At 47.9% G+C, this 71,585-nt stretch overlaps 1 protein-coding gene across 2 annotated transcripts; it reads right to left on the minus strand.

The window, feature by feature from the left end:
* Positions 1-829: 829 nt before the first annotated feature.
* TGM2 (transglutaminase 2) lies at positions 830-58,383 on the minus strand. Of its 2 annotated transcripts, XM_081196195.1 has the most exons (13): positions 58,202-58,383; positions 46,457-46,636; positions 31,900-32,142; positions 29,545-29,663; positions 19,125-19,253; positions 17,225-17,402; positions 16,032-16,167; positions 14,321-14,424; positions 13,214-13,453; positions 12,015-12,284; positions 5,038-5,198; positions 4,022-4,158; positions 830-2,801 (listed from the first exon to the last, which is right to left on the minus strand). In XM_081196195.1, the coding sequence occupies exons 1-13, from the start codon at positions 58,209-58,211 to the stop codon at positions 2,645-2,647; spliced, it is 2,064 nt and encodes a 687-aa protein (XP_081052321.1). In that variant the 5' UTR covers positions 58,212-58,383; the 3' UTR covers positions 830-2,644. The 2 variants fall into 2 exon arrangements, with proteins under 2 accessions (XP_081052321.1, XP_081052322.1); XM_081196196.1 differs by lacking the exons at positions 46,457-46,636; positions 58,202-58,383 and adding an exon at positions 44,600-44,753.
* Positions 58,384-71,585: the final 13,202 nt, after the last annotated feature.

A 71,585-nucleotide genomic window follows, 5' to 3' on the forward strand; every position in this document is an offset into this window, starting at 1 on the left:
TTCCCCTTACTTTTTAGGAGGAAAAAAGTGTGTCTTATGGAGCGAAAAATACGGTAATTAAACTGTGGAACTCCCTGCCCCAGAAGGCAGTGGTTTAAAAGAGGATTATGGAAAAGAAACCTACTGAAGGCTACAAGCCATGGTGGCTCTTCTCTGCAGCCACCGTCACAGGCCGTGACGCTTCTGATCCTGGCTGGAATGGGCCATTGGCCTGATCCTGCGTGTTCTTCTTATGCTGCAATGATGACTAAATGGGTATCTTTGAAGTGCCACAGGCTGTGCAATCGTAAGTATTGACCCTGTTAACTGGGGCTGCAAAAATGACACAGCCTCCATCATTTCACAGGCCTTCTCGGTGGTGGCACCCACCCTGTGGAACACCCTCACAATAGTCACCAAGGAGAGGAGTAACTACATAACCTTTAGAATACACCTGTATAGGGAAGCTTTTTAGTGTTTCATGTTTTATTACGTTTTTATATCTGCTGGAACCCACCTGGAGTAGCTGGGGCAACCCAATCAGATGGGCAGGGTACAAATAAATTATTATTGTTGTTGTTGTTATCATTATTACCACCATACCTTCCAATCTTTCTCTGATGAAAATAGGGATGTCCTAAGGAAAAGTGGGACATTCCAGGATCAAGTCAGAAACCGGGAGGGCTTCTATAAATCCGGGACTGTTGCTGGATAATAGGGACACTCATGAGGGTCTGAAATTATTTGAGGTACCCCCCTAGGAAAACACATCCACACCCCAGCCCCATGTAGAGTAGCAAGGAAGTAATTTATGGTTGTGGAAAGCAGAGGAAAGTGCTCCAGAGAAATATTGAAGGTGAAAAATTAACTCTTTATTCAGTGATTGCATAGTTCAGTTCCACTCTGAGAACACAGCATTTGCCGCGAGCGTCAGCTAGAAAGGATCAAGCGAAGCCGGCAAACCACCTTCTCCTCTGCACATTTGAGATTAGCATCACGGTACGCAAATATATCTATAGGTATGTACATGTTACATTGCTCACATTATTAAGCCCTTTGTTTCTTGGGTCAGCTTTTTTAAAAAATAAATGAATCTTTCTCCAAAGTGTGGACCTGGGAGCTTCCTAGCAAGAAATGCCTCCACCAAGAAATGGCGCTTGTCTTTCTGTTCCCCAGAAACCGCACTGGAAGGGGTAAGAAAGCTGCTTTCTCTGCCTGCCTTCCTTCTCCACAGTCCTGGCTCTCAATTTTCATTCCCCCCCCTGCCATGCCTTTTAACAAACACAGAGAGTTTGTTTCTCCGGCTAAATACTTAAAGATGGCCCAGGGAAAGGATTTGAGGCTGGTGCTTCTAAGCCCAAGTAGAGCTGGTGCCTCTGGCCAGCATCTGTCTTGGCAGCACTGAGTGCCTTTGACGTCTCTGTTTATCTGACGGTCGTTGGCAGACTCCTTCTCCCGAGTCCTTCTCCTGTCCCAGCCAGCCAGATCTTCCCTGGTTTCAAACACGAAATAAAACTCCACTCGCCACAGTTTTTAGACAAAGCGCTTGTGCCATCAATGCGAAACCCTGGGCCTTGGTGAACGGTTAGACGGCGGAACTCCCTCCCACATGGGGCAGGGACCAACTTTAAAAGAGGGCGGGGCAAATTCCTGGAGGGGGAGGAGACTATTGATGGCTACTAGCTACTAAACTGCAGGAGTGGAGAGGGGTTCTGTGTTCGAATGCCGCTTGCGGGTTTCCCAATAGAGGCATTTGATGATCAGGATTTGAGAACAGGATCCTGGGTTAGGTGGGTCTTTCAGGACTGGCGTAGCAGAAGTCTGTACTTGCTGCCGTACATTTCTGGTGGCTGCTGGTGCTGGAGTCTAGATATATATTATTTTCTTTATTTTTGGCATGATGCAGCAAGCAGCTTACAATATTTGCGTCCCTCTCCCCTGCGACTTCGGGGAAGGGCATGTCACATTTTGTTGGGGCTGCAGACAGCTGGACATTAAGGGCCACCCATTTCTGAGCAGGAGATATTCCTGTCTTACGGACACAGCAGACGGAAAGGAGATAAGGGGTTCAAGTCCTCCTGAGGTGGAAGGACGGAGTTTTATTTATTGCTCCAACTCCCTTGAAGACAGAAAACCAGCAGCCCAGGGAGTCTGCAAAATTGCCAGGCGCTGCTGGGGGGAGTTTTGCGTGTGATGTCATTTTTCACGGGGGAACTCTCAAAAAGTACCCGCCCCGTCTGTGGCCCAAAGCGATACATTTCTGCTGTGTGCGCAAATGACATCAGGAGGAACTTTCTAGACTCCTCTGGAGGTTTTCCAACTGGGATTCTTCAGCCGTAATTCCTGCTTTGCAGGGGGTTGGACTAGATGACCTCTGGAGGACAATTCTAACTACGATTCTTTGAAAAAGCCGCAAAAATATATCTTCTTTTTTTTTCAGGGGAGGGTCTAGCTAGGACCAAATTTCAGCTCCTTGGTGAAGGAGCAGTCGGGGGTGATGGCTCCTTGCAATATTGTCACATTTGAGTGTACACTGGGGGAGTTTTCCAGGGTCCCCGTTGCTGCCGGAATCACCCGTCTTTCTAAAGAGGCGGCTCAGGCGATGGATTTCAGGCCGGGCCAGCAAAGCAACCCTCTTCCCTTCTGGGCAGGGCGGGGCGGCACATCATTTGGGCAGGGGGGCGATGATGACGTTCCGGTAGCCCTTCACCCCCTTCAGCTTGTCGCTCTCGAAATCCACCACCAGCTTCCTCAGGCCCGACTGGCGGGGCACGAACTCCACCCTCACCTTGGCGTCCTCACCCGGCCCGACGGGGCTGTCCCTGCGGAGAGAGGGGAAGGGGGACACACGAGGTCAACCTACGGTCATCAGAAGAGTCCGCTGGATCAGGCCCTGGGCCCAGCGAGTCCAGCAGAACGTCAACACAAGAGCCCTTTCCCTTCCCAGAGTTTCCATCAACCCGTATTCAGAAGCATTGCTGCCTCTGACCGTGGAGGCAGAACAATAGCAATAACAATAACAATAATAACAAAAACAAATTTATTATTTATACCCTGCCCATCTGTATTATTTTACTGTTGTTAGCCACTCTGAGCCCAGCTTCGGCTGGGGAGGGCGAGCTATAAATAAAATTTTATTATTATTATTATCTGGCTGCGCTTCCCCAGCCACTCTGGGCGGCTTCCAACAGCCCTCAGGGCTAGGAGCCCTCAGTAACCCTTTCCTCCTCCACAAAGTTATCTAATCTGGTGGGAATGAGTTCCATAGTTTAACTTTGCACTGCAAGAAGAAGTAATTTTATCTTTCCTGATAAAAGCTTCCTTGAAAGTCCACACGTTCCACAGTTCTGAGAGAGGGAGGAAAAATTCTGGTGGCAATATCCTTTTTGAGGCAAGGTGACCAGAAGGTGACAGTACAGTCGTATCCTGGAAGTCGAACTGAATCCATTCCAGAAGTCCGTTCGACTTCCAAAACATTCAGAAACCAAGGCGCGGCTTCCGATTGGCTGCAGGAAGCTCCTGTAGCCAATTGGAAGCTGTGGAAGTCTTGTCGGACGTTTGGGTTCCAAAGAACGTTTGCAAATTGGAACGTTCACTTGCAGGTTTGCGGGAGCCAAAACATTCGGGATCCAATGTACAACTGTACTGCAAATGTGGTTGCATCATAGATTTGTAGAATGACATCATGATGCCGGTAGTTTTATATTCACTTCCTTTTGTAATGATCCGATGGTCCAAGGGATCAGAACCACTTCCCTACAAAGGAAGGCTGCCGTTTTTCAGGCTTCTTAGCTGAGCAAAAAGGCCAGCGAGAGGCAACACGATAGACGTTTGTGAAATTATGCATGGTTGGTTTGAGAAAAGTTCTTCTCCTTCTCTCTCACCACTGCAACTCCTGGAACTCCCAAAGGCTGCTCTGCTTGCAGAATTAAGCCTTTCCCCCTTTTCCCCTTCCACAACTGAACTGGGCGTCAACAGCCCTTCTTCGCGTCTTGGAAGTGTTGGTATTGAGAACCAGAAGATGTGGTTGGGGGAAACTCACAGCTCCTGGATCTTCTGCCCTTCTGTCAGGCCGGCACCCTCCACGGCGAAGAGGCAGCCATTCAGGGGGGTCGGAAGGGGGTTCTTCAGTGTCAGCTCGGCCACCAGCCTCCGCTTCTGAACTGGCTCCCCCAAGATCTGCATTTGGAAAAAAGGAGAAAGCTCAGCCTGATGGGGAAATATTGGGGTTCAGTGCCCAATACCCTTTGGGTTCAGCCAGATTCCAGGGGTCAACAAAACAGGACATTTACTTAGGCGTTGCAAGGCCAGGACAACACGAGCTCAGCCAACAAGGAGTTGATGGGCAGAGGAACAACTATGAAAACGGCACAAACATTTATTGCACCAATATGCGTGGAGGAAGCTGTGTCCATATATGACAACACATCTTTCTTTCTTCTAACTTCCTTATCTGTTCCTCTACAATAGCTTCTAAGAACAAGATCTTGATACTTTGTCATTCTCTCTTGCAAACACAGAAGAACCACACATGTCCCCAGCAGAATTGCATTAAGCTGCACGGTCTGGACTCAACATATGTCTGTCTGCCTGTCTGCCTCTCCCCAGAACCTGCAGGGGATTTTTTCCTGCATTCCAGAGGCTTGGACTAGATGACCATTCCGACCCTTTCCAACTCTACTGAAATAGACTCAGAGTCGAGAGTGGATTTCATGCTCTTTATTCAGCTCATACTGGTGAGGAGGAATGGGAGTTCCCCCGAAATGTCTGCTTTATACTGTATACATTATTTACACAATGGGCCCCACGTGATTGGCTAATTCTGGGATTCTCCTGTAGGCCAATCAGGTTGCGGATTCACTTCCACCTGGAGTTGGATTGGGTGGCTCCTGTGGACCAATCAGACTGCTGCATTCTGGATCCTATTGTTCTAGGACCAATCAGACTGCTGCATTCTGAATCCTATTCAACTCAGTCCATAACATCTACAATGTGATTATGCCCAGGGCACCCACTTCCCAGAAGCAGCCACGAAATGCCCATGCAAATTTGCCTTACCCGGACTTTGATATCTGGGTTTTTGACATAGATGTTCCTGGACTCGAGGACGATCTCGTTGGTCTCATGCTCCTTCAGGAGAGCCATCACCTTGATCATATTGTCCTGCGTCAGGCAGTCACCATACTTCTCGTAGAGGATGCGCAAGGGGACGACCCTCTCTGGAGAGGAAGAAGAAGAAAGAACATGAGCTTTGCCAAAGACAGAATCCAGACTCCTTGGATCTCCTCCAGTTTTAAGAAGATTCCACAACATCATGTAAAGACAGTGTGAGGGACCGTCTCTTGCACATACCCAGTTGACTGCTGGGTGGAACCACAGCTGGGAGAAACCAGCCATGTAACCTCAGGAGGGAGAAAGCATTCTGGATGCAGCATCACACACAAAAACCAACTCATATGCACATGGGTTGAGGGCATCAGCCCCATATCTCCTTCAGAACACAGGGAGAGCCTCTCTCAGGTGTGGGGAACCTCTGGCCTCCCAGATTTTGCTGACCTACAGCTCCCATCATCCTTGACCATTGGCTGTGCTTGCTGGGGCTTCTGGGAGCTGAAATCCAGTGACATCAGGCTGCCCGAAGGTTCCCTATGCCATTGGTCTATCTCAGCCAGCATCCTTTGTCTCATTGTGGACCACCAGATGTCTCTGGGAGACCCACAAGTGGGAGACGAGGGCCATCACCTTCTCGGGCTGATGTTCTCCAAAGCATGTTGAACCCTGACCCTGGAGGTCATATGCAGTCGCGGGGGCAGCTTTAGGGTAGCGCGGGTGCTGAATTTTAGCACCTCACAGGGTGACGCTGAAATTTGAGGGCCTGATTTCTCGCTCATGAGTTCTCCCGTTCCCCCTTCAAACATAGAAAGTTGCCCTCTACTGAGCCAGTCCAATGGCCCACCGAGTTTAGTATTGTCCACACTGACTGGCAGCAGCCCTCCTGGCTTTCATGGCTTAGTCATTTTCCCCAGCCCTGTCTGGAGATGTTGGGGATTGAACCAGGAAGCTTCTGCATGCAAAACAGGTGCTCTCCCACTGAGCTGTGGCCCTTCCTGCTCTGCCCACCTAGTAGGAAGATGGTGAGTTTAACCATTTCCTGTTAGGTAAAGGGACCCCTGACCATTAGGTCCAGTCGTGGCCGACTCTGGGGTTGCGGCGCTCATCTCGCTTTACTGGCCGAGGGAGCCAGCGTACAGCTTCCGGGTCATGTGGCCAGCATGACTAAGCTGCTTCTGGCGAACCAGAGCAGTGCACAGAAATGCCGTTTACCTTCCCGCCGGAGCGGTACCTATTTATCTACTTGCACTTTGACGTGCTTTCGAACTGCTAGGTTGGCAGGAGCAGGGACCGAGCAACGGGAGCTCACCCCGTCACAGGGATTCGAACCACCAACCTTCTGATCGGCAAGCCCTAGGCTCTGTAGTTTAACCCACAGTGCCACCCGCGTCCCTCTAACCATTTCCTGTTGCATGTCTCCTATTTCACCCAGTAGTTTGGGGAGGGGCATGGATGTGGGTCTCCTGCTGCTGCGTTGAGTGACAGCCATGCACCTGCCCTGATCGCTCTTTGGCCCTAATGCAATAGACATCTGGGTGCACTTCAAAGCCATGATGGCTCCCCAAACCCAGCTGTGTCCAGCAGGGGGCCAGACGCAAATTAGCTGCCCTAGGATTCATTTGGCCAAGACTCTGGGTTTATGCCTCTAAGTCTTGCAGAGTTTCCCCCTTTAGGGATCTTGTGGGTTTTTGTTTTAAAATCTCTTCCAAAGTCTGCCTAATGGCAAGGGTCTTTAAGATAAGGCCCAGTTAACGCAGGGGGGTCAAGTGGAAGTTGCACTTGTAAAAGGTTTCTGGTGCATGTAAAACGCTACAGTGCCATCAGAAAGTGTTGGATCAAAGCATATCGGATTCCTTCCCAGCTCTGGAAGAAAACACGTCACTTCTAAATGAAAGAATGCAGAGAGAGAGAGAGAGAGAGAGAGAGAGAGAGAGAGAGAGAGAGAGAGAGAGAAAGTTTGCTTTTTCTGCTGTCGTTCCCATGCCTTGCTTCTTCAGCTTTCTGATTCTTTAATTCAGAATTGCAGCTGAAATGGAAAACTTGGAGAGGACTAAAACTCTGGGGTATTAATAGGATGCAAATAGAACACACCACTTAAAGCTTTCAGACATGGAGATGGCATTTGGACAATTCCCCTGGGAGAATACAGTCATACCTCGGGTTAAATGTGCTTCAGGTTGAGCGTTTTCAAGTTACGCTCTGCGGCGACCCGGAAGTAACGGAGCGCGTTACTTCTGGGTTTCGCTGCACACGCATGCGCAGACGCTCAAAATGACATCATGCGCAGAAGCGGCAAAATGCGACCCGCGCACGCGCAGACACACAGTTGCATCTTACGTTCTATTCAGGATGTGAACGGGGCTCCAGAACAGATCCTGTTCTCACCCAGAGGTACCACTGTATAAGAAGGGCCTGCTGGATCAGGCCAGTGTCCTATCCAGTCCTGCATCCTGCTCTCGCAGTGACTGACCAGATGCCCATTATGGGAAACCCACAAGCGGGACCTGACCATAAGAGCAACTCTCCTGGCATTCAGACGCATGGCTGACTCCAGCTGTGGCCAATATCCATTGATAGCTTTCTCCTCCATGAATTTGTCCAGTCCTCTTTTAAAGCCATCTAGGTTAAGAGCCATCACTGTCTCCTGTGGCAAGGAGTTCCATAGTTTAACTCTGCGCTGCATGAAGAAGGACTTTCTTTTAACTGTCCTGAACCTTCCAACATTCAGCTTCACTTGGATGCTCATGAGCTCCAGCGTTAGCAGAGAGGGAGAAAAACTTTTCTCTATCCAGTTTCCCCATGCTGAGAATAATTTTATAAGTTTCTACCATGTCTTTCCAAAGAGGATCTGTGAGCTGGCCAAGGTCACTCCCAGATAACCGGTTTACTGAGCTGTTATCCCGACCTATTTGAAGGGAGGTTAAACTGCGCTGTACCAAGCCATTGTTTTCCCACGCTGAATTTCCCCATTAATTTCCTCACCGCAAAGGGTCATTTTTAAAAGGAAAATGGGCTTGTTGTGCCAAAGCACCGAATCCACTGGAACAGCAAACCTGAGTTATTTGGTACAAGATCAAGTCCTGCTTGCAAAATAGCAGCAGCCTGGGAGCACCCCTGGTTTTAACCTCCGCAAGCATAGAGGCTTTGGGGGTCCCCAAAAGTTGGGAATACCCCCAAAATCCCACAGCTTGGAGATATCCAGCAAGACGGAGCCTCAGGACAACTCGGAAGCTCAAGCGACCCAGATTGTCGCAGCTTCTCAGGGGTCTGTGTGGCTCTCACCACTGGTCCTTACATCGATGCTCCAGCAATCACCCTAAGGTGGATTTCTGCCAAACAGCTACATTCCTGCCTGAGCAGTCTTGGGCACTGAACGGCAGCCTGCGGTTCGCCTCAACGTGTCTCTGCGTTCTCTTTCAAATGGCTGTCAACCTGCGGGTGCTCAGGCTGTGGGTGTTTTCACCCAGGAAGCTAGCCTCCCTTGCTGCTCACCTCTAGATTCTTGCTGTTTGTCTGGAAGTGAGGGACGGCATTTGTAATGCAAATGAGCATCCTGGCCTAGACCTGCCAGCTGAAGCAAGAGGGAGTCCCCAGGGTGGAAAGGCTTTTTTAATGCAAGAGAAGGGGGGGGGGGAAAGGTTCTGGCTTACTTGGTTTGTTTAGGGGCTTCCTGGGGCAATCTGGATGACCAGGGGTGCAGGGATGGGGGTGGGGGAGAGAGGGAGCTGAACAAGACAGAGCCTGCCTCTTTTATTTGGAGCATTTTCACCTTGCTCTTCAGCCAGAAAAAAGGCTCTCTGCACTGTCTGCAAATGTTCACAGAACATCCCTGCTTATGATCTAAAAGGCACATGGCACAAAAGGAAAAGGTATCTGGAGGGAGGAGGAAAAACACAGCTGGTTCTTCTTTAGTAAAGGGCCCCTCTGCCTCTCCTAGGCACTGTTGAACATGCCCCGTGGAGGTGGGTATTTTAGCCTGGAGATGGAAAGGCTTAGAGGGGATATGATAGTCGTTTTCAAATATCTCGAGGGCTGCCCGAAGGAAGATGGAACCAACTTGTTTTCTCCTGCTCTGGAGAGCAGAACTTGAACCAATGGCTTCAAATGACAGAAAAGGAGATTCTGACTAAACACGAGGAGGAACTTTGACAGTAAGAGCTGTTCAACAGTGGAACAGACTCCCTCAGGAAGTGGGGGACTCTCCCTCCTTGGAGATTTCAAAGCAGAGGTTGGAGGGCGTTTTGTGATTCCCACTAGACAGTTCTATGGTTCTACGAAAGAAAAGGTGAGGTCATGCTCCTGCCGGAGTGTCACTCAGTGCACAGCCAGATCCACCAATTTGAAGAACCAGTCCAGCTGTTTCATGGGATTATAGAGTTGGGGGAACCCAAAGGTCATCCAGTCCAACCCCCTGCAATGCAAAAAATCACAGCTAAAGAATCCCTGGCGGATGGCCACCTCCACTTAATACGTTCCAGTGAAAGAACTCCCACCGCCTTGATTCTTAGCCCCACGGTCCCAGGAGGCCAGCGAAAACTCCTGTGCCGACACACCCTCTGCATGAATCCACAGTGACAATCTTGGTTTGGGTTCAAAGCAAACAAGCACTTCTCTCTCCCCTGGGGCAGAGAGCCAAGCCTCACGCCAGTCTCCATCTCCGGAAGGGCTGTTTATCTCTGCGGTTTTGCCTCTGCGAAGGTATGCAGTTTGGAAGGAACCTGACTCCACCAGCCCCGGCACTGCAAGGCCCATTGTTTGCCTGAAACCCACCACCCAAACCCCGCCTTTCAGGTGCTGTTATATAAATGGGCTGAAAGGAATAGCAGCTGCTCACTTGGAGGAGCCACAAAGGGCAGGAAATTGCCTGCTCAGAGTGCAATGATCCCCTTCCACTTACTCTGGGTCCTCAGGATGTGAATCCGTGCCAAAATCCACAGGACGGGAGCCAAGAGGCGTGAGCCAAGTGACAAGCAGCTCACAAGAACGCACAAGCATTTGTGTGTCTGCTCGAAACCAGGAGACGATGCCACCCTCTCCAATTCCATCCTAGGATGGCCTTGTGGGGTTGCCAAGAGATGTCTCAGGTTGCCAGCTGAGAAAGAGAGGCTCCCTCCAGCCTTGCTCAGGGGTGGCAGCCCTGTGGACCCCCCAGACGTGGGAGGACTCCAAATCCCAGCAGGCCCAGCACCTAGCATGGCCAATGGCTAGGAAGGAGGATGGAAGCTGTAGTCCAAGAAGATCTAGGGCAGGGGCCAGCAAACGTTTTCAGCAGGGGGGCGGTCCACTGTCCCACAGACCTTGTAGGGGGCCGGACTATATTTTGAAAGATAATAATACATACACAAATTCCTATGCCCCACAAATAACCCAGAGACACACTTTAAATAAAAGCACACCTTCTACTCATGTAAAAACACGAGGCAGGCCCCACAAATAACCCAGAGATGCATTTTAAATATAAGGACACATTCTACTCATGTGAAAACATGCTGATTCCTGGAACATCCGCGGGCTGGATTGAGAAGGTGATTGGGCCAGATCCGGCCCCCGGGCCTTACTTTGCCTACCCATGATCTAGAGCAGCCTTTCTCAACCTGTGGGTCCCCAGATGTTGTTGAACTACAACTCCCATCACCCCTAGCTAGCAAGGCCAGAGCTCAGGGATGATGGGAGTTGTAGTCCAACAACATCTGGGGACCCACAGGTTGAGAACCGCTGATCTAGAGGGTCCTAACCACCTGCTCTAACCAGAGATGCGGAGAGCTAAAAGTGCAACACCAAAGATTTAGGTGCTGCCCTGGGCAAAGAAAGCCTCTCCAACATCTGGAGATGTCTGCTGCGGTGGAGGTGATGTTGCAGCTAGGAGATAGGGATGCCCAGGCAGCCGCTCCCCATCGGTGCTTCCTCTTGTGAGAAGGGGAAGGGGAAGGAGGAGGAGGAGGTCTGGGTGCTTGATGCAGATCATTTCCATTCCCTCACTCCTGAAGCGCAGCAGGAATGCTAAACAAGGAGAAGTGGAGCTGGGGGCGCAAGGAGGTCACAGACTGATGGGGAACAGCTGGGCTGAAGGGAAGCCATCTCAGCTGGGGGAGAAGTGGAGCAACAGAGGGGCAGGGGAGGAAAGGGAAAGCTTGCAGCCCAGGAAGGGACTGGAGAGGGGAGCAAAGGCCGCTGGGTCCTGCTCAGCAAGAGGCTTGCTGCAAATCCTCTGTCTGCTGCCTCCAGAGAAAGGATGGAGCAACAGCACAACACCCAGTCGTTGCTGTTCTACTCAAAGCTGAAAGTGCAGCAGCTGCTCTGCTTCCAGACTCCTGGGATCCAAGCCATGCTCTCAGGGCCAGGGGTTGCTCCCTCTTTCCCCAGCCCCACGACTCGGAGGGGGAGGTTCATGGGGACCCCCATAGAGGGAGGGAAATGGTTCAGGCTCTCCCCCACCAGATTCCTGAATGGATGCTTTTGAATTCTGGTGCTGGAGGAGACTCTGGAGAGTCCCATGGACTGCAAGAAGATCCAACCTCTCCATTCTGAAGGAAACCAGCCCTGAGGGCTCACTGGAAGGACAGATCCTGAAGCTGAGGCTCCAATACTCTGGCCACCTCATGAGAAGAGAAGACTCCCTGAAAAAGACCCTGATGTTGGGAAAGATGGAGGGTACAAGGAGAAGGGGACGACAGAGGACGAGATGGTGGGACAGTGTTCTCGAAGCTACAAACATGAGTCTGACCAAACTGCGGGAGGCAGTGGAAGACAGGAGGGCCTGGCGTGCTCTGGTCCAGGGGGTCACGAAGAGTCGGACATGATTAAACAACTAAACAACAACAACTAAACAACAACAACTAAACAACAACAACAACAGCTTCATGGGTCCATATGATTAGGGGATGGAGAAGGCAGATAGTTCACCTGCTCTCATCTGTCTTTACCTGCGTAGGGCTCCAGATTGACGTTGAGCAGGTCTTTGCTCCCGCATTCGGGCCCCAGCGTCCCGTTGTAGGTGAGGGTCCGGGCGCCAAACATAAGCCGACATCGGCGCTCGGTGTCCGTGTTGTTGTTGATGACGGCAAAGACGTCAAAGTCGCACCCGTTGTTCATCCCTTCAGAGGCCTTGATTTTGACTTTCAAGCCCTCTTCTGATGGCGGGTAGACCTTCTGGTGCTTCGCCTTCTCAAAGACGGACCTCTCCTCCTCTGAGTCTGCAAAAATGGAAGCAGGAACAACTAAGGTACCTACAGGACCGCCTCTCCTGGTCTGCCCCGCAGAGGACCTTAAGGTCCATGAATAACTGTAGTTTAGAGGTCCCAGTTATTGGTATCAGATACCAAATGTGCATGCACACAAAAGCTCATACCAATAACTAACTTAGTTGGTCTCTAAGGTGCTACTGGAAGGATTTTATTTATTTATTTTATTTTATTTATCTTATTTGATGTCCATTAAAAGAAATATTTTTAAATGGTATGGTTTGTACTGTGTGTGGCTTTGTGTATTTTTGTTGTAAACCGCTTTGACGTTTTTTTAATGATACAGCGGTCTATAAATGTTTTTATAAATAAATACAGAAGTTTGGGAAACTGATGTGAATCCTCGTCCTTACATTCAGAGACATGAAACTTTGTCATTATTGAAAATTTGGAAAATGACTTCCATAGGCATAGATTTCCCTGAATCTAGCATTCCCTCTAGTATGGTGCTGGAGGAGACTCTTGAGAGTCCCATGGACTGCAAGAAGATCAAAGCTCTTCATTCTTAAGGAAATCAGCCCTGAGTGCTCACTGGAAGGACAGATCCTGAAGCTGAGGCTCCAAGACTTTGGCCACCTGATGAGAAGAGAAGACTCCCTGGAAAAGACCCTGATGTTGGGAAAGATGGAGGGCATAAGGAGAAGGGGACGACAGAGGACAAGATGGTTGGACAGTGTTCTCGAAGCTACCAGCATGAGTTTGACCAAACTGCGGGAGGCAGTGGAAGACAGGAGTGCCTGGCGTGCTCTGGTCTACGGAGTCACAAAGAGGTGGACACGACTAAACAACTAAACAACAACAACAAGTATTCCCTCCCTCCCTCCTTTCCTCCCTCCCTCCCTCCCTCCCTCTTATATACAACCCAGAGATGCTCTGGGTACCTTCTGGGTACTTGTAGTTGTGGGTGATGTCCTCCTTGGCATCCCCGCCAATGCTCTTGGTGCTGATGTGCTTTCCCACCAGAGAGGAGTAGGTGGTCCTCTTCCGTGACATGTCACTCTGCAGCATCAAATAGGCCACGTCTGCGTTGACCTCGGCGAAGACAAACTTCACGTCGTACTTCAGCTTCAGGTCTCCTTCCTTGACAGCTCGGACCGGAGTGGGGCCACAGCAGTAGACACCTGCAAGGAGAAAGAAGCCATCGACCAGAGGAATATTAAAACGCACACTGGCTGCGTTTAATTATTGTTGAAAATGATATGTTGAAAACTAATAAAAAAATTATATATAAAAAATTATCCTTTCCAGACTTTTAAAACAACACCTAAAACAGCCATTTAACATGAATTTTCCTATCTAACGAGACCATTGATCCATAAAATGAAAGCAATAAACAATGTTCTGCAGTCACACAATCAATCAATCAATCAATCAATCAATCAGTAACTGAACTGGGTTCCACACAGTCACAAAAACAAAACAAAAAAGCGCCGCAAAAACAAAAATGCAAAATAAGTAGCAAAAGCAGACAGACCTCAGCGTAACACTCAAAATGAAAGTGTGGCACTCAAAATGGAGCACATTTGGCTTCCAAAAAAAGTTTGCAAACCGGAACACTTACTTCCGGGTTTGCAGTGTTTGGGTTCCAAGTTGTTTGAGTACCAAGACGTTTGAGAACCAAGGTACCACTGTATGGAGCGTTAGGGGCATAATCAAGCCTCTTCTCTTTGTCCCTTAATTGCCTCCATTCCCAACTCTGCAGAACCTCCCAGCCAAAGTGATGATAGGAAATTGGGTATCGGGCTCGGCGTACATATAGATACGTGCCTATCTGTAATAAGCGATTGTCATCGTTGCCGGCATTTCAGGCACCATTCCTTTTTTCTATTAAAGGTCTACCCTGTCCTTCAGTTGAGCAACACAGACAACCTCCTCCCAGCCCAAATCCTTTGGGGCCTGCCTATGGGGCTGAGAGCTGTAGCCCTAAACCTCTGCAGGGTGCTAGGGTGGAGGAGGAGGCTATTGGCAGGCACTCTGGGCAGAGATACCTTCGCTTTTTTCCTGGGGAGTTGGGTCCAAAGCCTGCCAGCCATCATACCCGCCTGGGAGATCTGGGCGGGTCATCCAGGATTCGTTCCAGCAGTGATAATTCCTGTGGGAGGCAGAGAAAAGGGGGAGGGAGGGAGCGAAGTCCGATAAGAGAGGTACACTCTGCATTTCTCCAAAGGACCCTCGCATTCCAGAGGCGTTTGGCACAGGCCCACCTGGAAAATTCTCAGCTCCCCCCATGGAATTTCTCTCCTAGGTGTTCCTGAGGAGTGCCAGGCACCCTCGCTCTGCAAGATGCTTGAAAACCATTATGGGATGCTCAAGTATCAGGCACCTCGTAAGCAGAGAAATCCTATCAACGCCTGAAATGCAAACTTTGCTGATGTCTGCCTGCTTCCAGCAGCACAACAGCTTTGACTTGAGGCGACAACAGGAGAATCGTAGAATTATTTTTAATTTAATTTATTATTATTATTCCTTTTTAATTGGTTTTCACATATTACATTACCATACAAATGTACCAAAGCCAACACCATTTCCTCCCCATCCCCCATACATTTACATTTCTATTTCCTCCATCCATCATATTATCCTTTTCTCCCTCCTCCCACTTCCCTCCTCCCCACTCGATTTCCTCCACATTATACAATTTACAATAATCTTTGCATTCTACAATCTTCTCAAATCATCTATATATTCTTATTATCTTTCCTTACTAATTTTTCTTCCATCCAGTACTTCACATTTGAATCTAGGCATGTTAGCGTATCTTTTTTTGAGCGATATTTTGCCATATATTCATCAAAACATTTCCATTCCTTTTTTAATTTTTGATTCGACAGATTTCTTATTAAAGCAGTTAATTTTGCCAGTTAAGTTGGCAAAGATATACAAATTGAAATCCAATCTCTGTTGGAGATCTGGTGGAGAAATAGGAACAACAATACATATGTGGTGGAGGTGTGAGGAAATTAAGAAATTTTTGATAGTAGTACACGAAGAACTAAAGAAGATGTTGAAAATATCAATAACAAAGAAACCAGAGACATATCACCTTGGATTGATAGATGAAGAGGTACCACGAGGGGAAAAAAGAATTTTTCTATATGCAAGTACAGCTGCTAGAATAGTGATTGCTGCTAGGTGGAAGTCACAAACTATTCCCACAAAGAAGGAATGGATTTGTAAACTAAATGAATATTTAATTTTGGCAAGATTAACTGCTATAATGAGAATCATGGAATTATAGAATGGGAAGGGACCCCAAGGTTCATGCAATACAGGAATCACAACTAAAGAATGCCAGATGGACAGCCCTCCAACCTCTGTTGAAAAACCTCAAAGAAAGGAGAGCTCACCACCTTCCAAATGAGTCTATTCCACCATCAAAAAGTTATTCTTAATCAGAATAACAGTACGGTAGGGTTGGAAGGGATTGCCAGGGATCATCTAGACCAACCCCTGCAATGCAGGAATCTCAGCTGAAAGCATCCCTGACAGGTGGCTGTCCAACCTCTGCTTAAAAACCTCCAAGGAAGCTGTTGTTGTTGATTCAGTTGTTGCTTCCCTGCTAGCTGCACCAGGAACCCTAAAGTTCCTTCATGGACAGAGCCCGGCACCTCATAGTTAGGCAAAGCTATCAGACTGACAGGTCCAAGACGCTGCATGCATTTTCGGGGAGTCCCAAACACCCACCGGACCTCCACTCACCAGATGAGCTCCCGGTTGCCCTGCTGCAGCTTCCCGTTCTCATCCAAATACTGCTCTATGACCAAGTTGCCGTTGGTGTCGTGGGCAGAGTTGTAGTTGGTGACCACGCGCGTGGGGATCCCCAGGGACCTCAGCACTGGGAAGAGAGCAGAAGAGGAAGAGGTGAACGATCCGTGGAACAAGCCCAACAGACCCACCAAGCTCCCAAATGAGGGAGACACTCGCTCCTACAGCTGACTTTAAACATCCACACAACTGCATGCAAGGCAATACAGACATACTTGCGTCTGCAATCATTCCGGTCCTGCAGTGAAATATTAACAAGCAAAGAAGACAAAGGCAGAACTAGCTGCCTCATTCCCAAAGGGAGGATAGCCAAGCCCAAGTTTATTATTTTATTTTTATGACTTATTAGATTTATATACAGCCCTTCATCAGAAAATCTTAGGGCATTCACAAGATAAAAATGCAAGATTAAAAACACAAATAAATAGTTAAATCAAAAGCAAAAGCAACAAAACAATAGCCCCCGCTCCCACAAACACATTCTATTATTATTAGTTTTCCCCCCGGTTTGCCATAGGAGGGGGCATTGGGCACAGTCCCCCGTGGAGAAGGTGAGGAAATGGCTTGCTGCTATAGAGAATGGGGAAACAGGGAGCTGTAGCATATACTAGAACCCCCAACGCACTTAAAAAAGAGAGCTTGTGTGTGTTTTGACATGGAGGAGCCTGTCAGACTTGCATTCGACCGAGCGACTCCTCCGGTCGAGTCTTCTGAAATTGCCTCCGATGTGATTAGAGACCTGAGCCTCTGATAAGGCTCCAAGCACGTTTCCCCATTACGCGGAGTATCCCGCACAGGGAAGGACGAGAAATATGAGCTACATGCTAAGAGTTTTATTACTAAGCTACGCAGACAGAAAAGAAATACACCCTCTCTCTGTGAGAGCAGAGAGCAACCGAAAAACAAAGGAACAGGAAACCAGTAAACATCATATCCGTCTCCTGTCTTCCATGGGACTTCCAACAGTCTGGAATCCCAGGAATGTAAACAGAGTCCTGTGACTCCAAGGGCACTGCGCAGTGGCAACACAGAAACCAACAGAGCCATGGTATCCCCCAAATGCTGTTTGTGATGAGGGTGAGCCAAGGAGGCAGCCCCTTTCTGCTTCCTCACTGAGGACCCCTCACCTGTGCAGGCCACAGCGGCAAAGACCCAGCACTGCCCGTACCGGACTGGCTGGCACCCATATTTCTGCCACCTCTGGAGGATGTCCACGCTCCCGTTCCAGGCCATGGGGCTCACGCCGTCGTCATACTGGTTGTCCCAGCGCCCGAAGAGGATGCCTTGGTCATCGTTGCAGTTCACCTGCAGCCCAAGACACAACAAGAGCAGGAGGGTGTGGGCAGGTGGCTCAGGAGATGAAGGAACCATTGGCACAGATTGGGTGGGGTTTCTTGAGTCCAGGTGCAAAACAGCCTGGAGCCAAGGGATCCTATTTATCTGCCCAAAGCCTGAGGCCCTCTTGGGAGGTCCCAGTCTGGGTGCCTCTACTGAATGAAATGCAGTGGGCACCCCAGTTATGGATATCCTTCCCAAGGAGGCCTGCCTGACACCATTTTGTGGTCTTTCCCCCTGTTCATCTTCAAAACAACTTACAGAGCCATTTTTTAAAACCTGCATTTATTTGATGGTGCTGTGAGCTCTGCTTTTATTGTCTTTATAGTTGTACCCTGGATCCCGATAAGTTTTACACATCACTTGGGAAGACAGGCAAACTAATATCAGTGTACTGGAAGAAGCAAAGATCACCAATGTTGAAGCAATGATTCTTCAACATCAACTTTGTTGCACTGGCCATGTTGTGCGATTGCCTGATGATCATCTTCCAAAGCAACTACTCTATTCTGAACTTCAAAATGGAAAGTGTAATGCCGGTGGTCAACAAAAGAGGTTTAAAGACTCTCTCAAGGCAAATCTATAAAAAAGTAGTATAAACACCAACAATTGGGAAACACTGGCCTGTGAGTGCTCCAGTTGGAGAACAGCCTTTACCAAGGGTGTCCTGGGCTTTGAAGACGCTCGAACTCAGGACGCAAGGGAGAAACGTGCTAAGAGGAAGGCACACTTGGAAAATCCACAGTGATCAGCTCCTGCCTGGAAACCAATGTCCCCACTGTGGAAGGACGTGTGGATCCAGAATTGGCCTCCACAGTCACTTACTGACTCATTGTTAAAACCGTGTTTATGGAAGACAATCTTACTCGGCTACGAGTGATTGCCAAAAAAGACGACCCTGGATCCCGAAGGCCCTGGAACTCAGGCATTTTGGCTCCTGAACGCTGCAAACCCGGAAGTGATTGTTCCAGTTTGCGAACATTCTTTTGGAACCCAAATGTCCAACAGGATTCCACGGCTTCCGATTGGCTGCAGGAGCTTCCTGCAGCCAATCAGAAGCCACACTTTGGTTTCCAAACGTTTTGGAAGTCAAACGGACCTCCAGAACAGATTCTGTTCAACTTCCAAGGTACGACTGTATTTCTTTTTCGATGTTACACCTTCATAATTGCATAATTTTTCTTATCCTTTGTATGCTGCCCAGAGAAGCTTGTCTTATGGGGAGGCATGCAAAAGCCATAAAGAAATAAATAGCATTTTGGCATTGCAGGGGGCTGGACTAGATGGCCTCGTGGTCCCTTCCAATGCTAGGATTCTGAGATTTAAAAGGGCATGATGTTCGCACCCCAATTTTAAGGTTCAAAACCTGGGAGGCGAAGGACTCCTAAGCCCTGCTGACAAACTTGTAGAACGAATTACCTGAAGTACGACAAAGGCAGCAGCATCTCTGATACATGTTTCAGAACGCAAATGTCCCCTAACACATAATTCCGTGTTATCTTATTCTGCAACCAGCCCGTGGGCAGGAGTTTGGGCCATCTCAGCTTTGCAGGAAAGCCCCCGAGTGTGTGAGGAGGACTCGGCTCTCTGTGGGGCTGGCAGAAGACAACGCGAGCATCTCCTTAGGACTGGGCAGAAGCTGAGGAGGTCACCCACCCACGTGGAGGGCCTGCCCTCTTGCTCCAAACTCACCATGGCGCTCACTACCCTGCTGATATAGACAGGGCTGTTGCGTCGGGAGCAGTCCTTATCCTGGTTTCGGAGGAACTTGGGGTTGGTGTCCAACAGCTGGAGGCAAATGTCCAGAATTTCATCTTCAAACTAATCCAGAAGGAGAAGGAAGGCATAAGAAGAAGACATCATCATCATCATTACGGCAACTTACAAAAAGTGAAAGAGCACCAACAAACCCCACATACATGCATTAAGCCAAGGGGGGTTACATTAAAACATCTCACCAACTCTAAAAGCGCATAGTTTAAAGCCAAAGGCCTGGTTAAAGAGGAACGATTTCCCTGGTGGTTGAAGATATATGATGATGGCACCAGGCGAGCTTCCCCGGGGAGAGCATTCCACAAGCAGGGAGCCACCACTGAAAAGGCCCCGTTCTCATGTTGCCGCGCTCCGGGCCTCTTGTTGAATAGGCAAACAAAGAAGGGCTTCAGATGATGATCACAGGGTCTGGGTTGGTGAATAGGAGGAGAGGCCATCGTGAGCTGCATAAGGCTTTAAAGGTCAAAATTGGGCCCAAAAACTAATGGGTAGCCAGTGCTGTCAGACAGTTCCAAATGAAAAAGAAGAAGAGGAGGAGTTTGGATGTGATATCCCGCTTTATCACTACCCGAAGGAGTCTCAAAGCGGCTAACATTCTCCTTTCCCTTCCTCCCCCACAACAAACACTCTGTGAGGTGAGTGGGGCTGGGAGACTTCAGAGAAGTGTGACTGGCCCAAGTTCACCCAGCAGCTGCATGTGGAGGAGCAGAGACGCGAACCTGGTTCCCCAGATTACGAGACTACCGCTCTTAACCACTACACCACACTGGCTCTCTGGCACCCAGGTTTTTCTCATTTCCCTGAGCTGCAATAAATCAGGAATAAAGCAAACTAGTCCAGATGCTGGATCCTGGCAATCTGCACCTCTAACTCTCTCTCTCTCTAAATAGCCACAATCGGTATTACAGCTGTGCCATATGGAGAGGAGGGGGTTAAACCTTCCTGGCCACTACCAAAATCCCCACCACTGTCCCACATCTATTTGCTGTGGGGGGAAAGGACCCATCTTAGCCAAAGGATGCCTGCCGCATGTCTCCCTGCATCGTGCGGATGAAGAACACCATGGACCGTTTGGAGAGATATAACTTATGGATTGGGAAAGAATATGCAGTTGAAAAGGTTGACGGTAGGCGGGTGGGAAGTCTGGAGATTCAGAGAAATCTCTAAATATGGATATGTATTTTGTATTGTCATAATTCTACACTTGTAAAATCAGATAAAAATTATTTCAGAAAAAGGAGAAAAGAACACCACAAATGCCTCCTTGAATCCAGCAAAAGGTCCATCAAGTCAGCCATCGAAATCAGGGAAGGGGTGTGTTTTTCAGGCCCCAAGTGGACGGGGACAAACAAACCTGTCCAAATGCGGGTGCACATGTCAAAGACATATATTAGCCGTTGAGTCCAAGAAAAACCTGAACACGTCTGAGTGCAACACCTTTTTCTCTGCTTTGAGGAGAGTTTCCCTTTCTGGTAGGGCAGGGGGAAATAAGGAGGGAAGCTGAGCATGGTTACGGATTGATTAAAATCCAAAGCTGCGTGTTGCTGCACAGATCTCAGCAGCTCCACATGCCCATTGGGTTGGTAATCTGCATTTTAAAAGCTCTCTTAACGCCTGTGATTATCAGGCTAATTGTCCCACTGAGTTCATAGCATATTCTCATTCTCTCTCCCTCTCTCTCTCTCTCTCTCTCTCTCTCTCTCTCTCTCTCTCTCTCTCTCACACACACACACACACACACACAGCTAGCTCCTTTTTCTTTGCCAAGACACCCTCCCTCAAGGAAGATGGGACCAGGGCAACAGGACAGAGTCCGAGGGAATTTAACCCTGGTTGCTTCCCTAACAACCGAGAATTCGGGGATACTCTATAGGTGGCAACGTATCATTTAAACCCACAGCAAGGACTCTTGATACTGGGGGCCCCCTGTGACAACTCATCCCCTGCACTAGGTGTAAATCAGAGCTGAGGCACAATGGAAACAAAAACTGTGTTTTATTAAACTCTCAGAGCGGGATAAAGCGTGACCGGTTCAGCATTAAAGCCACAGTACTGGTTTTCTGTCTGAAATGCCAGTTCAGGTTTGAACACGAATTGTGCTTGCATTCCTCCACTACAGAACTGTTTATATAAAAACAATTTCTTCCTCGAATCATAGAAATGTAGAGTTGGAAGGGGTCCAAAGCGTCATCACCCTGCAATAACACAGGAGTAGCAGCTAAGGACCATCCACTTTTCCTTTTCCTGCTAAAGCACCTCTAGCCCTTTGAGGGATACTTTCCCTCCACCTGCGGGAATTGGACAGCTTTATCCTACCTGGATAAAGTAGTGGTGTATGGAAGTGAGAGCTGGACCATAAAGAAGGCCGATCACCAAAGAATGGATGCTTTTGAATTGTGGTGCTGGAGGAGACTCTTCAGAGTCCCATGGACTGCAAGAAGATCAAACCTCTCCATTCGGAAGGAAATCAGCCCTGAGGGCTCACTGGAAGGACAGATCCTGAAGCTGAGGCTCCAATACTTTGGCCACCTCATGAGAAGAGAAGACTCCCAGGAAAAGACCCTGATGTTGGGAAAGATGGAGGGCACAAGGAGAAGGGGACGACAGAGGACGAGATGGTTGGACGGTGTTCTCGAAGCTACCAGCATGACTTTGACGAAACTGCAGGAGACAGTGGAAGACAGGAGGGCCTGGCGTGCTCTGGTCCAGGGGGTCACAAAGAGTCGGACACGACTAAACGACAACAACAACATCCTACCTGGCAAACCCGTAAGAATAGCTAGCTACTTCCATCGCCAGGCCCTGACTCCAGGTTAAATTCTCGCTTACCATCCTTATTCTGTCCTGATGGGCCAGAATCAGCTCCCCACCATGACTGGCTAAGGGTCTGCCGGATGATGACCCAACGATCATGTGTCAATTACCCCCCCCCCCATTAATTGATCAGGCCGGGGGCTCATTGAAGACAGCATCCTCTTCTGACAGTGGCTAACCAGATGCTCATTGGAATCCCCAGAGGCAGGACCTGGGTTCAAGACCACTCTCTCCATATGTGATCTGCAGCAACTGGTACACTGCCAATTGGCTATTTTCATTTTTATCACATTTATACGCCAACTTTCCAGCAAGGAGCACGAATTGGTGTGCATGGTGTGCAACAGCAGCCTTGTGAGGTAGGCTATGCTGAGAGGCGCTAACTGACGCATGGTCAGCTTCATGGCTGGTAGGGATTTGAACCCACATCTCCCACATCCTAGTCTAACCACTGCACCAGCTATAATGGCTAGGAAACACTGATAGACTTCTTCTATGTGTTTACCGGAGGCAAACCTTCCATTTGGCGCTCTATCCATGTGCACACACACACACACACACACACACACACACCCACACACACTTCTTATTTCCTGCATTTTGCCAAAATGCTGAAGAAAATGCAGCTGGCCTACAGCCAGTCTTGAGAGCAGGGACTCCGTTCAGCCCCCTAAACCATTAGCAACCCACACCTATCTTGCTTCTTATGTTCCCCTCATTTCTACAGCACCTCACAGGACTTCCACGTTGACCTGCAAACCCGGGGAATTTTTCCGTGATCCCTTGGGCAGGATGGAACCTGCAGGGCATCGGGGATGGTGCTGAGGAAGCTGATTCATGAGAAGGTGCTCAGCCCAGAAGCTTTTGCTCCAAGCCGCCTGGAATGTGCTGGAGGTTGAACCCACTTATGAGGAAGAAGTTGAAAAGACTGGCCTAGTCTGACTAAGAACTGAAAGGGAGTTTTTGTCTCTCAGTTTAGGATTTTCACCTACTGAGAGCTCAGTAGGGTTGGTTAGATGGGGTGAGCGGTAAAGGACCCCTGGATGGTTAAGTCCAGTCAAAGGCGACTCTGGGGTTGTGGCGCTCATCTTGCTTTCAGGCCAAGGGAGCCAGGGTTTGTCCACAGAGAGATTTCCAGGTCATGTGGCCAGCAAGACTAAACTGCTTCTGGCGCAACAGGACACCGTGATGGAAACCAGAGCGCACGGAAACGCCGTTTACCTTCCCACCACAGCGGTGCCTATTTATCTACTTGCACTGGTGTGCTTTTGAACTGCTAGGTTGGCAGGAACAGGGACAAAGCAATGGGAGCTCACCCCATCATGGGGATTCAAACCGCTGACCTTCTGATCGGCAAGCTAAGATGGGGAAGCAGGACTGGCAAGGCCCATCATTGCTGTGATGTGTGAACAAAAAGAAAGCTAATGCTATTCTAGGCTCCATCGAGAGAAGTCAAGCAACCAGCTAAAGGATGTTTTAGCTGTGATTCCATGCCTGATGGCCACCCAATCTCTGCTTAAAAACCTCGAGGAAAGTAGAGTTCACAACCTCCCAAGGGAGACTGTTCCATTGGAGGGTATGGAGTTATGTGAGCCAAGGAGATAAGTAACTATACAAACTTTGGAAGACATCTGAAGGCATAGGGAAGTTTATAAATGTTTTGTTATGTTTATATAAACAGTGGTACCTTGGTTCTCGAACTTAATCTGTTCCAGGAGTCCACTCGATTCCCAAAACAGTTCCAAAACCAAGGCGTGGCTTCTGATTGGCTGCAGAAGGATGTTCGGCTTCTGAAAAATGTTCGCAAACCGGAACACTTACTTCCGGGTTAGTGGCGTTCGGGAGCCAATTAGTTCAGCAACTAAACCGTTCGGGAACCAAGGTTCCACTGTATATTTAAAGCCGCCCAGAGTGGCTGGGGCAACCTGTTGTTGTTGTTGTTGTTAAATAGGATGCCCCTATTTTCATTTTGAATTCTGGTGCTGGAGGAGACTCTTGAGAGTCCCATGGACTGCAAGAAGATCCAACCTCTCCATTTTGAAGGAAATAAGCCCTGAGTGCTTACTGGAAGGACAGATCCTGAAGCTGAGGCTCCAATACTTTGGCCACCTCATGAGAAGAGAAGACTCCTTGGAAAAGACCCTGGTGTTGGGGAAGATGGAGGGCACAAGGAGAAGGGGACGACAGAGGATGAGGTGGTGTGACAGTGTTCTCGAAGCTACCAGCATGAGTTTGACCAAACTGTGGGAGGCAGTGGAAGACAGGAGGGCCTGGCGTGCTCTGGTCCAGGGGGTCACGAAGAGTCGGACACGACTAAACGTCTAAACAACAACAATTTTCATTGGAGAAATGTTGGAAGGTATTCAACAGCTCTTTCCATCCAGCCTTCTGTTCTCACTGTGGCCAACCAGATCAGATGCCTCTATTGGGAAATACACAAGCAGGATTCGAACACAGGACCCCTCTCCACTCCTGCAGTTTCCAGCAACTGGGATTCAGAAGCACCTCTGCTTCTGACTGTGGAGGCAGAGTAGAGCCCTCCTGGCTAGGAGCCTCCTGGAGAAAATCCTTCAGTGGGGTCCCATTTCTCAAAGCCGCAACGACCAGGACTTTGGCAGAGCCTGATGCACATTTTATTCACGGCTGCAGAGCCTATGGAGGGCAAGAGAGTCTGGCACCAAGAGTGGCAGAGGACGCCGCTCTGAAGGACTTTCTCAGGCATCGGAGAGAGCGACAACTGCCTGCCTCGTCTGGAGGCGTCAGAAGCGGTTTTTATCTCGCCGTCCAGGAAGAGGAGTTGGGCAGGCTGACAGCCAGCCAGAATGCTTCTGGCCTGTTTGTGCAGCAGAGATTAGATGCTGGCTGAAGCCTCAGATAAGAACGGAGAACTCCAGGGAGCAGCCCCTGTTCTGGCCCCATAGAAAGGCGAAAGGAGGGGAGGGGGCAGCTGTGAGCCAAAGCACAGTTTGGCTCAGTGAACAGTCCCAACCTGCTGGCCTCCAGAATTAGGCAAATTCATGCAGGAGAGGACCCAGAGAGTTACGGTCTGCCTTCGGAGTCAGCAATGCGCATGAATACCAGGTGCTGGAAGCCACAGGAGTGGTTCTGGTGCTCGATTCCTGGTTGTGGGTTTCCCATTGGGCATCTGGGGCAGAGGGAGCCATGCTCAGCACCTGCCCCAGATGCCTTGCTCTGTGAAATTGTTTGTGTGGCTATGGGGTGACCATACCCAAAAGGAGACTTTTGGATCAAGCCTGACAGCCATTGAATTGCCCAGTGCACGACTGATTCCCCTGGCAGATCTCGCCCCATTGCTGTGGTGTTTTCCTCCCTTTCACGTCCTTGGCTGTCATCCGGATCCGTTTCAGACTATCTGATTTCTCCTCATGCGCAGGCTTGCTGTCTATGGATTTGATCTGTTTTTATTCTCTTTAAATATCTGCATTTGCTTCCTGTTTGTACTGGAGAGCTCCAGGAATGCTGGACTGGGTGATGTGATGATGAACGTTTTGTACAGTCAGATGTTTGCACTTGTTCCTGTTGGCTTCTGGTGCACGTCCGAAGCAAATACAACAACCTGGAACCCAAAAAGCTAGTGCAAAGTGTGTTATCTTTGGCTCCATTTCACAAACGGAGGAACTGAGGCTGTGGGGTACAGCTTGCCCGAGGCCGAGTGACATGTCCCTGTGAGGATCATCAGAGATCTTGGTTTAACTTGCCATCCTATCCTCTAAAATAGCCTTTGCCAACGTGCTGCTCTCTAGCCAGCACTGATGGGAGTTGTAGCGTAAAACATCTGGAAGGCATTAGATTGGCTCTAAAAGTGCCTGCAACATGGCTGTTTCTGGCTGAGGACCTTCTGTTCTCTCCTTATCATGTGCTTGAATCTGGAGATGGATGGTGTCCTGCTTCATTGCCTCAGGGCTGGAGAATAGGACTTGCCCAAGACATTTGGCTGCCTGAGGCAAAGGACAAGATATTCCCTCTCTCCCTATCCCATGGGCAAAGCCCACCAGATGGTCAGATGCACCTTATTTCAAAGCTGTCAAGTGGGTAGCATCCTTTGCTATGTCCAAGAGATGCTAGCTAGCTTAGAGCTGGCCGTGAGAAATATGCTCAAATACCTCCCTGTTCCTGCCCACTCTGCAGCATCTGCCGCCTGAGGCAGCAGCTTAATGGTAGAGCCAGACTGTCCAGATCAGCGGTTCTCAACCTGCGGATCCCCAGATGTTGTTGGACTACAACTCCCATCACCCCTGAGCTCTGGCCTTGCTAGCTACGGATGATGGGAGTTGTAGTCCAACAACATCTGGGGACCCGCAGGTTGAGAACCACTGATCTAGATCATGTGTAGGCAAACTAAGGCCTGGGGACCGGATTCGTCCCAATAGCCTTCTAAATCTGGCCTGCGGACGGTCCAAGAATCAGTGTATTTTTACATGAATAAAATGTGCTCTTTTATTTAAAATGCATCTCTGGGTTATTTGTGGGGCCTGCCTGGTGTTTATACATGAGTAGAAGGTGTGCTTTTATTTAAAATGCATCTCTGGGTTATTCGTGGGGCATAGGAATTCATTCATTTTATTTTATTTTTTCAAAATATAGTCCAGCCCCCCACAAGATCTGAGGGACAGTGGACCAGACCCCTGCTGAAAAAGTTTGCTGACCCCTGATCTAGATGGCCACCAGTTCCCCTCAGCTGTGCAGCTCTGCTGCTAAACGGCCCTGCCTCCCACAGTCCAAACCAAACATTTTGGAACACCATCTCCAGATTTGCACATACCCAAGGGATGCCCATCTTTTATGACTCTGCATGCACAGAATTTCATGTGGGTCATGTTGCTCCTGCTAACGGATACAAAACCTGGACTCCAGTGTGCAATGCTATGCAAGCTATGCAGAATTTCCCCTGACCCTGACTGGGTTCAATGATCTATAGCCTCTCTCCCATTCTCTCTCTCTCTCTCTCTATCTCTTGGTTCCTGCAAGTTCTGGAGCCAGCAATTTCACATCCAGAAATGTGTGGGATTGTTTCATTGGCCCAGAAAGGTCCTCAGTATGTATGTTTCAGCTTGTTGGGTTTCACCCATTTGAGATGAATTTCTGTGATAATAATAATAATATTATAATTTATTATTTATACCCCGCCCATCTGGCTGGGCTTCCCCAGCCACTCTGGGCGGCTTCCAACAAAATATTAAAATACCATAATAAATAAAACATTATTTATTATTATTATTATTATTATTATTATTATTATTATTATTATTATTATTAATACCCCGCCCATCTGGCTGGGTTTCCCCAGCCACTCTGGGCAGCTTCCAACAAAACACTAAAATACAATAACCTATTAAACATTAAAAGCTTCCCTAAACAGGGCTGCCTTTAGATGTCTTCTAAAAGTCTGGTCATTGTTTTTCTCTTTGACGTCTGGTGGGAGGGTGTTCCACAGGGCGAGAGCCACCACCGAGAAGGCCCTCTGCCTGGTTCCCTGTAACTTGGCTTCTCACAGCGAGGGAACCGCCAGAAGGCCCTCGGAGCTGGACCTCAGTGTCTGGGCTGAATTATGGGGGTGGAGATACTGCTTCAGGTATACAGGACCGTGATATTTAAAAGACCATTGGCATCAGATAAAATGAAGTCCGTCTTCATGCAGCCTAGTGTTAAACTATGGAACTCACTGCTGCAGGAGGCAGTCATGGCCACCAACCTAGATGACTTTAAAAGAAGATTTAGACAAATTCATGGAGGAGGAGGAGACAACTGATGGCTCCTAGCCAGGATCCACGGTCAAAGGATTCAACGCTTCTGAATACCAGTTGCTGGAAGCTGCAGGAGAGGAGAGGAATCTCGTGCCTGGATCCGGCCTGCGGTTTTCCCACAGGCATCAAAATGATCAAATAACAGTATATAACTCAGAGTGTAGTAGTAGTAGTAGTAGTAGTTTGGATTTGATATCCCGCCTTTCACTCCCTTTAAGGAGTCTCAAAGCGGCTCACATTCTCCTTTCCCTTCCTCCCCCACAACAGACACGCTGTGAGGTGAGTGGGGCTGAGAGACTTCAGAGAAGTGTGACTGGTCCAAGGTCATCCAGCAGCTGCAGGTGGAGGAGCGGAGACGCGAACCCGGTTCCCCAGATTACGAGACTACCGCTCTTAACCACTACACCACACTGGCTCTGTTCTGTTTAAACCACCTGCACATAAGAAGAGCTTTGCTGCTGGATCAGGCCATTTGGTCAAACACTCTGTTCTTCCAGCAGACAAGGAAATGCCCACAGGACATCCGCTATCAAGACCAGGGTGCAAGAACTCTGTCCGTCTGCAATTCCCACACTGCCTCTGACGCTGGAGGTAGAACATTGTGACTTCTATCCAAATAAGTTGGAGTTCTTGTTATTAAATATACCAAGAAGAAAGCACACCAAGAACTGTGGCCAATATAAGTTTCAATAGTGAGAGTGGTCCCTACTCGCAAATCAATAGTCAATTGTAACAAAGACTAATCCATTGAAAAGTATGTATTCTGACAAGGATTACAAACTCAAACTCATAAGGATATGTATAACACAATAATTATTACAGAATTAAAGATAAGCGTTTATGAGTAGAGATAAGTTCATATAGTCAGATTTGACATGAAGATGTTAGTTTCAATCATTGAGCAGAAGTCAGAAGTCAGTTATGGATCAGAAACCGGGACAGGGCCCTGTTTCGATGTATTCATCTTCATCAGGTGGAATCATCGTTACAATTGACTATTGATTTGCAAGTAGGGACCACTCCCACTATTGAAACTTATATTGGCCAGAGTTCTTGGTGTGCTTTTTTTCTTGGTATATTTATAGCCAAAAACAGCCACACCCACCATGAATTTATCTAATCCCCACTTAAACCCTTCAGAGTTGGCAGCCATCACTGGAACTTGCGGCAGTTTGACCGGGTGCTTTGCGAAGAAGCACTTTCTCTCGTCTGTCCTGACTCTACAAAAGGAAACAAAATCATTCTGGCAGATCCATTTCCACACTCTCCTCTCTAAACCTTTGCAAGGGTTACGTTTTTAAAAACTCACCCTATATGCTTTTAAATCTACTGTCATCCACCCAAAGCCTTTGGAAACTTTGGGTTCTGAGGGCAATTGGATTATTTCTGTGCAAGTGGACAGCATGACAGGAGCTGAAGTAATCTATGAGTGGGTGCAAAGACAGATGGATGGATGAAGGAAGGAAGCACTTCTGGTGTAGGGCATCAGGGGACGGAGCTCTTTGGGGCTTCAGCCGTTTTGAAACCCATTGCCTGAAGAGCTGCAGAGTGTTGTGAAAATGTTTTGATCCACCTCAATCTCTATTTGCCTCTCTTCTATTTTGTGGAACGTTTTCTAAGTGGGCGATAGACAGGCAAGTTCTGTGCTCAGGTATCTGATGGTGTGGTGCAGAGGGGCTTGGACTAATAGACTCTTTGGGCCTGCTCCTCAATTCCACGTGCTTCGCAAAAGGGCAGCGGAGGGCAAGGAAGCAACTCACCTGGCCAAAGTTCCATGGGATCGAGTAGATGTAATCCTTGGATCCCTGGTAGATCTGGCCATGCTGGGTCAACACATATTCCACACGCTGCTCTTCGCTCTCCAGGAAGACAGAATCCGCTGTGGGGAGAAGATGCCGTCAGAAGAGGAAGGTAGAAAAGGCCTCGGAGGAGAGGGATGGGAGAGAGGCAGTGTGGTGTAGTGGTTAGAGTGATAGTCTAGGACCGGGGTGACCTGGATTCAAATCCCCACTTGGCCATGAACGTTCATGGTGTGACCTTGGAGGCCAGTCACTGCCTCACAGCTTAAACCTACCTCACAGGGCTGTTGTGGGGATTAAATGAGGACTAGAATGTGGTCTAAACCACAGAGCCTAGGACTAGCCGATCAGAAGGTCTGCCATGGGGTGAGCTCCCATTGCTAGGTCCCTGCTCCTGCCATCCTAGCAGTTTGAAAGCATGTCAGAGTGCAAGTAGATAAATAGGCACCGCTCCGGCGGGAAGGTAAACAGCATTTCTGTGCATCGCTCTGGTTCACCAGAAGCGGCTGTCTGCGGACAAACACCGGCTCCCTTGGCCAGTAAAGCGAGATGAGCACCGCAACCCCAGAATCGTCAGCGACTGGACTTAACTGTCAATGGTCCCTTTACCTTTACCTTTACCTAGAATCTTTATAGCCCAATTTTTCCTCCCAGGCAAAAGGTAAAGGACCCCTGGATCTTTAAGTCCAGTCAAAGACGACTCTGGGGTTGCGGCGCACATCTCACTTTCAGGTCGAGGGAGCCAGCGTTTGTCCACAGAAAGCTTTCCAGATCACGTGGCCAGCAGGACTAAACTACTTCTGATGCAATGGGACACCATGACAGAAACCCGAGCGCACAGAAACACCATTTAACTTCCCGCCACAGTGGTACCTATTTATCTACTTGCACTGGCGTGCTTTTAAACTGCTAGGTTGGCAGGAGCTGGGACCGAGCAACGAGAGCTCACCCCGTCGCGGGGATTCGAACTGCCAAACTGCTTTTTGGCAAGCCCAAGAGGCTCAGTGGTTTAGATCACAGCACCACCTGCATACGTGATTCTAGTCTTCATTTAATCCCTACAACCACCCTGTGAGGTAGGTTAGGGTGAAAAGCAACCACTGGCCCAAGGTCACACAGTGAGCATCATAGCTGGGGGAAGAGATTTGGTCCTAGGCGAACACTCTAACCACTACATTGCACTGTTTCTGGGAAAGCCTAGAAACTGAGAAAACAGATCCCTTCTGATGTCACCAAGGACATTGGGGTGACCCAGGAGCAGCGCCCCAGCAACACGGCAAAGAATCTTGGAGCAAACATTGCAGATTGCTCCAGCTGCTCCTTCAAGTCAAGGGAATCTAAATTCAAGTAGGTAGCCGTGTTGGTCTGACGCAGTCGAAATAAATAAAAAAGTTGTTCAGTAGCACCTTAGAGACCAACTAAGTTTGTTCTGGGTATAAGCTTTCGTGTGCATGCACACTTCTTCGAATACCTTCAGATATGCACATGAAAGCTTATACCCAGAACAAACTTAGTTGGAATCTAAAATAATCCTCCATTTTGCTCTGCTCTGTGTGTCTGTTCCACTTTAGCATCCAAACCCCATGGGCGCATTTCAACCTTTGAACACTGACACAGACAAAGGTGGTAAGATAACGCTCATCGGCAGCATCATATGGGATACTGAAAAGACGCGACAGAAATGCAAAGCGTCGCCAGCAGTGTTGCCGCCCAGGTTAGGCTGTGCAAGACTGCGATAACAAGGAGAGGAACTGTAACACTTTCAGCGGAGTTTGCTGGGGAATGTGGTCTCCCTGCACTAGAAACACAAAGCCTTGTCTGGGGGAGGAGGCAGTGGGGGAGCAGGAGATGCTGCCCACCCGTGTAGACAATACTGAGGTAGATAGACCAATGGTCTAACTCTCTCCAAGCCAGCTCTCCTTCCAAACGGGTCTGCCTCCTTCTAACTGTCCCAGGCTTCTGCAGCCCTTCGGCCTGAGATCCCTTCAAACTGGAGTTCCTACAGACTGGAACTGGGAGCCTTCTGCACACAGAGCACACGCTCTAATACCACTCTATCCATGGCTGCTTTGCATCTAGAAGGTTGCAGCATCAATCCCCAGCAATTCCAGGCAGGACTGCAAAAGACCCTTGTCCATTGCTGGTCACTGCAAACCAATCTTTGCCAACCTTGTGTCCTTCTCCAGATGTTTGGGGCAGCAGCATCAGCATGACGGTGCTGGCCAAGGTTAATGGGCGCTGTAGTCTAAAACATCTGGAGGGCGTCAGGTTGGTGAGCACTGAGCCAGATGCGCCCGTGATGACGCAGGCTCCTACCTGGGCACCAAGGGTTGAAGAGCAGGACAAATTCGCCCAGGCTGAAGCTGGAGCCCTGATGGTCAGTGGCAGCGTCCATGGTCAGGCGGTAGCGGCCGATCCGGGCGTCAGGAGGGGAGGAGATGGACAGAGTCAGAGAGGTCCCCTCCTGGCATTCCACGGCTGAGCTCCAGACAGCCTCTTCCAGGGAGCAGGAAAGGGGAAAGAGAGATCTGGTCCCCGATGTCTCGATGGGGCAGGGTCCTGCAGGAGGAGGAAGCAAAACAGGCCAGTGGTCAGAGCTCTCTGCGCATGAACTAGGGATACGGTGCAGAACACAGCAGCCAGACAGCAAAAGCCGCTTTGCAGTGGAACGGACGCTCCTTCCTTGGGTGATTTTACGCAGAGCTTGGATGGCCATCTGTCAGGGTTGCTTGAGCTGAGAGTCCTGTATTGCAGGGGTTGGACTAATAATAATAATAAATAATAATAATAAATTTTATTTATACCCTGCCCTCCCCAGCCAAGACTGGGCTCAGGGCAGCTAACACCCGATATAAAAACAAACTGATTGAAATACAACTTAAAAACAAGATTAAAATACAACATTAAAACATTAAAATATTAAAATGCAGCCTCATTTCAATGGAAACTCAAATCAAAAACTTTTGGGGGGATGAAAGCGTCAAGTTTTCACCAAGGCTAACTTTCCAGACTGGTCCTACGTGGGCCAGAAAAAAGCCAGGGAAGTCCCCAAATAGGAGTTCCATCACAGGAGGGGAAAGGAAAAAAGAAGAGGGGGAGGGAATCAAATTGATTCTAGATGACTCCTGGGGGTCCCTTTCAAATCGACCATCCTACAGTTCTGATTTTGTGAAAGGAGATTCCAATTAAACACCGGAAACAACTTTCTGATGGAAAGAGCTGCTCAGCTGTGAAACGGACGACCTTAGCCACTCCCAGTTTAAAAGCCATCAGCCATCAGACCCAAAGCAAGCAGAACCTCTCCCACATGGTACATTTATAGCAGGTTTTTGGTTTTTTTTAAAATAATTTTTATTAACAGGCCAATCACATCACATTAACCAAATCACATCAGTTCCAAATTATACAGCCAAATTTTAAATTTTGTTGGGGGTACCCATACGTCAAGCTCCGAACGAGTCCAAACATCACTTATATTGCTGCTTTAATTAAACAGTACTATCCAGTTCAATCCAGGTAGTCCTTTATTACTTTCTTCATCTTCTTGTTGTTATCATATATTCCTTTCTTTGCGATCTCTGATAATCTTCACAAGCGGATTAGAGACAGGCATCCTCTGTGTGGGTTTTGTACTCTCCAAAGATCATATCACTCAGGGACAGCCACCATTCCACGCTTCCATAAAAAATTAATCTTCGGTCTGTCCTTTAATTTTCTCAGGCTTGCCAAGTATATCAGGAGGGCTCTGTCAGGTTAAGATCACATTCCAACCATGACTCTCATTCCAATGGTCCTGATTCTCCTCCCCCTGTCTTTCTTTCTCAGGCAAGCCTGTCTTAGCGAGACGCCATTTTATGCTGCGTCATAAAATTTCCCTCTGTTCTCGTTGTTTACCAATCATCTCTTTAACTATAATCCACTCCACACAGTTCTTGAATTCCTGCTTGTGGTTAGTAAAACGCAACAATCTTATTTCTTTCTGGGGTGGAGGGTTATTTATATCACATAATGCAAAGAAAAGAAAAGTTTTTTCCTCCAGCCCCCTTCATTCCAAACATACCAGTCTCTTAATGGTGGTTCCTCAGTTGATTTACTTATCCATCCGTCACTCCAGTCACAGAGATCCATTAATCAGCAGTCTTATCTCCCGAACGTTGCTTGATGTATGTGCTTTAGCTTCATTCCAATCATATGTTTCCAATTATAATTCCGAGCTAAAGCGAACCAGCGTCAGGAAGAGCCGAACCTCATCAAGGGCTCGTGCCAAGTGACCGGCACCCCCTTCTCTTGAATCCGGAGGTGCGTTGTGGACACCGCTGGCAAGGCAGCCCCCCCATCTCCTTGGGGGGGGGGGGTTAGGAAGACTGCATACTTCCCATAGCAGCCTCTTAATTACCTCGTATGGGTTGGAGAGATGTTATTGTCGGCCATCTTCCAATGCGCCACCTGGTGGCCCCCCCACATTTATAGCAGTTTTATGCCACTTTTAACAGATAGGGTCCCCCCCCAAGAATCATGGGAACTGTAGTTTGCCAAGGGGTTAGACTAGATGACTCTTGAGGTCCCTGTCCAAGTTGACCATTCTACAGTTCTATGATTTTGTGAAAGGAGATTTCAACTAAACCCCGGAAACTGCTTTCTGGTGGTAAGATGGTAGTTTGCCAAGGGTGGCGGGAGTCATTTGGAGACTCCGATCCACCTCACGGAACTACAGTTCCCACATTTCCCTGGAAAGAGGGATTGGACCAGTTTAAGCCTCTGGGGTTGAAGTGCCCCAGAGAAAAGCGCCCTGCTGGCTTCACAGGTGGGAGGAAAAAGCCAAATTCAGGGGCCGATGGAGTAAAAGGCAAAACCTTGACAGACAGCCTGTGTCTCAAGAGCAGTCGATGGGCTGCGAGGTTTGTTCCTTTGAAGAGCTTTATTGGAGAGCATTTATTTCCAGCATTTTTCTAGGGTGTGGCTGCTTCGGAAGGAGAAGGTTTTCCTGATGACTGATGAGACTACCTGAGCTGCGTCTCCTGAGGGTCACAGGATCACGCCCCCAGCCACCAAGGTTGCAAGCTGTTCCACCGCTAAGAGACAACAGGATCATGGGCTGATGCAGGACGAGGCCAGCAAAGGAGAGGCGTCCTTGGCGGAGCAGATTTATCAAAGCTGTGCTTTGTGCACCAGCCCCGTCCCTCGTCATTCCGTGTCAATAAATAGACTCCTGAACCAATGCACACATTTCGGGTGGCCTCACCCCGCCGGTGGTTTTGCTCCGGCAATCCCCCAAGCCCATAAATCTGAGAACGAGCAAGGGAGCATCTTGCCATGTAAGGCGATTCCTCGCCATCTCTTTCTCCCCAGCACAAGTTAACAAGGTGAAATTCAGACAAGGATGAAAACCTCCAGACAGACTCCTTTTATGCAACGTGGGAGCCCTGTGTCCCATAACCGGCAGCGTCCACATTTTCAAGGCAGCGAGGCATTTATTATCCCACACGATTTATAAAAGGTATAAGCCGCTGGGATTGCAAAAAAAGCCCAAACACACCTCACACTGGCTTGCAAAAAGTTAAAAGACCGCTAAGAAAAATGAACAGTAATTTGAGGCATGCAAAAAGAACAATTGACTAAGAGCAGATTTAAAACTCGCACTAACTTCCTAAACATCTGGATAGGCTTATCTAAGCAAGGATGTTTTCAGCAGGTGCTGGAAAGGGGACAGTGAAGGTATCTGCCAGATGTCAAGAGGCAGGGAGTTCCAAAGTGTAGCGGCTGCCACACTAAAATATGAGTTCCTTGCAAATGTGGAACGGGATTCCCTGGTCCTGAATGGAGCAACTGTGCCCCTGAAGGACCAGGTGCGCAGCCTGGGAGTCATTCTGGACTCCCAGCTGTCTATGGAGACGCAGGTCAATTCTGTGTCCAGGGCAGCTGTTTATCAGCTCCATCTGGTACTCAGGATGAGACCCTCCCTGCCCATGGACTGTCTCACCAGAGTGGTGCATGCTCTGGTTATCTCCCGCTTAGACTACTGCAATGTGCTCTACGTGGGGCTACCTTTGAAGGTGACCTGGAAACTGCAATTAATCCAGAATGCGGCAGCTAGACTGGTGACTGGGAGCAGCCGCCAAGACCACATAACACCGGTCCTGAGAGATCTGCATTGGCTCCCAGTACGTTTCTGAGCACAATTCAAAGTGTTGGTGCTGACCTTTAAAGCCCTAAACGGCCTCGGTCCAGTATACCTGAAGGAGCGTCTCTACCCCATCATTCTGCCCGGACACTGAGGTCTAGCGCTGAGGGCCTTCTGGCGGTTCCCTCGCTGTGAGATGCCAAGTTACAGGGAACCAGGCAGAGGGCCTTCTCGGTGGTGGCACCCGCCCTGTGGAACGCCCTCCTACCAGATGTCAAAGAGAAGAACAACGACCAGACTTTTAGAAGACATCTCAAGGCAGCCTTGTTTAGGGAAGCTTTTAATGTTAAGGTTTTGTATTTTAATATTCTGTTGGAAGCCGCCCAGTGTGGCTGGGGAAACAGTGGGGTATAAATAATAAATTATTATTATTATTATTATTATTATTATTATTATTATTATTAGGTGCAGCTGCAACAGTTTGAAGAGGTCAGATGGGTGCATATGGGAAAGGGTAAACTGGTCCCAAATTGCGAAGGGATTTATATGGGATAGGAGCTTCCAAAGTCAAAGGTTTATACTCACAAGTGCTGCAACGTTTTAAGAAACAACCTTGTGAAAATCCTATACCTTGTGCCCAAGGCGGTTGCATAAGTTGGCACAGTTATGGCAGTTAATTATAGCCTTTTTTGTGTTGCTAGAACAGCTGATCAGTCGGTTTGTTCTGTTTTGCTGCTGCCTGCCTCCAAGTTAATGAGAGTCTGTTGGAGTTTTAGCCTCAGTGATAAATCTCTGCAGTGCATTACTAAGATAAGTAAGACCTGCCTGCCTTGTACATTTGCATTTAATCTAACAAGTGCAAGGACACCGTGAGGAAAAATTATTATTTAATCTTTAAAAGGGTGTCTTTCGTATTTTTTGTGAGGGGAAAGGGAACAAACAAAAGGGTTAAACTGCCCAGTCTCTAGCTTTCACATAAGCTCTGAAATTAAATACAATTGCTAAATAAACTAACCTTTATTAACTTTCAGAAATTATCACAGGAAATGTGATGTTTTTCAGAGCTGAAATCCTAGTTCCCACAATTTATATGTGAACAGTAACTTCTTGAACTTGACTTGGGAGCAAAATCAGCAGATCTCTGAGCACAGGCGTTATATGCTTATGGGGGCTAATAATAATAATAATAATAATAATAATAATAATAATAATAATACTCCACCCATCTATAGCTAAAAAAAAGCCAATGCAATTCTGGGCTGCATCAATAGGAGTATAGCATCTAGATCAAGGGAAGTAATAGTGCCACTGTATTCTGCTCTGGTCAGACCACACCTGGAGTCCTGTGTCCAGTTCTGGCCACCACAGTTCAAGAAGGACACTGACAAACTGGAACGTGTCCAGAGGAGGGCAACCCAAATGGTCAAAGGCCTGGAAACGATGCCTTATGAGGAACGGCTAAGGGAGCTGGGCATGTTTAGCCTGGAGAAGAGGAGGTTAAGGGGTGATATGATAGCCATGTTCAAATATAGAAAAGGATGTCACATAGAGGAGGGAGAAAGGTTGTTTTCTGCTGCTCCAGAGAAGCAGACACGGAGCAATGGATCCAAACTACAAGAAAGAAGATTCCACCTAAACATTAGGAAGAACTTCCTGACAGTAAGAGCTGTTCAACAGTGGAATTTGCTGCCAAGGAGTGTGGTGGAGTCTCCTACTTTGGAGGTCTTTAAGCAGAGGCTTGACAACCATATGTCAGGAGTGCTCTGATGGTGTTTCCTGCTTGGCAGGGGGTTGGACTCGATGGCCCTTGTGGTCTCTTCCAACTCTAGGATTCTATGATTCTATGATAGCACTCCCCTGTCAGCAACCGTGCTGCAACATTCTGCATGCCATGATTGTGCTGTGGTTGAGACAAGCCCTTGGGGGTGACCCAGACCTTCTGGACTATGTACTGGAAAGCCTGCACTGGCTGCCCTTAAATAGCCAGGTTGTTTTGAGGGATGGCTGTAAACTTCCACTGGCCAGTGGTCAGAAGGCAAGATGTCCTGAAGACAGAGCTCCCTTTTGCTTCTGTCCAGGCGCAGCCCACAAGCGACAGGGAGCCTTGCAAAAAGAGGCTCTGCCCTCTTCCAAGGCTCCACCCGAGACGGAGGGTTCGGCAAGGGGTGAACTGCAGACTCATGCTTCATGCCCGCCCTCCCCGCCCGTCTGCCCACGATGATTCACAGCTTTCACGGAGTGCCAGGGCTGGTCACAGACTTCCGCTCCTGACTGTCTGCTAAACTCAGAATCTGAGAACTGCAGGGTTGAAGGGACGGACCCTCAAGGGACATCTAGTCCGACCCCCTGCAATGCAGGAATTTTGGGCAGTTTGTGCCACAGAAGAGCATCACAGCAGAGGCACTCTTAGGGGTGGCCCTGGCATTTCCTGATGGGCCCCAGGTCTTCTGTATCTACCTCCTGACATTCCTTTGCTCAGGTGCCACTCAGGTGCTACAGCTCCCATCAGCTCCAGCCAGCGTGAGCCCTCGTCCAAAAGATCTTGAGGGCACCAGGTTGGCGAAGGTTGGGCCAGAGGGCCAGATTTGGGTCAAAGAGGGCCAGATGTGATGATGTGAACATGCATGAGGGCCGACCAAAGCTGCTGAAGTTGTTGAGCTTTTTTTAGAATTTTACCCCTAAGTTGTTGGGCTTTTTAAAGGATTTGACCCCAAAGTTGTTTATTTAGGATTTTATCCCAGGACATATACTACTATGGGGCCAGATTAAACCAACTGCCGGGGCCCCCAAACGGACTTTGGACAGCTGCCCCCTGGTTCAAATGTCCCCTCTAGCTCTGGGCATCCTGGGAGCTGAGGGACATTGTAGCTTCATATGAAAGATCATAGAATGGCAGAATTGGAAGGGGCACCCAAAGGTCCTCTAGACCCACCCACCGCAAAGCAGGAATGGCAGCCAGGGAATCCCTGACAGCCGGCCACCCAACCTCTGCTTCAACACCTCCCAGGAAGGAGAGTCCACCACCTCATGAGGTCAGTGGATCATAGAACGGCAGGGGGGTTGGGAGGGACACTGAGGGTCATCTAGTCCAACCCCCTTGCATTGCAGGACTCCCAGTTCAAGAATCCCCAACAGACGGACGTCCAGCCTCTGCTGAAAAGCCTCCAGCGAAGTCCTGGTTTCCTGCGCTGCTCCTCACCCCCACCCTAGTTGTGGACGGAGTTGGAATCTGTGTGCGAAAATACACATGAGCTCACAATGGTGTGCGCAGCCTGCTTGCCCTCCCTCCTTGGAGCAGGGCGGTGTGTGTGTGTGTGTGTGTGTGTGTGTGTGTGTGTGATCCTGCTGGGACACTTGAGCGTGAGAACAAGGCTAGGCTACGGCTTCCTTGAGTCGCCGGAGCCATTACTCAGCCCCCCCGGGGAACAGGAGTAGCTGTTTCTCCTCCGCCTTCTTCCCAAACAAGCTCACAGTGTTCTTCCTCCCTCGGACAAATGCAAAGAATTACAGGGTGGGGGAACGCAAGGCCCTCCTCCATCGGAAACATCCACAGGATCTGTTTATGCGCAACCCTGCGGCCTCACAACAGACCAGGCCATCGCACCCCTGGTGGCTCATCAACAAGACCTTCTCTTTGCACAGCGAGGTGGAGGAGGCAGGCACAAAAAGAGGCCCTCCTGTCAGCCTCTCGCTGCCCAGACTTCCTGGAACCTGAGGTCTGCCCTGGGGGAGAGACAAAGGGCCTTTCACCACCTGGGTGGATAAATCCAGACTGGTACACTTTGCTCTGGGAAGGGTGGGTCGAAACATCAGGGCGTGGGCTGGAGACTCATCTTTCGCACAAAGGTCCCTTATCCTGGGGTCGGGTCTTCTCTGGTGCCCTCGTCGTTCAGGGCAGAAGGCTGTCAGGTGAGAGGACAGCCATCTTCAAATATCTGAAGGACTGTCCCATGGAACATGGAGAAAGCTGGTTTTCTCCTGCTCTCTGGAGGGCAGGACCCAATCCAAGGGATTCCAATTGCAAGCAATGAGATTCAGTAATAGGACCCTTTACCTTTAATAGGAAGGGGCGCGGGTACCGCTGTGGGTTAAACCACAGAGCCTAGGACTTGCCGATCGGAAGGTCGGCAGTTCGAATCCCCACAACAGGGTGAGCTCCCGTTGCTCAGTCCCTGCTCCTGCCAGCCTAGCAGTTCAAAAGCACGTCAAAGTGCAATTAGATAAATAGGTACCGCTCCGGCGGGAAGGTAAACGGCGTTTTCGTGCGCTGCTCTGGTTCGCCAGAAGTGGCTTAGTCATGCTGGCCACATGACCCGGAAGCTGTACGCTGGCTCCCTCGGCCAGTAAAGTGAGATGAGTGCCACAACTCTAGAGTCGGCCACGACTGGACCTAATGGTCAGGGGTCCCTTTACCTTTAATAGGACCACCCTATTTTGCCTGGGTCAGACTACACCTGGAAAACAGTGTCCAGTTCTGGGCGCCACAACTTGAGGAGGAGGTTGACAAGCTGGAAGGTGTGCAGAGGAGGGCGACCCAGAGGATCATAGAATCTGGAAACCAAGCCTGATGAGGAATGGTTGAGGGAATTGGGTATGTTTAGTCTGGAGATATGATAGCCATCTTCAATTAAGGGCTCTCATATGGAAGATGGAGCAGGGCTGTTTTATGTATGCTGCTCTAGAGGGTAGGACTCGAACCCATGGCGTCAAGTTACAAGAAAGGAGATTCTGACTCAACATTAGGAAGAACTTTCTGACTGTAGGAGCTGTTCGGCAATGGAACAGATTCCTTTGGAAGGTTGTGGACTTTCCTTCCTTGGAGGTTTTTAAGCAGAGGTTGGGTGGCCACCTGTCATGGATGCTTGAGCTGAGATTCCTGCCTTGCAGGGGTTGGAGCAGAGGTATCTTCCAACTCTATGATTATATGACCCACCAGGATGTTCTCCTACACGAGTCCAACTGAAATGGAGGAAAACTCAAACTCTGGACGCTGCGTTCTTAGGGCACCTGCCTTGCCCCAGCTTTTCTTGTCATAGGAAGGATTGTCCTGAGAAACCTGGGTGGATGAGTTGAACCCACACCTGTTGCTGTGATATTATCTGGGAGGCTTGGTGCAAACATGTCACAAGTGTAGCCCCTCTTGATAAAAAAAAAATGCCTTTCTGTTATCACAGGTCAAAAGGAGCACATTTTGCGCATGTCCAGGGGTGCCTTTGTTCTAGGGATCCTGGGCAAAGCCCAGGAGGAAAAGCTATTTTGTACTTAATTCATAAGGTGGATCAGGCCAGGATCCCATCTAGTCCAGCATGCTGTTCTCACAGTGGCCATGCAGCTGCATGTGGCGAACCAGGATTTGAGCTCAAGAGTAACACTCTGCCCCTCCAGAAATTTCCAGCAACTGGGATTCAGGAACATCGCTGCCTCTGACTGTGGCAACTGGTTGGCCCAATGAGAAAAGGATAGAGGACTAGATCCACGAGATGGTCACCTCCAGACTTGATTATTGTAACTTGCTCTACATGGGGCTGCCCTTGAGACTGACCCAGAAACTCCAGCGGGTGCAGAATGCTGCGGCGAGACTCCTTACGGGGTCTTCGCCATGGGATCACATTCATCCAGGGCTTTACCAACTGCACTGGCTCCCGGTGGAGTACAGGATCAGGTTTAAGGTGCTAGTTTTAACTTTTATAGCCCAAGGCAGCCTAGGACCCTCGTACCTACGGGGCCGCCTCTCCTGGTATGTCCCACGGAGGACCTTACAGTCTTCAAACAAAAACATCTTGGAGGTCCCAGGCCACAGGGAGGTTAGGCTGGCCTCAACCACAGCCAGGGCTTTTTCGGCCATGGCCCTGATCTGGTGAAACGCTCTGTCACAAGAGACTATGGCCCTGCGGGAGTTGACATCTTTCCGCAGGGCCTGCAAGACAGAGCTGTTCCGCCTGGCAATCCTCATAGAACTCTAGCCCAATGGTTGCCATGAATTTGATTTTGAATTTGATTTTAAAATGAATTGATTTTAGAATGCTGTGTTGCTTTACTGTTGTTAGCCGCTCTGAGCCCGGCTTCGGCTGAGGAGGGTGGGATTTAAATATTTATTTATTTATTTATTTATTTTAAATATTTTTATAAATTTTCACCAAAAGAAAAATAGATAAACATTTTCACTTTACAAATTTTCTCATTTTTTGGACTTCCATCAGCCATTCTGACAATCATCCGAATTAAACTTTTTAGTTACACATTTCCTACATTTCCTATTGCCTTTTAACAAACCCATCAACACCTGTTTTTCTTTCTTACAATATTTCTTAAGTTTTTACAGAGCTTCTTTAAATGCCGCAAACGTTATTTCATTATCACTTAACCCTCCGCAATACTCGACTAGTTTTCCCCAGTCCTCGATAAATTTTTGATCTCGTTGGTATCTGATCTTCCCTGTCATTTTATCAAGTTCTGCATAGTCCATCAGCTTCATTATAAATTTTATTTATTATGGTCCCTTGACCGGATCCTGCAGGGATCGTCTGATGTTCTTAACCTCTTAAGCAAAACCAAGCAGTGACCTCTTGGCGCTGTGTGCGAATTAAGCCCTGGAGCTGGGGCTGAAGAAGCTGAGGCCCGAGCTCTGCTCTGGGTGCTTTGCTTTCTTTGTTTTATCTGGAAAAGGGAAGGACAAAGTGGGAGTCCTCCTTCCTTGCAAGCCACACAGAGAACTGTGGGAAAGGCCAAGCCAGGAGAAAGCTTCCTCCTTTTGTTTCCTGCCCTTGTCCTCTTCAACTCACCACTGGCTGCCTGAGGCTGCGAGATAAAATGGGGTCGGAGACCTCGGGGAGCCTCCATCCCCTCCCCTCCTTCTCCCATCCCAGTCTCAAAAGGGCATGTGGAGGCTTTGCCCTGGGAGAACGAATGGAGCCAGAGGCATTTATTAGGAGCATTTATAGAATCATTGTAGTGTTTGGAGGGACACCCAAGAGCCGTCTAAACAGGTGGGAGCTTAATTTGCAAGCAGGTAATCCATTGGGGGAGAAGGGACGCGGGTGGCGCTGTGGGTTAAACCACAGAGTCTAGGACTTGCCGATCAGAAGGTCAGCAGTTCGAATCCCCGCGACAGGGTGATCTAGCAGTTCGAAAGCACGCCAAAGTGCAAGTAGATAAATAGGTACCACTCCAGCGGGAAGGTAAACGGTGTTTCTGTGCGCTGCTCTGGTTCGCCAGAAGCGGCTTAGTCATGCTGGCCGCATGACCCGGGAGCTGTACGCCGGCTAGTAAAGCAAAATGAGTGCCGCAACCCCAGAGTCGGCCACGACTGGACCTAATGGTCAGGGGTCCCTTTACCTTTATCTTAATCCATTGGGGGGTGGTAAGTATACTGGTTGCCATTTGATGCTCATGATTTCATGGGGATGCTGCAAATAAACTTGTGTTTATGAGGAGCATCAGTTGCGCATTCACCATCTGTCTCGAAGGACCCCTGTATCAATTAATCCCTGCAAGGAATCATCTAAACTGTTAATCCCCGAAGCAAATTCTCTTTTGCTGCAGAGTTGCTGCAAGGGTGAGGACGACACGCCCAATGATTTTCTATCATTGCAGGGTATTTCATGAACCCCCATGGGTCTGTCAGGATCTGGTATGGTTTGATGCAAGAGGAGGAAGAGGTGGAGGAGAGGCCCTCCCCTCTCTCCTAACACTAAAACTGAAGGACATACAATGAAGCTGAACACTGGAAGATTCGGGAGAGATTAAAAAAAAAGTCATTATTCACACAGCACAGTTAAACTCTGGAACTCCCTGCCACAGGAGGCAGGCATGGCCATCAGTTTAGATGGCCTTAAAAGAGAACTGGCCAAATCCCTGAAGGAGAGGCCTATTGATGGCTACTATGCTGGAAACCTCAGGCTGGGAGGGTGTTGTTTTGTGCTCAAATCCTGCTTGCAAGTTTCCCACCAACCATCTGGTCAGCCACTGTGTAAAAAGGATGCTGGACAAGACGTGTTATTGCTCTCATCCAGCAGGATCTTTCTATGTTCTTAACTCCCAGGGCAAGACATCTTTGTCAAATCACCATCTCCCCGTCTGAAAGCATTATGTTCAGAGAGGAATGCTGGGGGCTGGATTTCACATGCTAATTATTTGGCAGGACTCTTCTGCTTTGACAAACTCCAGGAAACAGTAACAGAGCCCTCACACGGGAAAAGAACAGGAACAGCTGGAAGGTATGAATAAAGAGAAATACTGGCTCTTAGAATCACAGAACTGGGGAGCTGGAAGGGTTCCTCAGGGTCATCTAGCCCAAACCACCTGTAATGCAGGAATCTCAGCCAATGAATCCCTGATGGATGGACACCCAACCTCTGCTTAAAAACCTCCAAGGGAGTCCGTTCCACTGTCCAATGGCTCATACCACTAGAAAGTTCTTCCTAATATGTGGTCAGATAATTGGTTCCAGGTATGGTTTTCCCAGTAGTGATGTATGGAAGTGAGAGCTGGGCCATAAAGAAGGCCGATTGCCAAAGAACTGATGCTTTTGAATTCTGGTGCTGGAGGAGACTCTTGAGAGTCCCATGGACTGCAAGAAGATCCAACCTCTCCATTCGGAAGCAAATCAGCCCTGAGTGCTCACTGGAAGGACAGATCCTGAAGCTGAGGCTCCAAGACTTTGGCCACCTCATGAGAAGAGAAGACTCCCTGGAAAAGACCCTGATGTTGGGAAAGATGGAGGGCACAAGGAGAAGGGGACGACAGAGGACGAGATGGTGGGACAGTGTTCTTGAAGCTGCCAGCATGAGTTTGACCAAACTGCAGGAGGCAGTGGAAGACAGGAGGGCCTGGCGTGGTCTGGTCCAGGGGGTCACGAAGAGTCGGACATGACTAAACGACTCAACAACAACGAACCTGGATAATTGATTCAGGTTCTCTCCTCCAGAGCCGGAGAAAACGGCAGCCCATCAAAGGTCTGAAGATGGCTCTTGTGTCACCTCTCAGTCTCCTCTTTTCCAGGCTAAACATACTCAGCTCCTTCAAATCCCAGCTTCCCAACCAGTGCAAGTCCAGTCCATAAAGGTGCCTCTTCCTCCAGCTGCTCCCCGCACAGCTTCCCCCATTCTCGCTGCACAAACCGGATCATTTCTTTCCATTTCTGCTTCCTCCACAAAAGTCCCCCCTTGTTTGCTTTTGCAACACCTCTGAGGTCACCGGCCAAAACGAAATGGGTTTCCAGGGCCCGGCTGCTGCTGCTGCAAAATTCCAGGAGGATGACTCCCTTTTTTCCACCAGCGTTTCCTGAGCCCAACAACAAAGCGAGAGAGAGGACCCTGGCCAGGGACAGAGCCCGAGGTCACCCGTCCTCTGCCATGTTTTCCTTTCCTGGCTGCATTGTCCACAGAAGAACAATAAGGGAAAATTGGCAAAAATAATCAGGAAGAAAGGAAAAAAGGAGGAACCAAGTTGTTGGCTGGTTTTTGATTAAAGTAAGAAAAACGGTTGGCAGGATTGGAATGGAGCAAAAGTGGCCTTGCACAATTACTTAGTAATCATAATAGTAATTTTATTATTTGTACCCCGCCCATCTGACTGGGTTGCCACTCTGAGCAGAGGCAGCTGCTAACTCAACTGCCTCGGACAGCAGGGAAGTCTCCTTCACTGGAGGCTTTTAAACTGAGGTTTTTAAAGGGCTAAAAACCCTTAAGCCATGTCCAAAGTCCGTTTTGGGGGCCTAATCTGGCCTACTGGTAGGTTTAACCTGGTAGGTTCAATCCTAAAAAAAAAAACCTCAACAATTTCAATCCTAAAGAAAGCTGAACAACTTTGGTTGGCCCTCTGGCCGGCCCTCACGGCCCTTCACTTCATCAAATCTGGCCCTCTTTGAAAAAAGTTTGGACACCACTGCAAGCTTTATTATTATGAGTTTGAGGCTGTTATTTCAGTTTACACTGAGCCCTTCCACCCATTTGGCCGCAGCATTCAAAGCTACTTCACCCGAGTGACATTTCGCCAGAGTCACATTAAAAAGCAGCCTTGAGACTGGGGAAAACATTCAGACCCAGTTCCCAGGCATGAGCCAGCAATGCAGCGCTTCCTTGCACCAGAGAGGGCTGAGGACCAGGATGCGTGTGGTCAAGATCCAGACCTGTGGTGCCCGCATGTCGAGAACGGATTCTCACATTCCTGTAAAATGTCCAGCTCAGTTTAGTGGGCTGAACCTTAAGAGCAGCGCTACCTTAATCCATATTTATTTATTGCATTTATACCCCATCATTTCCCCCACGGGGCTCAAAGCGGAAAACACGGCTCCCCACCCTCGTTTAATCCCAACAGCCCTGGGAGGTAGTTCAAGCTGAGAGAGAGGGGATTTGAACCCTGGTCTCCCAGCTCCCAGACCAACTCTTTAACTACAATACCACCACTGGGTCTCTAAAGTCCAACCAGATTTATTTGCTTTATTAATTTATTGCCTGGGAGGTAGGCTAGGCTGGGAGGCAGCGACTGGGCCCAGGTCAGCCCGGAAGAGCTTCATGGCCCAGGGGAGGGATTTAAACCCTGGCCTCTCCCAGGTCCCAGTCCAGCACCCTAACCACTATGCAACACTACCTGTCTACTTGCTTGCCATTGATTTTGAGCAACCTGGTGCCCTCTAGGCGCTGCAGGACTCGAACTCGCACCAGCCCAGCCTCCCTGGGAGTTGTGGTCCAGCCAAGTCCAGAAGTCAGCATGATGGAGGACGATGCGTTAGGAGCATCAAGGAGGACTCACCTGTCTCAACGTGGAACGTGAGCTGGTCCACGCCTTCCTGGTACTCCCTCCCAGAAAAGTGCAGGGTGATGGTGAACGGCTGCCCCCTGCGCACGATCAGACGCTCGTTGCCGTTTTCGGAGGTCCGGTGCTCCCGATTGTTGCGCTCGCATTCCAGGTCCCATGTTTCTAGCTGGAGATCTGCGAGGGCAAAGGAGAAGGAAAGTGCTTCTTCAGGCAGCGCAGTGTGAAGCTGTGGAACTCCCTGCCACAGCAGGCCGGAGTGGCCGCCGACTTCAATGGCTTTGGAAGAGGATCGGACAAATTCAGGGAAGAGGAGAGGGCTATAAGCCACAATGGTGCTGGTTTTGACCTTTAAAGACTACGCAGCCTAGGACCCACAACATTTTGGAGGTCCCAGGTCGCAAGGTGGTTAGATTGGTCTCAACTAGGGCCAGGGCCTTATTAGTACTGGCCCCGATCTGGTGGAACGCTCTGTCACAAGAGACTAGGGCCCTGCGGGACTTGGCATCTTTCCTCAGAGCCTGCAAGACGGAGCTGTTCCGCCTGGCCTTTGGTTTGGACTCAGTCTGACCCCTATGTTTCCCTCCTGTTACAGTTTTGATCTATGGGGTACTTTTAAATGAGACTGCATTTTAAATTGCATTTTAACCTGTATTTTAAATTGGTCCCCCCCCCATTGTGTTTTTACTGTGATTTTATTGGGGTTAGCCGCCCTGAGCCCGGCTCTGGCCAGGGAGGGTGGGGTATAAATAAATATTATAATAATAATAATAATAATAATAATAATAATAATAATAATAATAATAACTGATGGCTCTGCCCAGTCTCCACTGTCAGATGCTTCTGAATCTCAGGAGGGGTCGTGAGTTGCTCTGGTGCTCGGATCCTGCTTCCAGGTTTCCCAGAAGACGCATCTGGTTAGTCACTGTGAGAAAAGGAGGCTGGATGAGACGGGCCATTGGCCTCATCCTGCAACCTCTTCTTAACAGTTCCGGTGAATACAGAAGCGGGCTCTAAATTATAGGGGTGTACATTAGAATTTTCTTGGGAGAAAAGCAATGACAAACCCAGACAGCATCTTAAAAAGCAGAGACACCACCTTGCCGACAAAGATCCATGTAGTTCAAGCTCTGGTTTTCCCAGTAGTGATGTATGGAAGTGAGAGCTGGACCATCAAGAAGGCTGATCGCCAAAGAATGGATGCTTTTGAATTATGGTGCTGGAGGAGACTCTTGAGAGTCCCATGGACTGCAAGAAGATCAAACCTCTCCATTCTGAAGGAAATCAGCCCTGAGTGCTCACTGGAAGGACAGATCCTGAAGCTGAGGCTCCAATACTTTGGCCACCTCATGAGAAGAGAAGACTCCCTGGAAAAGACTCTGATGTTGGGAAAGATGGAGGGCACAAGGAGAAGGGGACGACAGAGGACGAGATGGTGGGACAGTGTTCTCGAAGAGACCAGCATGAGTTTGACCAAACTGCGGGAGGCAGTGGAAGACAGGAGTGCCTGGCGGGCTCTGGTCCCGGGGGTCACGAAGAGACGGACACGGCTAAACAACAACACATCAGAATCAAACCAGCTTAGGGAACAGGGCTGGGCTGCTGAGGTAGGTGGTGGAATCAGCATCTCTGGAACTCCTCGAGGCAAGATTGAACTATCATAGAATCAAAGAATCGTAGAGTTGGAAGGGACCCTGAGGGTCATCCAGCCCACCCCCTGAAATGCAGGAAGCTGATCCAACAGGCTCTTCCCATGTTGTTATCAAAATACAGGTCAGGGAGAGGTGTGGGTGAGGTTTCAACCCAACCACTTGACCATGTCTGTATCTCTCCCACCTTTCCTTTTTTAAACCAAAAGCAGCCTTTGGAGGAACTTTCAGTGGAGAAACTGCAGGGAGGGGTGCGTGTGTTTGTGTGGCCTAATCCTTAGGTACTTTCCACGCAGCGGTGGAAATAACTTATATTTCTGGCCAGGGATGTTCCTCTGATGTTCAAGCCTGTGAGCAGCAACAGTGGGAGGATGGGGGCCTCTTTGGAAAGAGCCCTCCCCCCTCTTGCTGGCAGCTGGTTCCGAGTGTTAATCACCCCCTTGCTATTGTTGCTTCCTTTCCAACATGAAACAGACCCCCATCCCCTCTTCACCTTCCTTCGGGGAAATGAACAAAGCGAAGTTTAACGGCTCTCGCTTGCTGGATTGTATTTTTCCAGGAGTTTCAACCTCCTAGACGCACAGTTGTCTGGCAGCTGGGGGTGTTTTGCAGTGTTGTATTCCCAATTCTGCAACATCATCATCAGTATTGAAATAACAAGAGCTGAAGTAAAAAAATTAAAAAGAGCATCTTTGGATGAGACCAAAGGTCCACATAGACTAATGTGTTGTTTCACACACTGGCCAGTCAGATGTCCCGGAGCACAGTCTGGCCTTGGGGAAGACGTGACGTTTTCATCCCCCCCAAAAGTTTTTGATTTGAGTTCCTACTGAAATGAGGCTGCATTTTAATGTTGTGTTTTAATCTTGTTTTTAAGTTGTATTTCAATCAATTGTTAGCTGCCCTGAGCCCGGTCTTGGCTGGGGAGGGAGGGGTAGAAATAAAATTTAATAATAATAATAATAATAATAATAATAATAATAATAATAATAATGCCATTCTTGCATTTGTTCCCCAGGATGTGGCTTCCAACTTTGGCCTCATCCAGACCTCCTTGTGTGCCCTGTTTCTAGGTACAGGTCTGGGGGTTTAAAGCTTTGTTTCTGAGTGGATTTTTTCTTTGGTCCCAGCAGTTTCCCCGGGGAAAACCCACATTTTACTGCTGAACTGGAGCAAACTGCAATCGAGTTTCCTGCAGATTGCTGTTTGCTCCAATTCAGTGGTAAATCGCAACCAAAACAATCCCCCTGTTTGGACATGGAGCTTTAAAGCACTGGCCTGTGTTTGGAAAGCAGGTTGCAAAAGGGAGTTTGGATGAGCCCTTAGTCTGCCCAGAAAGCCACCTTGACTGACAGCTCTTGACAGATCCTTCCCTCGCGCCCACCCTCCTCCATGAATTGCCCACAACTTCATTTCAAGCCAGAAGCTTTCACCAAACCTTGGGGCAGTGAATGTTATTATTTATTTAGTTATTTCATAAAAATTATACACTGCTTGACTGTATTTCTAAAAAGCCATCAAAGTGCTTTACGGAAAGGTAAAACAATAAAATAAAATAAATGTAACCATAGTTTTAAACATAAAAAGCTAAAATACTAAAAGAGGTCAAAATTCACATCAACTTTCTAAGCAGGCTTGTCTAAACAAGAATGTTCTTAAAGGTAAAGGTAAAGGGACCCCTGACCATTAGGTCCAGTCGTGGACGACTCTGGGTTTGCGGCGCTCATCTCGCTTTATTGGCCGAGGGAGCCGGCGTACAGCTTCCGGGTCATGTGGCCAGCATGACTAAGCCGCTTCTGGAGAACCAGAGCAGTGCACGGAAACACCGTTTCCCTTCCTGCTGGAGTGGTACCTATTGATCTACTTGCACTTTGACGTGCTTTCGAACTGCTAGGTTGGCAGGAGCAGGGACCGAGCAACGGGAGCTCACCCTGTCGCGGGGATTCAAACTGCCAACCTTCTGATTGGCAGGTCCTAGGCTCTGTGGTTTAACCCACAGCGCCACCCGTGTCCCTAAGAATGTTCTTAGCAAGCGCCAAAAGGAATACACTGAAGGCGCCTGCTTGATATCAAGAGGCAAGGAGTTCCAAAGTCTTGGTGCTGCTGCACTGAAAGATCAAATTCTTATAAATGTGGAACCACCAACTGAAGTGGTCTCATGGATGCATGTGGGGGATCTCATAGGTAATCCAAGTTGTTAAGGGCTTTATAGACTAATAGTAACACCTTGAACTTGGCCCAGCAGCAATTTTTCAGCTCTTCTTTTGATACTGCTCTTGTCCAGAATTGATTCCAGCTTCCCAGGTCAGATGCCTAGGTGAACAAAAATGCAAATATGCAGAACTACTGTGAATAGATAAGCCAGCAGATCTAAAAGAGCTGCAGCCTGAACAAGTAAGAAGCTATTTGCCTGGTACCTAAATAGGATTTGTCTGATAAGGTTTGGTTTCCATTCATCAGTTCTGTGAACAAATGTGAGGCCCAGTTTCTGCCCTTCTTGCCATCTCAAATGCCAGGAGGCCAGAACAGATTAAGTGCCTCTTCCTAATTGCCACCTATGTCACATCAGGCTAGGAACACAAATGGAAAATGGGCATTGGCAGCAGACCGCCTCTCCTGGTATGTCCCACAAAGGACCCTAAGGTCCATGAATAATAATAGCTTAAAGGTCCCGGGCCCTAAGGAAGTCAGATTATCCTCCACCAGGGCCAGGGCCTTCTCAGTGGTGGCTCCGACCTGGTGGAAGGCTCTGTCCCACGAGACCAGGGCCCTGCAGGACTTGATCTCCTTCTGCAGGGTCTGTAAGACAGAGCTATTCCGCCTGGCCTTCAATTTGAATTAGCCTGATCCTCTATTCCCTTTTCCCTTCCCTTTTTTATGAAGAAACCCTTCTGAGACCCCACATTTAAACTCTTCCCTGGTCTCCTTGCTGGCCCTAGTAGGACCAACTTGGACAGTTAGCCCTAGTGATCATTTGATGTTTACTGACTGGGTTCCCCCCCCCCAAAAAAATGACTTTTTTGAATTTTATTGACATTGATACTGCATTTATGTTGTATTTTATGCTCTTTTTATGTTGCATTTTAATCAATGTTTTATATTTGCTATTAGCTGCCCTGAGCCCGGTTTTTAAACTGGGAAGGGCGGAGTACAAATAAAAATTTATTTGTTTATTTATTTATTTAGATGCTCCTAGAACAGAGGGACCCCCCGTCCCCAAACTCTTTCAGGCTTTAGAGGCAACACCGGTACTTAGGGTAGCTAAAACTCCTATCTCCTACAATATCTAAGTGGGTTGAGAAAATCTAGCCCCTAGTCCCTAACATCAAGCTAACTTGCTACAAAAGAATACATATATACCAGCCTAGCAGGTTTATGGAGCGACGGGTATTTTTGGTTAACGTTTTGGAACAGTTCAATTATACTGTCCAATTTTAGGCTGCTTTCAGCCAGCTGTAACAGGATTTCTTAAAGCTCTTTATGTTTGGTTTATTTTGTTTATCAATAGACGATTTTAAAAAAAAAACACTTAAAAAAAGCAACGCTAGTACTGTGAATGCATTGCATTGAGTCAAAGGTGTGTTGCAAGAAAAAGTGTTTTCCTATCCATGTCCTGAAATCGCCTGCCAGTCTAAATGCATGCTAATTAAATGCTTTGTAGCTGAGGACAGTCTTTTCCTTTTGGTCAAAACAGGAGTTGCCCAGGTTGTGGGATCGTGGCGAAACCATGGGAAAGCATACAAGGGAATGTCCTCAAAACTTTCTGAATTTTACAATCGCTTGCCAAGTACCTCTAATGCAGCTCTTCTATAATGAACTCATTTTTCCACCTTACAGGCATAATCCTTGCAGGACTTTCCACTGGAATGAATGAGAAATCAGCAAAAGCTCATCCGTGTTCAGTGTGAAAGCCCCGTCTCTGCTGCTTAACCTGTGATGGCACCATCGCACTTTCCATCTGGCGATGGTGGGAATGGAAGAAGGAACCAGCCCTGGCTGGAAGGCAGAAGTATTTCCCCAAATTACTTGTTTTGGGAACAGTGTCTACCTCTCCATTTCCACCTTTCCTCTTCCCTTGACCTTGAAGAAAACTGTCACAGGACACAATGCTCTCCATTAGTCAGGGCAGAACAGACCATTCTGGAAAGGAGAGGCAAAGTCATCGCTTGTCACCACCAGCAAGGCTAACAAGGAAGAGGTGCCAAGATTGGATGGATTCAAGTCACACTCGGCGGGTTGCAAAAAATGAAAACACAATATGAAAAACAGTTTGAAACAACTTCAAATTATAGCAGTAAGGTGGGTCCTTTCGGAGAGGGTACCCTAATCCTCAACTCAATGGGGAAGAAAGCAAGCCAACTGTTTATGGGCCACAACACAAGGTGAAGATACACACAAGTGACCCCCCCCCCCCTTCTTGTCTGTCTCTTGAGCAACTTGTCATCCAAAACATTATTATTTATTACTTCTTCAATTTATTAGTTGCTCGCTACTTCAAAAGTCTCTAAGTGACCTACAAAGCTTAAAGGTAAAGGTAAATGGACCCCTGAACATTAGGTCCTGTCATGACCGACTCTGGGGTTGTGGCACTCATCTCGCTTTACTGGCCAGGGGAGCCAGTGTACAGCTTCCGGGTCATGTGGCCAGCATGACTAAGCCGCTTCTGGCGAACCAGAGCAGCGCATGGAAACACCGTTTACCTTCCCGCCGGAGCGGTACCTCTTTATCTACTTGCACTTTGATGTGCTTTCAAACTGCTAGGTTGGCAGGAACTGGGACCGAGCAATGGGAGCTCACCCCATCGCGGGGATTCAAACCGCCGACCTTCTGATCGGCAAGCCCTAGGCTCTGTGGTTTAACCCACAGCGCCACCCGCGTCCCTACAAAGCTTAGATATGGTCTAAAAAATATATTGAAGTACGTCAAGGTCTCTTATATGAAAAATGAAGCAAATTTGCTGCTCTATGCGGTAGTGGAGGAAGGGAGATGTGGTGGTACACATTGAATTCCCCCGGAGGGCTGATGGGCATCATGGGGGGCTGCAGGTAAGCTGCAGGGTGATGGAGCCACTGTTTGTCCCTCAAAAAAGTTCAACAACTTCGGCTGGTCTCCTAAAAATGGCTCTGCCCCGGGCACCGCTATGTGTGTGTATGTGCTACGCCGGGTATGTGTGTGTATGTGCTACGCCGGGTATGTGTGTGTATGTGCTACGCCGCTGGCTCTACAGGGGAGAATCCGAACCAAAGGATTAAAATGACAAGAAGGAGATTCAGACTAAACATTGGAAAGAACCTTCTGATTGTAAGAGCCATTTAGCAGGAGGACAGACTTAGCTTGGAAGGGGGCAGAGGTTTTCGAACAGAGCGATTCTTTAGCTGTGATTCTGGTGTTGCCCAGGGTTGGACATGGATGACCTTGGGGTACCATCCATCTCTATAGCTCTATGACCCGTCCTGAAAGACCTACATTGGCTCCCAGGACATTTCTGAGCACAATTCAAAGTGTTGGTGCTGACCTTTAAAGCCCTAAACGGCCTCGGTCCTGTATACCTGAAGGAGCGTCTCCACCCCCATCGTTCTGCCCAGACGCTGAGGTCCAGCGCCAAGGGCCTTCTGGCAGTTCCCTCCCTGCGAGAAGTGCGGTTACAGGGAACCAGACAGAGGGCCTTCTCAGTAGTGGCACCCGCCCTGTGGAACACCCTCCTTTCAGATGTCAATGAGAACAACAACTACCAGACTTTTAGAAGACATCTGAAGGCAGCCCTCTTTAGGGAAGCTTTTAATGTTTAATAGGTTATTGTATTTTAGTGTTCTGTTGGAAGCCACCCAGAGTGGCTGGGGAGGCCCAGCCAGATGTGTGGGGTATAAATAAAAAATTATTACCTTCCTACCCTTTGTGGCTTCCAGAAACTGGTACTCAGTAACATCACGGCCTCCAGCCGTGAAGACAGATCATAGCCATTGTGGCTTATAGATTCAATAGCCCTCTCCCCCTCCATGAATTTGTCTCACCCTCTTTTAAAGGTACCCAGTTGGTGGCCATTCCTGCCTCGTGCAGAAAGGGGGTTCCAAAATAGCTATGGAAGTACAGGGCAGCACATTGGCGGAAACTGGTTGGCCACTGGGAGAATAGGATGCTGGTCTAGACGAGCCATTGACTTCATCCAGCAGGGCTCATGTTATGTTTATTTTGATTATTATTATGTTTATTACTATTAAAGCTGCTGTTGAGAATTGTCCTCCTGGTTGTGGGCCTCTTTACTGCCTAGTTCCTGCCTTGCGAGTCAGCCACGCTCTCTTGAACTTCTAACACAGGCTCTCACGTGAGCATCCAGCAAAATGAGGCAACTGGTGGTATGTTTTTCACTATTTCCTCTGTGCTGACAGCTCAGAAAGGCGCCAACCTGGATCCGCCAGCAGCAGAGAAGTTGACATCGGCCGTTGTCCTTGTGCAATTGGGCAGCCCACGCTCAGTCAGCGCTCTTTGGGGTCTAGTGAATGTGCAGCGGCTGGCAGTTGTAAATCTACACACAGCTATTACACGCAGGGAAAGAGGAAAGGAAGGGGTCGTGGAAACAGCTCTTCTGAGAGCACGGATGCTTCTGAAACAATCCTCATTTAGGGAAGGGCTCAGCTCACGGGCTTTGCATGCAAAAGGTCCCTGGGTCAGGGACAGCGTCTCCAAATAGGGCTGTGAGAAACTCCTGCCGGAAACCCCTTACCAGTCGGGGTAGATAATATTGAGCTTTGATTTTTTCATTTCCCGCCCTTCACCCGAAAGTCCCAGGGTGGGTTACAGCATTAAAAACAATTTAAAACAACTTGCAGCTATAAAACGGCCTCGGCCCAGTAGACCTGAAGGAGCATCTCCACCCCCATCGTCCAGCCTGGACACTGAGGTCCATCTCCGAGGGCCTTCTGGCAGTTCCCTCACTGGGAGAAGTGAGGTTACAAGGAAGCAGGTAGAGGGCCTTCTCGGTGGTGGCGCCCACCCTGTGGTACTCCCTCCCATCAGATGTCAAGGAGATAAACAACTATCTGACTTTTAGAAGACATCTGAAGGCAGCCCTGTTTAGGGAAGCTTTTAATGTTTGATGTTTTATTCTGTTTTGATATTCTATTGGAAGCTGCCCAGAGTGGCTGGGGAGACTCGGCTAGATGGGCGAGGTATAAATAATAAATTTTTATTTTTATTTTTATTTTTATTTTTTATTATTATTATTATTATTATTATTATTATTATTATTATTATTATTATTATTATTAAAATGAGGTGGGTCCTAAAACCACACACTTCAGGTGTAAAAAGTAAGAAGACGCGTCATCAGCAACCTTCAGGATGCACAGTGAAGGTGCCAGGGACACCTCCATGGAGAGGGAGCTCTGCAGCTTGGGGGCCACCAAAGAGAAGGCCCTCTCCCCCTGGGCCTCTGAAAGTGGAGGGACTACTAAGAGGGCCCCTCTCTGCCCATCGCAGCATTCAAGAGGGTCTGTGGGAAGGTCCTTTGGGTATTTGGGGCCTGAGTAATTCAGGGCTTTAAGCACCAACATGAGCACCTTGAATTGCGCCCGGAAACGAAAGGGCAACCGGCACAGCTCTTTTAAAACCGGGGTTGTGTGAGATCTAAATAGAACCAATGTGGAGTGAATTGCAATAACCCAGCTCTGAAGTCACCAGAGTGTGCTGTACAGTACCCAGGTGGACCAGAGGTCTGACTCAGAATAAGGAATCTTTCTGTGGTCTCTAGGTTTCTATCTGAATCCCCCCATGCCCAGATTTTGGAGCTCTTTCCAAAGTGGAACAAAATGCCTTAATGATCTGCTACTGCTGCTATTATTATTATTATTATTATTATTATTATTATTATTATTATTGCACCCCTTTCCCAAACTGGCAGCTTACATAAATTAAAATGACACATGTCAATTTAAAAAAGCTAAAAACATACCAAAGATAGTCATTAGAAATTTAACCCTAATAGAATTAAAATAATTATCTATCTATCTATCTGTCTGGGCAGGTTCATAGGAGGGAATATGGTCTTTCAGATAGCCTGACCTAAGCCATTTTAGGTCTTTTCCCAACTTCTGAATTTGTACAGGACACAAATTGCACCTGTGCCACAACCCTAGGGCTCTCTTTCCGTTTCTCTCTCCCTGCCCATCCAGGCACACTGAGGGCACACAGCAAGAAAGCAAACAGTGTTGTGCCACATGCACGACACCCACGTCAATATTCCTGAGGAAAGAGGTTGCACCAGCTTGCAAGGACCAGTGGACTCCTTGGTAAAGCATCACTGGAAAAGAAGAGGTCTAAAAGCATACAGACAATCACCCCATAGGATCGCCGGAAGGTACCCAAGGGTCATCTAGTCCAACCCCCTTGCAATGCTGGAATTCTGGAATTTCAGCAGAAGAATCCCTGACGGGTGTCCCTCCAACCTCTGCTTATAAACCTCTGGTGAAAGAGAGTTTGCACCCTTTCCCAGGTCGATGGCTTCTTCTTTGTCCTTGTAATAAAGTAGAAGGATGGGAGGAAGCCTCCCAAGGGAGAAAACAGAACAGTCCAGCTCAAGAATTGTCACTTTTCACGAGGACTTAAGCCAAGGGATGGTGCTGGTGTCTGACCACACCGGTGAATTTCACAGCTGAGCTGAGATTTGAACCCAGGGCTTCAGAAATAGCCTTCGTGCCCATTCCAGTGGGAGAGGAGAGGTGGTCTTGCTAATCTTCCCCGCAAGGGTTTAGACCAGCTCAGTAAGTTTGCAAAGCAGCTGGGGTCTTGCAAGAGTGTGGTGGAGTCTCCTTCTTTGGAGGTCTTTAAGCAGAGGCTTGACAACCATATGTCAGGAGTGCTCTGATGGTGTTTCCTGCTTGGCAGGGGGTTGGACTCGATGGCCCTTGTGGTCTCTTCCAACTCTAGGATTCTATGATTCTATGATTCTATGATTCTAAGAGGCTGCGTCGTATAAGCTGGCAGCTCAGGTTTTGCAAGGGCCGTTTTCATTTGCCTGAAGAAGAGCCGAGCTAAGCGCTAGGAAAGTGTATTTTTGCAAAGGTGATCCGGAATGTGCATGAAAGTGGTCTGTGCAAAAACCAAAGCCAAGAGCCCCTGTTCTTAAGCTGTGGATCTCATGCACTCATCCTCTCCTGCGAGACCCAGCAAGGTTTTCCCTATTAATAACAAGGACATGGAGGAATCGAGAATTAAACTTCAGAGAAGAGTGATGAGGAAGATGAAAGGAAGCCAAGACCTGCAGAAGGAATTCTCTACAATTTTCCGCGCTAAAGCAATTATTTGCGTAGAGCTGCAGGAAGTCCGTTCTGAATCTGAAGATGAGTTTCCGAAAGCGAAAACCATGGGCAGAAAGCAAGAAAGTGGATTTGTCTCCTTGGCCAATGCGGGGAATAGCTGCAGAAAATATTCAGCTTAAAGACAGGGATTTAATTACAGTGGGGTTTGTGCAGAAAAATATTCCATTGGGCTGTAACTGTTATGAATTCTGGATGTGCAAGAAACACTCTGAAATAAATATATATATTTCATTTTCTAACAACTGCCTGCAAACCCTATTCAAACATTCCAACTTTTTCTTCCAAAGTTTCCCTTTTTGGGTATTTTTTTCCTTACTTAAAAGCAAAAATTATTAAAAATCATTTCAGTATTATACGGATAAATTAATTGCTGCCTGTCCCCAAACTCACATACGCCACACACAACTGCTTTAGCTTGTGTTTACCCCAACTTTTCCCAATTGAGAATTTCTTCTTTTTTAAAAAGAAAAAATAACAAGCAGAACATCTTTCAACAACTGAGTGGACACTTTAGGTGCAAGGAGTAAAAGTAGTGCAGTTTGTTTTGACAAGGTTGCCATTAATAGAGTCGGTGAGTCGACTTGGAACATGCTCGTTCTGGAGTTAGTATGCGCGCACACACACAAATATTGTCCATATCCTTTTGCAATGATCGTATTACAATTAGGCAAAAGCATTTGCAGAAAGACAGTGAGAAGAAGACAAGATCTCTGCCCTGAGCCAGAGAGAAGAGTCCTCCCTATTCCTTTCTGGGTTTCCTTCCCCTTTTCTCTTTTTACCTTCTGCCATGCTGCCCGTCAGAGGAGTCCCGCAGTGCCCTTCCTTGGTCTCGCCTCCTGTCTCTGCCTCCTCCTGCTTCTGCAAAAGGAGCTCCTAGCTTAGCTCCCCTGCCTGGCGTCTGTCCACTTATATAGTCATCCAGAGAGTGAACACACACACCCCCAGGCTGGGTGTATGTCTGGCCGTGGCCAAACAAAAGTTGTGGCAGAGGAAGGAGGAGGGGGAGAATTGCAAACGCATTTCCAGGGGAAATTAAGACTGCACTTGTTGAACTTGAGCATGAATGAGCGGGCTTTTCGGTGACCAAGTCAACTGTGGCACAGCTGGAGGAAGAGTCCTCTCTAGCCGGCTGATCAGCCACATGTTCTCCCTGGGGGACAAGATGCCACCATTGCTGCCCCCACCTGAAAACTGGGGCTCTTTTGTGGCATTCACAGGGAGGGGTAGGTCTCTTTAAATGCTTTTTATTAGCTTTTCATTTCAAATACGCAAACACAAACAAAATACACGAATCTTTCATATCTTTTTAAATCTATTTTTTCTTTACGCTCCGTAGAGCAATTGACTTCCCTCCTTCCCTTCTGCAGGTTTTCTTATTCCAATCTCTAATCCGCAGTTCCTTAGTAATATCTAGACCATGTCATAAGATTTATTTCAGTCCTGCTAACATCTTCAAATTTCTACAGTTCTCACTTATATAGTCCATGAATTTACTCCATTCTTTTTGATACTTTGTTTCCTCCCGATTACGGATCCTGTGGGTCAGTTTTGCTAATTCCGCATATTTGAGCATTTTCGTCTGCCACTCCTTCAAAGTTGGTAATTCCATTTTGGGCTATCAGGATTCTGGCAGCAGTTGTAGCATACATGAATAATCTTTGGTTCACCTTCTTAATATCCTCCCCTAGCAAACCTAGCAAAAAAGCTTCAGGCTTTTTTGGGAAAGTATATTTAAGCATCTTTTTAAATTCATTATAGATCAGTTCCCCACAAAAATTCATTTTATCACATGTCCACCACATGGGGTAAAAATCACCGTCCTTTTCTTTGCATTTCCAACAGATTTTACAACCCATCCTATACATTTTTGCTAGTTTGACAGGTGTTAAATACCAGCAATATATCGTTTTTATTACATTCTCTTTTAGAGTAGTGCGTGCAGTAGGAGGCGTAGGTCTCAATCCTCTTGAGCGAGGAAGAGGCAACATGACTGAAGCTTATGAAATTATATCTGAAATTGAGAAAGCAGAGAAAAAATAATTTTCCTTCTCTCCTAACTCTAGAACTCATAGACATCCGTGAAGCTGAATCTTGCAAGTTTCAGAACAAAGAAATGGAAGTTGTTCTTCGCACAGGGCAGAATGAAACTGTGGAACTCACTGCTGCAAGAGGCAGAGATGGCCAACCTGGGTGGCTTTAAAAGAGGAGAAGGCAAACTCATGGAGGGGAAAGGGCTATTGGCAGTCAGGCTCGCAAGCAGGACATGTGGAAAGGATCCAGGGGATCTTAATAAACCACAAGATGAACATGAGTCAAGATTGTGATGGTGGTGGTGATTATTATAATAGCAATAATTTATTATTTATTCCCTGCCCATCTGGCTGGGCTTCCCCAGCCACTCTGAGCAGCTACCAACAAAAGATTAAAAATGAATTAAAACATCAGTCAGTAAAAACTTCTCTAAAAAGGGCTGCCTTCAGATGTATTCTAAATGTCAGGTCGTTGTTTATTTCTTTGACATGGGAGGGCGTTCCACAGGGCAGCAGCAAGAAAGCTAATGCTATTCTAGGCTGCATCAACAGAAGTCTAGTGTCCAGATCAAGGGAAGTCATAGTGCCACTCTGTTCTGCTTTGGTCTGATCACACCTGGAATACTGTGTCCAGTTCTGGGCACCACAGTTTAAGAAGGAGGTTGAAGGAAACTAAGCAGGAAACTAAGCCTTGTGAGAAACGGTTGAAGGAGCTGGTTATGTCTAGCCTGGAAAAGAGGTGACTGAGAGGAGATATGAGAGCCACCTTCAAATATCCCAAGGGCTGTCACATGGAAGATGGAGCAAGCTTGTTCTCTCCTGATCTGGAGGGCAGGACTCAAACCGATGGCTTCATGTTACAAGGTTCTGACAACACCAGGAAGAGCTTTTTGATAGTAAGGGCTGTTCAGAAGTGGAGTGGTCTCCCTTGGGAGGGGGGGACTCTCCTTTCTTGGAGGTTTTTAAGCAGAGGTTGGAAGCTGTTGAAAGCCCTCTCCTACTGCATGGATTTATAAAGCCATCACTACCTCAAGTGGAAGGGAGTTCCATAGTTTAACTATGCAGTGGATGAAGAAGGACTTTTTCTCTGCCCTGCTTAATTCCATGGCTTGGATCTCTCCAAGGACCTTTCCCCTGCTTTCCTCGCCACATGACTGTCTCCTTTTTTTAAAAAAGTTTTTATTAAATTTTACAGTTTTATATTCATCACAATGACATTTTCTCAGAGAAAAAGAAAAATGCAATTCCCATATCAGTGCCCACGACTTCCCTCAACTTCCTCTTCTGGTTCTTTACATAATCTACTGCTTATTTTCTTATACCGTAATATTGCATTCTTTAAATTGAATAGTGTTCTGCTCTTGTTGTTTTCCAATTTTTACACCTTAATTTCTATGTTTGTTTTGTTAATTGTAAGTGTTTACTCAAACCCTGCTAGTGAGTCCACTCCTTTACAATGTTTCTGTAAGTATAACATACTAAATGGTTCCCAGTCTTTTTTAAAGTCTCTGTTGCCTTTATCTCTTGTTTCTTCTTCACTGTCTCAAGTTATTTCTAAGTCAACATGTTTGACTTGACAGTTTGCTTAGACAATTGAGGATCTGTACAACTTTATTACATGCAGAGAATAATATGTGCTGAGAAACCAGAGAGAGGAGCTGAGGGAAGTCTGGGGTGTGGGGTGGGGGGGGTGGGTTTGTCTTTTTAGGAGAGGGGGAGTAGAAAAACGGGGAGAGGGGGAAAATGAGGATGATGTATTTTTGATGAATTGTTAATTGTCGAAATTCCTAATAAAAAACATTTTTTAAAAAAACACAACAGTTTGCTTAGATAACCAAGGAGTAAACTGGAGGGTGATGTGACTTGAAGAATCAGCAGCCGCTTCTGAGAAAAGCTGAGTCAATAATTCTTCTTCATCTCAGCAGATGCTGTTTGCCTTCCTGTCGCCCCTGCAGTTCACCCTGCGGACATTAAAGCAGAAACACAGACTCATGCAGAGACCCCACACCCAGGAACCGCCAGACTCTTTGGTAAATTTCTAGGGCTGATTCTGAAGTCTGGAGTGGGAGGAATCTTATTGCAGTGGGGTCTTGAACTACGCCTTATGAGGAACAGTTGAGGGAGTTGAGGGGAAAGCGATGACAAACATAGACAGCATCTTAAAAAGCAGAGACATCACCTTGCCAACAAAGGTCCGTATACTTAAAGCTATGGTTTTCCCAGTAGTGACGTATGGAAGTGAGAACTGGACCATAAAGAAGGCTGATCGCCGAAGAATGGATGCTTTTGAATTCTGGTGCTGGAGGAGACTCTTGAGAGTCCCATGGACTGCAAGAAGATCAAACCTCTCCATTCTGAAGGAAATCAGCCCTGAGTGCTCACTGGAAGGACAGATCCTGAAGCTGAGGCTCTAAGACTTTGGCCACCTCATGAGAAGAGAAGACTCCCTGGAAAAGACCCTGATGTTGGGAAAGATGGAGGGCACAAGGAGAAGGGGACGACAGAGGACAAGATGGTGGGACAGTGTTCTCGAAGCTACAAACATGAGTTTGACCAAACTGCGGGAGGCAGTGGAAGACAGGAGTGCCTGGCGTGAATAACAATAAATTCAGAATGAGAGCTGACCTTTGCAAAAGCTTGACCAGCAGCGCTGCGGCCCCCACCCCTTGCTGTGACTTGTCCCACAGAGAGCTTTCGGTCCCCGTGTGTCAACTGTGACTGCATCACATTCAAAGGCGGCTTCTGCTCCCAGCCTCCCACCAGTCTGGTACCACCTGAGCAAAGTATTGACATTTGCACAGATATGCCTCAGTGTCCGGCTGAATAGTGTTTGCATTGCTGGGAGCAGATATTGGCTCTGGCACTCACAGAGGGTGTGGGGACCTCACCACCACCCCACCGAATCATCCTGTGCCCCACAGGGTGTGCTGTCTAGTTTCTTACCCCAACAGCTCAGGCATCATGTGCCTCTTGCTTAATCCATGCATATGTTAAAAAAATCAGGTTCCCACCAAATTTGACTTTCTTTGGTACTGATCGCCCTCTCAGTTATTGTGAGAAGAATCTTATTTTCTAGTCTGACTTTAGATCTAACCTCTTTATGTTCCAATCAGGTAGTATGGATTTATAGCAGCAAGTTACTCCTTGACTCTTTGATTTGTTGTGAAACACTTTGGCTACTTAATAAAGTCCTTTTAAAAAATAGATCAGAGCATCTGCAGTTACGAAATCCACAAAAACAAAAGCATCCATGCACACACTACAAAAATCTATAGGGAAAAGGTTTCAGCCATGGCTGACGCTGGCAGCCAAGCTTGTTTTGGTCCCTGCCTTGTAGAACAACCAGGCGAATGTGCCGCTGGCTTGCCGACGTGTTTTCCTCTCCAGGAGCACCGTGGACCGGCCCCTCGGCCGTGAGATCAGCCAGCAGGCAGCGCTGGCCAAATGTGAAGTGAGCAAAACAGAATGCCTTCATCCCTGCAAAGGATGCAGAAGCCAGGCTGAGCTCTGGCTCTGAAAGGCTCTTTCCTTGCCCCACGCTGAATGCTGAATTAAGGAACGGCCAGATGCATGTTGACACACATGGACACCCACCCACAGGGAGACCCCTCAGGCTCCGAAGAGTAGCTGCCGACCTTCCTTGGGTTGTCTGTCTTCTCCACAGTGGGCCTTGACTGATCATGACCTGTTACGGCTTCAGGGGGGGTAACGGGTCTTGGCTGTCACCGACAGCTGTCTTCTGCTGGTTTTGGAGTGACACAGCCTTCCCACTGCTTGGCAGATTATTGGCAGCCACCTCCCTCCTCCTGCCTGGAATAGCAGAATAACTTTGCCCAGAATCAGAGAAAAGGTTTATTTGAAGGGGCTTCCAGATTCCAGAACAGCAATATCATTTGTCAGGGCAAAAAAACAACACCCTGATTTTCACATATACACTCATAGGGTCTGAAGGGCAGTGATGGACCAGGAATGAGACCTTGGGGTCATAGCAGACAGCCCTTCTCCTACCTAGGCAGTTATCTTTCCACAAGGGCCAACATTGATGCCCAAATCCAGCATCGCCGGAGCTCTGCGAGTGCGGCTTTCCCCCAATTGAAGTGCAGAGTGTTTGAGGACCAGGACATTTGCAGGGAAACCAAAATGCTCGTTTACAAAGCTATTGTACTACCAACCTTAGTGTATTCTTGTGAAACATGGATCACTTATAAATGCCATCTCCAACTCCTTGAAAGATTCCATCAACGGTGTCTCCAAAAAATTTTACACATCACTTGGGAAAACAGGCGAACTAAGATCAGTGTACTGGAAGAAGCAAAGATCACTAGTGTTGAAGCAAAGATTCTTCAACATCAACGTCATTGGATTGGTCATGTTGTGCGGATGCCTAACTATCATCTTCCAAAGCAATTACTCTATTCTGAACTTAAAAATGGAAAGAGCAGCCTTTACCAAAGGTGTCATGGGGTTTGAAGACACTCGAACTCGAACTCTGATCTAGAAGGCTCTGCTTATGTTCCTATGAAAGGGCGTCTGGACTCGAGAACCCCAACATGCTGGCACTACAGCATGGCACCCCGGCACCTCCTGGGCTCTGCCTGCTCCTTATTCTTATTGGGGCTCAAGGGGGACAACTCTGCAACACCTGGCCTTTCCACAAAGACCATTACACTGGCTCAGGGGAGAACAGCAACAGAAATAGATTCCTTTACCGACAGATACATTTTCTTCTGTGGGGCTACTAGCGCTACCCCAGGAGGGAAGTAAAGCTTCCTGGTTTAGGGAAAGGCCCTAACTTAGCATCTGCCTTGCATGCAAAAGGCTGCGGGTTCAATCCCCTCTGAAATATCCTGGTAGGGCTGGAAGAGACTCCTGCCTGACACGCCGGAGAGCCAAACCCAATCAGCATAGGCAATATTTACCTAGATCTGACTCAGTCTAAGGCATCTTCCTCTGTTCTTCTGTCCACTCAGTCATGGGCGCGTTTGGCTGCCCTCCCTCGCAGGGACATTGTTCATTGTAAATATCAGACACCCGCCCCCCCCCCCGCCCTTGTTTTACGCACAAAAACAGCCAATACACGGAAAACAGATGTGGCCGACGGTGACCCTGTCAGGTCTCGGCTCAGAACCAGGAAAGTAAACGCCTCTTGCTTGCCAGGATGTGCCTTGGGGAAATGGGTGTTAAGGGGAGATTTGCAGAGGGATTTATTTTGGCAGGAGTCCTTTCTTTCCTGGAGGCCAAAACAGAGGCGTTGTCTGCAAGGGACCCCAAGTCCTCCTTTCAAGTCTCTCATAACTTCCGTAGGATGTCACACAACAGTGAGCGAGGAGGAGGAGGAGGAAGAGGAGGAGAGTCTTGCTGCAAATCCCTCTTTGTTCTGCTGCTGTTGACTTTGGACAGAGCTCAGCGCCACTTCCGTCTTCTGCTGAGCCCACCACCTGCTTGGGTTGCCGTTCCAAGAGACTGGCAGTAGACTGGCTTCCCAGGCTCAGCTCAAGATCTGCACGTGCGGTCAGGATGATGCCCTGAGGCCCTCCCAGTTCTTGGCGTCCTGCACAGTGGTACCTCTGGTTGCGAACGGGATCCGGTCCAGAGGCCCATTCGCAACATGAAGAGCGCAACCCGGAGCGGAGCATCTGCGCACGCACGGGCTGCGATTCGCTGCTTCTGTGCATGCACGTGACGTCATTCTGCACCTGTGGCGAAACCCAGAAGTAACCCTTTCCGGTACTTCCGGGTCGCCGCAGGACGTAACCTGAAAGAACATGAAGCGGACGTAACATGAGGTATGACTGTACTTAGTGGTGGTTACAATCTAATAGAAGTGGCTGCTGATTTGGTCAGACAAGTTTCTTTGTAAGAAAATGAGTTTACCTGGCCACTTGAGTAGCCTCATCAGCATCCCCGAAGAGGGAGCCAGGTTGCCGGAGCTACAGCTAAGGCGTGAAGCCCTTCAGGCTAATGGGTGGGATTTTCCTCCACCCCCCTCACCCAGCTGCTAGGTAGGAGATGAAGAGCCAAAGGTTGAGGGGGGGGGGTGAGCTGGAAGCAGGCTGGAAGCTGGATACACAGAGACCTGCTTGTTCTGTGCTGAATCCAAAGCTGTGACGAATGGAGATGTAGGATCAGTTGGGGTGTTAATGTTGTGAGCCCCCCCCCCAGATTGTTTATAAGTGCAAATAAGCCCATATAATCCTAAAGACACCATAGTCTGTGCTGACCTTCATTCCAAGGAAACCGAGCCTGCGTGCCTGGAACCCCCAGTCTCTCACCGCTTGCAGATTGTGATGGTGTTGTGTAGCAATGAAATATGAACCAGCATTCACCAGAAAGTTGAATACCAAGAATTGTTGGCTAAACAGAGCCATTTTTTTTTTTTAAATCAAACTAGATGTGTTAATTAGCTGATGGATGAAAGGATATTTTTGTATCAAGAAAAAAGCCTGAATTCTTGGTGTGCTTTTTTCTTGATATATTTAATAAGAGGAACTACAACTTATTTAACGTTAGTATCCGGATATATTTTGTGTCATCTAAGACTATTTCCTGCAAATGTTTCCCTACGCCACTATGGGTGTTAGTAAGAGAATCTCAGCAATGATCATTAATCTGATACTTAAAAATGGTGAAACGCGCATAAACATAACTTAAGCCCTAATGATCACTGACTGTGCTTTTTTGCACCTCATTGCTATTCAACTCCCACCTTACACTTCTCTTTTATATACCTGCCAATTAAGATTTCACTTCATGCATCTGACTAAGTGGGATTGAGTTCCTGAAGCCTCATGCTATAATAAACGTGTTAGCCTTTAAGCTGGGGAAAGTATCTTTTGACTGTTTCAGCACGCACAAGATGCACTTCCAAATACACACCCAGAGGCAGCTGCTCCCAATCTGCAATGCATTGCTTTCCATACATGTCTGCAATGGACTCCCATCCAAGAAGCGGCAAACCTTGTCATGTCCTAGAATGGTACAGTTGGAAGGGACCCCCAAAGCTCATCTAGTCCAATGCAGGAATCACAGCTAAAGCATCCCTGACAGATGGCCATCCAACCTCTGCTTAAAAATCTCCAGTGAAGTCTGCCCCACTGCTGAACAGCTCCTGCCCTCAAAAAGCTCTTCCTAATGTTCAGCTGGAATCTCCATTCTTGGCGTTTGAATTTATTGGTTTGAAACCTTGCTGGAGGAGCTGAAAACTTTTGCTCCAATTTCTCTTCATATCTTGGAAGATGGATCTCAGGTGACACCTCAGTCTGCTCTTCTCCAGGCTGAACATACCCAACTTCCTCAACAATAGCTGCATTCCGCTCACACCACACTCATGAGGCTTGCTCTGCACACCCACACATCTCTTCATCCTGCTTGGCCGCAAGAAAAAAACACAATCACATTATTCACCGGAGGGTGTAACCTGGAGAGAGCGGATGTGGTCTTGGGAAAGTCCCAAGGGCTGATCCTGAGGCCACGTGGCTCCAAATCCCCGGGGAATGCTGCTTTGCAATCTCACCAGAAAGCCCTCCAGGTGCCTTCCAGATCCAAACAACAGCAAGCTTCTTTGGCGATCACTCCTAACCGAGTAAGATTGTCTTCCATAAACACGGTTTTAACAATGAGTCCGTAAGTGACTGTGGAGACCAATTCTGGATCCACACGTCCTTCCACAGTGGGGACGACATTGGTTTCCAGGCGGGAGCTGATCACTCCCACACAGAGCCAGTATGGAGTAGTGGTTAAGAGCGGTAGTCTCGTAATCTGGGGAATCGGGTTCGCGTCTCCGCCCCTCCACATGCAGCTGCTGGGTGACCTTGGGCCAGTCACACTTCTCTGAAGTCTCTCAGCCCCACTCACCTCACAGAGTGTTTGTTGTGGGGGAGGAAGGGAAAGGAGAATGTTAGCCGCTTTGAGACTCCTGAAGGGGAGTGAAAGGCGGGATATCAAATCCAAACTCTTCTTCTTCTACTACTGTGTGGATTTGCCAAGCGTGCCTTCCTCCTAGCCCGTTTCTCCCTTCTGTCCTGAGTTCAAGTGTCTTCAAGGCCCATGACACCTTGGTCAAGGCTGTTCTCCAGTTGGAGCACTCGCAGGCCCGTGTTTCCCAATTGTCAGTGTTTATACTACATTTTTTAAGATTTGCCTTGAGACAGTCTTTAAACCTCTTTTGCTGACCACCAGCATTACGCTTTCCATTTTGAAGTTCAGAATAGAGTAGTTGCTTTGGAAGACGATCATCAGGCATCCGCACAACATGACCAGTCCAACGAAGTTGATGTTGAAGAATCATTGCTTCAACATTGGTGATCTTTGCTTCTTCCAGTACACTGGCATTAGTTCGCCTGTCTTCCTAAGTGATGTGTAAAAATTTTCGGATGCACAACACACATCGTAACATAAATTATCAAAATGATCCAAACCCCCAAATTTGACACGAGCATAAATTTGACGGGAAATGTGTTTCCAAAGACTTCACCATGGCGATTTTGATCTCCATAGCAACATAACAAACATGACAAGGATTAACACGGATTATCAAGTGAATGCAAACCTGAGTGCAAATTTCTGTAATGACGTTCTTAATGGGTCTCCCAGGAGCACTGCCATTGAGCACTGCTCTGGTTTCAGACTTTAGGTTTGGGGTTATGAACTAAAGCAACATGCATGTAAAACGATGTGCGGAAATAGGGAAATGAAACTTGACTGATGCCAAGATCTTCAGTATCACAAGCCTGTCTCTTCTCTCCTTTTCCTCTGGAGAAGTAAGAATAAGAATAAGAATATCTTTATTGTTATTGCCCCCTTCGGGGACAACGAAATGAGGTGAGGTCTTAGCTGTGTTGATAGAGTATTTATTGCCTTGTGTAGTGCTGTTTTCCTGCATATCACATCCAGAACTTTCTGGGCAAGAGTTTTGTGGGGTAAATTCCCCTTGGGGTTCAAGTACAGAGGCTCACACCATATTCCCAACTGGTCAGACATCATTCAGTGATGCTTCACCAGTCCAGAGAGTCTGCAAGAGCATTTCCATCAGGACACACACTATATGGCAAAAGATACATCATCATAGCTGCTCATTCTCTACCCAAATACCTTGACTGACACCCCAGCACTCAACCATCTCTCATCCAACCAGAGTTCTTAAAAACGCTTAAGAAAGCAGTATTTCTCTTATATAATGCTGTTTTGTATTGTCACTAATTTATAATTTTGTGTATGTGCACACTGGTGGGAGAACTGCACTGCAAAGTTCAGAGAAGTGCAAATTTCAAAGCTCAGCTGTGTTCCGCTTTGCAAATTGGTTCAAGCGATGCAAACTAGACACAAAGATGGATTTCTCCCCCAGCCTTAGCCATGCGTCTGGTCGGGCTGCTGTGGAATCGGGCAGCGAGGAAAGTGGTGGGTTAACAACATAAGTGGGTGCGTAAGTATGCCTGGCTTGAAGTCAAACTTCAAGGCCAGCCGGGATGCCTGGGTTGCTTTTGACCCCCGAGAAGCAACACTCGGCAACGGCAGCGATGCCTCTGGCACTCAACCAAGCCCGCCGGGGCACCGCAAGCCACTTGTCACTGAGCAGGAGCCTTGGGGATGTAAGCGGCTTGGATGCGTGTCCAGGCTGCATGCGAGGGGGCTGGCAGAAAACCCAAATTTCTGACGGCAGATGGAGAGGAGGCAGAAATCAGAGCACAACGGACACACGCCTGCTTTGTCCCAGTGTCTCCTGTAGATTAAATAGATCAAACTGATTTCATTTCAGCTGTTTGGTTGCTGTTGCCAACGCAGCTCAGGATAAAGAACAAAACATTGGCAACTGAAAAGAGCTGTTTGCTTTGCATTCGAACTTCTCTAGTCTTAAAAATGTGACACTTGGCTGAGACAGAGATGTGTAGCTCTGAAAGGAAGGGGGAAGGAGGAAAAACTCTTAACAGAGGCATTTCTGTTGGTGTGTAACAGCAGGGATCCATGAATCAGTCTTGGCTTTCCACCTTTTCTCCCCTTCCCAATCTTCAGTTCAGTTCTTGCACATCTCTATCTTTTTACAATTTTTCATCAGCATATTAGTGCGCATTGCTGCCATAATACAAACACATTTTGCAAACACTAGCCCCTATTATAATTCAGTTTGCATGCTATTTTAATATACATATTCCCCTAATATACTCATTTTGTACTATGTTCTTTGGCCTGAAAACTGCAAATAGAGACAATGTACCACTCCCTGTTTGTTTTCTTTGTAACGCAAAAAACCTTATTAAAAACTAATTTTAAAAAAGAAAGAAAACCACACTGCAGCGTTCAGAGAAGTGCAGATTTGGAAAGACAGCCGTGTTTGCATATTGTTTTGGGAACAGGCGGATTAGGTGATTTTACATTAAAATGAACTTCACACCCAATTTGGAAGCCAGGAGTCATTTTGAATTGAGATGGCAGACTGAAATGTGACTTTGGCATGACTTCACCCGATTTTTGGTGTGATGGGTCCAAATTCACAAACTACACATGTGCCTGCTAGTAAACAATAATAAATGCAAACATTTCAGTAAGCATACGGTAAGATTAAACAGGCCCCAGGTAATTCATAATAATGTATAACAATAAAGATGCAAAACAATTCCAAGAGCACAAAACCCCTCCAGATTAAGTCTTGACCACTATCAAAAGCTCCTACCCCACCCCATCAGTCACTAGCCAGGACAGCTGTGCTCTGTAGCACTAAGATACACTTACAGCAAGCACACATGAATTTGCACATTATCTGCCTTTGCGATGTACTTTTTTCTTAGCTGGGAGACCCCCCATTTCCTGGCAGGGAGAGCGGCGTGGCTCAGCGTTAACAGTGGTGACCCATGGCAAAAAAATCTATAGGAGCAAGAAAGAATGGCGGATGTGAAACCCCTCAAGCTCATCCTTGATTTTGACACCTCTTAAAATAGATGGTGATAGGATGGTGGACAGAACCTGAAGAACAAAAAAATGATTAGAACCAGGGTTATGTCCTGCTTAAGAGGATATTCTTCTGTATCAGACACAACTAGACTGCAAGTGAGGCCTTTTCCTGCTCTGTCCCTACTCAGGGGTGCAGTGCCCCTGAATACAGAGGTTCCATTTACAGTGGTGCCCCGCAAGACGAATGCCTCGCAAGACGGAAAACTCGCTAGACGAAAGAGTTTTCCGTTTTGGAGGTGCTTCGCAAAACGAATCACCTATGGGCTTGCTTTGCAAGACGAAAATGTCTTGCGAGTTCCTGCGGGGTTTTTTCCTCTCCCCCCCTTTTTCTAAGCCGCTTATCAGCTGATCCGATAAGCCGATAAAAGTGCTAATCTGTCAATGGGCTTGCTTCGCAAGACGAAAAAACCGCTAGACGAAGAGAATCACAGAACGGATTCTTTTCGTCTTGCGAGGCACCACTGTAGCCAGTAGTGTCTGTTGCTGCCAGCTCCCCGTGACACTGCTCAGCAGCCTTGCCTCCCGCTCCTTCATTCTTCCGAGGCTCTTTAAAACACAGTAGTCGTAACTCGGAAGTCAAACGGAATCCGTTCTGGAAGTCCGTTCGACTTTCAAAACATTTGGAAACCAAGGCGCGGCTTCTGATTCACTGCAGAAAGCTCCTGCAGCCAATTAGAAGCTGTGCCAGACATTCGGGTTCCAAAGAATTTTGCAAACTGGAACACTCACTTCTGGGTTTGCAGCATTTGGGAGCCAAAATGTTCGGCTTCCAAGGGACGACTGTGTATGCTAGCTGTCATCACCTCATCTTGTGGCAATGAATTCTGTAGGCTAATTGTGTATTGCACGTGTGTGTGTACTTTTATCTGTTGAGCACCTACTGCCAAGTTGGCTTCACAGGGTGACCCCACGTTGTAACATAATAGAAGGTAGAAGAGTTTTGTTCTTGTTTTTATTATGCCTTTTGTGTTTGTATCTCATATTTTTATCATGTGAATCGCCCCTGAGATCTTCAGGTGAAGGGTGGTATACAGATTTAGTAAGTAAACAAACAAACAAACAAACAAACAAACAGAATATATTCTCTCAAATTAAAAAGCTCAAAAAGGTTTAGCCTTGTAGGAGCCCTGCCAAGAGTGGAAATACTCAAAGGGAAAGGCTTGTATCACCCCCCCCCCTTGATGATTGG

Source organism: Podarcis bocagei, assembly GCF_964188305.1.
Source record: "Podarcis bocagei genome assembly, chromosome: 5".
NCBI lineage: Eukaryota > Metazoa > Chordata > Lepidosauria > Squamata > Lacertidae > Podarcis > Podarcis bocagei.

Bases quoted from the DNA above. Each gene is read 5' to 3' on its own strand.
- TGM2 (XM_081196195.1), bottom strand. The intron at 17,403-19,124 runs GTGAGTTTGGAG...CTTGGGCTGCAG, and splicing joins GCAGGGTAGTGAGCGCCATG to GTGAACTGCAACGATGACCA. The intron at 14,425-16,031 runs GTGAGTGGAGGT...TGCCTCCCACAG, and splicing joins GGCAACCGGGAGCTCATCTG to GAATTATCACTGCTGGAACG.